Below are 60948 nucleotides of genomic sequence, written 5' to 3'. Positions count from 1 at the left end.
TTCAAAAAAGTAAGCAGTCTAGATACAGTTCTTTCAAAAAAACCCTCCTTTTTTCGAAAGAACCTTCTTCCTCAAAAATTGAGATTTACAGGTTCTTTCGAAAATGGGGTTTTTCCCCCAAAAGAACCACATCTAAACTGCTTGCTTTTTCAAAAAAAAAAAAAAAAAGCTTTCAAAAAAGCGATCGGAAGAAAATATGCAAATTCCCGCTGAATTTGCATATCTTCTTTCGAAAGTGAAAGGAAGTCTAGACATGCCCTAGTGTCCCATCACTTACTGTTGTGGCAGTTGCTGACTGGCTACATGCTATTGTAAGCAGCCCCATCATACCATCCTCTCAATAAACCTAACAAGTTCAGCCTTGAAGCTGGGTTAGGTGTTTTGCTTCTACCAATGCCTTTGGAATGATGTTCCACAACTTCCCTTCTCAGATGGTTAGAAACTTTAATTCAAGCCTAAATTTGTTTATATACATTTCTATACATGGCCAGTTTATACACATTTATTCTTGTGTCCACATTGGTACTTAAATAACTCCTCTTCCTCCCCAGTATTTACCCTTCTGATATATATATTTATAGAGAGCAACACTATCTCCCCCCGCCTTAATTTTGCTAGGCTAAACAAGGCCTTAATTTTGCTAGGCTCTTTGGTCTCCTCTCATAAGGTAGGTTTTCCATTCCTCAGATCATTACTGTAGCCCTTCTCTGCACCTCTTCCAGTCTGTGTTGATCTTTCTTAAATATGGAACACCAAAACTGAACACTGTTCCGGATGAGGTCTCACTAGTGCCTTGTCTCTAATGGAAATAGCTCCCCTAATACCGTATTTTCCGGCGTATAAGGCTACTGGGTGTATAAGACGACCCACTAATTTTTTAGTTAAAAGATAGGGTTTAGTCTTATACCCCAGCGCCCCTCCGCCTCCCCGGCTTTGCTCCCGGTGCCTCTGGTCTGCTGGGGACCGTCTCCAGCAGACCAGGGATACCGGGAGCAAAGCCTCTGAGGACGCCCCGGCAGCGGGACAGCCCCGGCGCGCCTGGGCTGCCCCGCTGCCGGAGCCCCTCCGCAGCTTTGCAAAGCCTCGGGGGAAGCTGGCAGTGGGGCAGCCCAGGCGTGCCTGGGCTGCCCCGCCGCTGGAGCCCCTCCGCGCCTGGGATGCCCCGCCGCCAGCTTCCCCTGAGGCTTTGCAAAGCTGCGGAGGGGCTCTGGTGGCGGGGCAGCCCAGGCGTGCCTGGGATGCCCCGCCGCCGGCTTCCCCCGAGACTTTGCAAAGCCGCAAAGCTGTATACCCGGCCTATAAGATGACCCCCGATTTTTGGGGGACGTTTTTTAACATCAAAAGTCATCTTATACGCCGGAAAATATGGTACATACCAGAATTACATTAGTCTTTTTCACAGCTGCATCCTATTAGCAGCTCATAGTCTTCCTGTGATCAACCAATATACCTAGGTTCTTCTCCTCTGTCACTTATAAATGATACAGTTCTAGCTTATAGTAAAAATTCTTATTAGTCCCTAAGGCTACATCTAGACTACAAGCCTCTTTCGAAAGAGAGCGTCTAGACTGCAACCACTTCTTTCAAAAAAGCGAGCTGCTTGTTCGAAAGAGAGCACCGAGGCTGTCTGGATGTTCTCTTTCAAAAAAGCCCTGTTTGCATTCAAGAATGCCTTTTTTTGAAAGAGCACTTTCGAAAAAAGGCATTTTTCCTCATAAAATGAGGTTTACCACTGTTGAAAAAACCGCCGCGTTCTTTTGATTTAATTTCAAAAGAACGCAGCGGCAGTCTAGACTCAGGGGAAATTTTTTTCGAAAAAAGGCCACTTTTTTCGAAAAACCCTGTAGTCTAGACACACCCTATGTGCATGACCTTGCACTCTGCACTATTCCAAATCATCCCATTTCTATTATTCCAGTTTTAATGTTCATCCAGGTCTTCTTGTATGCTCGTCCAGTTGTATTGATAATGCTCCTGCAAAACTGTCCTGCACAAATTTTATTAGCACTTTCCCACTTCGTGCCAAAATAATTACTATTAACCTCAATGTCCTTAACAACTTTCTCTTTCAAAAATTGTTCAAAGACTTTGCATACAATTGAGGTCAAGCTAACAGGTCTGTGGTTTTGCAAATCACTTCCGCCCCCCCTTTCCTTAGAATAGGAACTATATTAACAATTCTACAGTCACATGAGAGATCTTCCTGTTAAAAGGGTTCTTTAGTTTTTTATATGAATGCTAAGCATGCTAAGTTTTTTTCTATTTCTTTCTCCTTTGTTCTTCACCCAGCTCTAGTTATCAAGGGAAAATCCCTTAGGTTTACCTATGAACAAACATAGTGCTACTTTAACTATACTAATGTAAAAGCAGTAGCTGTGTTACCTAGTTATACAAACACTTCTAAAAGTATAAAAATGCTTCTAATAGTTTTTCCTGTTCCTGTGCAGGAAGGGGAATAAGATATTCGAGTGTAAGACCCCTTTGTACTGATATATCTGCATCCACATTAAGGGTTGTGCTAGTATTACTTTATCAGTTAAAAAAACCCAGCCAAACAAAAAAATAACACCCCTAGTTGACAGTTATCTTCCATACAACAATTATGTAAATCATGCCTTAAAATTACAAATTTATAAAACAGGTATATGCGAAAATGTTTAATTATGTTTTTCCAGGTACTTTTGCAAAGCACTTTCTTGTATAGTCTTTCATAAATTTTAAAGGAACATAAGAGTAATTAATATCAGACCACTAGTTCATCAATTCTACTAACTGGCTGTGGCAAATTACTAATGTCTGAGAGGAAGATGAAATAAAGTCTTGCCATTTGGGAGATGATCCAGTTTCCATTAAAGTTAGCAGAGAGACTCCCACTGACTTAATAGAGCAAGGTCAGGTCGTAATCAGCTATTGATGCAGTGCATGGGAAGGTGTTTGCTGCAAGCAATTAGCTTACGGTCCAAAAGAGGAGTTTTGTTACCCATATTTTCTTACCTTGCCTAACTACACATGTTAAAAGCAGTATGATTATCCAACCCTCTTAAAAACCCAGAGCATATTTCTTTAGATGACCTCCTATAGCAGTAAATTGCACAGGGTTATACTATGCACTCTGTTTCCTCAGACAGAGGCTAAATCTCATTGTCCTTTAATATTTGAATTCTTTGAGTTTCAGGTTTGACCAAAACCTGAAACAGTACTTCCAGGGTGCAACCACACACTGATCAAAAGCGAAAAAAGTGTTGGTACAAACCCCTGTAAAGTGAAAGGGATACATTTAACACAGATCTTGCCAATACTGACATCCTCAATTCATTTTCCTGCTTAAAAGCATCAGAATTGATTTATACTGGGGTGATGTACACTAGCAGTATCAGCAGTATAACAGCCAACAGATAGGAAAGCAAAATTTTAGCCACTGCAGTAACAACATGTGTAGCTAAATTGTTCTAGGAGCCTAGGCTCTGGGGTTGTGAGAGCTCAAGAGGCCTTCCTCCATGTTTAGATCTTAGTTTACAAGGGCAAGACATACTTGCAGCCTCCTGAGTCCTGGAATTCCTGTCTACTTGTGGAGTATCGCAGGAGGCTAACTACCCCAAAGGGGAGGATAGTGGACCTTACCCCAAAAGGGATGGTGGTCAGACACACAGAGGTGTAGCAATGGGTATACTCTCCTATTCCTGTTCCTGGGTATTCTGGACAGCATTTGCTTCCATGAAATTGACTAGTATCTACCAACTCTCACTGGGGCAATGCAGATTTACATCATCCTCTACTACGACTTAGACCAGGACACTCTCTGCTTGTCACAGGGTGACTGGGCCTTTTAAAGGGAGATAAACCTCAACACACCTGTGCCACCACTGATTTGCCTCCAGGTGGAAAGAACTGTCATGTGACAATTGATCATGTGATTAAACCAGGCCTTTTGGGACAGGTCTACCCTGCAGTGAGGAGTGAGCCTCTCAGCCCAGCTGGACAGAGTCACACTAGCTTTGATAGACCTAGTGTGCTAAAAATAACATTGTGGACATTGTAGCTCGGGTTCTCAAGCCTACCTGATCCCTTCTGTCTGAACTCAGATTTAACAAGTACATGGCCGTTTTCAGTGCACTCCTGTGAGCCTGCCTAGCTGGGTCAGAAGCCTTGATCCCTTGTAGACTAGGGATGTTAAAAATCGTGTAATAGGGTAAGTGTGTAACTGCTAAAAATATTGGTGGTTACACGGTTAAACGCACTGCAGCAAATCCTCCCCGAGAGTGAGGCCCACCAGCCCCTGCCAGCGAAGCCTCCTTCCTGGGAGCCAGCTGAATGTAACCAATACCATTAGCCGATAAGCATCAGCTTATTGGTTAAACAGTTAATCGGTTATACTCGAACATCCCTAGGGAGATTGGGGGCAAGTAGAAAAAAGGGGCAGATCGATAGTAAAGTGGAACTGCAGAGAGTCCTGCAGTGGTCCCAAGGAAGGGAGTTCAGACTGAGAACAAAGCCCTGGCTGGAAGTTTTGTTTTTCTTTGGGGAAGAAGATAAGGAAGGCAGCTCGGGCTTTACATCTTCTCCAGTGGCTCAGAGGGTTGCTAACCATCTAATTGGGCAAATCCAAACACCTTTGCCCTGCACTGCCTCTTCCCTGAGGCCCTGCCCCCACTTACTCAATTCCTCCCTCCCATCGTCATTTGCTCTCTCCTACCCTCACTCACTTTCACCAGACTGGGCGAGGGTTGGGGCGCCAGAGGTCGTGTGGGCTATGGACTGGGGCCAAGGGGTTCAGAATGATCTCTCTTGCACTGTCTCTCACGTTTACCTCAGTGCTTCCATGAAATAGGACACACATAGTAACACTTGAGCACATAGTAACCCTCACTTCACCCTAGTAGTTCCCTTGACGTCAAATTTCACAGTAATCAGAAATAGCCATCTGAGAAGATCTTATGTTACAGTTCCACAATGACTGCTCTGCACAGGGTCTGCTGCTGCAAGATTCTGAATACTTTCTCCATGGTGCTCATCGCCCTCAACTCTCATCTGATTTCTTATAGAGATAGAAATGTAGCTGTGTTAGTCTGGTGTAGCTGGAACAAAAACCAGGACTATGTAGCACTTTAAAGACTAACTAGATGGTTTATTAGGTGATGAGCTTTCGTGGGTCAGACCCACTTCCTCAGATCAAATAGTGGAAGAAAATTGTCACAACCATATATACCAAAGGATACAATTAAAAAAAAATGAACACATGTGAAAAGGACAAATCAAATTTCAGAACAGAAGTGGGATGGGGGGTTGAGGGAGGAAGGTAAATGTCTGTGAGCTAATGATATTCGAGGTGATAATTGGGGAAGCTATCTTTGTAATGGGTAAGATAATTAATGTCTTTGTTTAACCCTAAGCGTAAAGTTTCTTATGGGACTTCAGAATGGGACATCAGCCCCTAATTGCTGTAGAGCTATGATACATTTTTAGAATGAAATCCAGCCTTGACATACAGACTGATACATACCGAAACTACTAGGATGAAGTAAGGATTACTGTGTGCTCAACAGTTGCAAAATTGGGCCCTATTTCATGGGAGAACTGAGGTAAATGAAAGCAACAGAGCAATAGAGCATAGAGGTGATAGAAAGTTCCAAGGTAAGTAATTCCAATGATTAATTACCCTTACTGTTAAAAATCTGCACCTTATTTGCTGTTTGAATTTGTCTAGCTTTAGCTTCCAGCTGCTAGCTCTCATTATGCTTTCGCTGTCCGATTAAAGACCTGTGTATCATCAGAAATCGTCCTCTAGGCATCTGTTCACTATGATGATGTCATATTTTAACCTTTTCTTCAATAAACTAAATGGCTTGAGCATCTTCAGTCTGTCACTATGAGGAATAAGTTTCAGATCTATATTCATTCTTGATCTCTTTTCTGAATTCTTTCTAATTTTTAATGTTGTTCTTTGAGGCCCCTATGTATGTCAATCCATGCTTGTTCATAGAGACGTGATAGGATTTTACCTTTGCGATATGCTTTTCCCTAATTGTCATTTTCAATAGTCACTAACAATAGGACTCATAACCCCTACTCATAACTCCAGTCATCTGAAGAAGTGGGCTGTGCCCATGAAAGCTCATGATACCATCTACATGTTTTGTTAGTCTATAAAGTGCTACCAGACCATTTGTTATTTTTTTCTGTAACAGACTAACTCGGCTATCCCCTAAGCTCCAAACAATAGGATGGTCTTTAAAACATATTTTACAATCTCCAAAAACAGATCCAATTATCTTTCATCACAGAATAATTATCTTATTTTTTGTGATAGATTTGCAATAAGAATTGGGTGATCACACTTGATGGACAAATTTGGAAAGAAATGCCATCAAAGGTCACATTTTCAAAAGTGATTTTGGTACCTCGGTTTTTGTCCATGCAATCAGAAGCACTTAAAGTCTCAGGTGTTTGAGATGCTGAGCATCAGCAGTTCTATGTGATTGTGATCTTTTGATGTAGAGCTTTCTCCTGAAAAGTGTTGATCACTCCTTTAAGATGCTGATGATTCTCAACTCCCTCTTAAGTCAATGGTAGTTGAGAGCATTCAGCACACCACAGGAGAGCTCAGGATGGAGCCTGTAATACCTATTGCTTTTGTAATAATTCTGTTTTTTCTCCACCTGAGCCTCTCCACACAGCGGTTCCAATGCTCCTCCACCTTTCCCATAATTTCAACAAGCAAGCAAAGTGGTTATTTGTTGTCAGTAACATACAAAATATTAAAGGTTCTAATTATGACACAACTAATACAAACATAGACCTTGTTATGCACTGTTAATTTGGCACGGCTATGAAGACTGTTTCAAGAAAGGGATTTCTGAATACTTGGGAGCATGTAAACTGTATCCAAGGACCAATCATTCACACTCCCCAGACTACTGGCAAGTTGGGAGAGAAGGTCAGTTATCTGGACTAATGCTGTCTGAATTGTGATTGATATTCACTTAAAGTCAGCTAACTGAAGAGAAGTAAATTGAATGTAGATAACTTGAGTTAATGCGGCAGTAAACTCATTTCTGCTGTTGTGTCCACACTGTCATTCACTTGTCGGCATCATACAGAGCAGTCATGTGAGCAGCTGATGAGTTGTACTAACTTAAGTTTTAGCCATTCGCTCCGGATGAGCCAACTTCAGTATTTTTTGTGTGTGGAAGGGACTTACTTTGCAGCGAAGATAGTTTTCTCTCACAGGAAGTCAAAGAAAGATGCCTTTTGCATTTAGAGACATATGTTAATTCCTATTCCTTCATTCATAGTCTCTAGATCCAGATCCAGTGAAAATTCTCCTCCACTCATGAGCCTTCCCCTTTTGGTTGCCATTTTTGTGGTCCAGTAGAACACAGCTGTTGTGGGATGTCGTGCATCTAGCAGGGATAGCAACCCCTCAGGTAATTAGGACCAATCCTATGGAAGGTTTGGAATATCATGCAGAGACACTGAACTGAACTCTGTATTGAATGGAGAGCCAGTGTAAAGAGCAGACCACCAGAGTGATGTGTTGACAATGACCTATGCCGTTAAGCAGATATTATGTACCATTTGAAAGTTTATATCCAGGAATTAAATCTGTGGCTTCATTCCTGGATATAAGGAGCCTATATCTCCCTCCCATTTGAACATGTATGAATGAGAAGAAACTAATCAATGAATTATGCAGCCCCAAATCAGTCACTGTTTGGAAGGCATTTTACCACTTTTACAGTAGGACTAGAAGCAGTAGGACAGGGGCAGTCTGCAGCCTGCAATAAGCTTTGAGAGGGGGCCCACTGGACCCACCCTCTGTTGTATCTAGCCAGATACATGCAGGGACTCTCCCACTATACTTCTCTAAAACATCCCAAACACTGGTAACATATCTGGAGCAAGGGCCATGGCTGTTCTTAGTTTCCAGGCCACAGCTATGCTCTGTGAGCCTAAGTAGGGGAAGGGTCACAGAGTGCAGCAAGGAACTTAACTCTGTTCCATGCAGCATGCAACTCTTTTAACATATTTGTGCCACAGGACTGGGCCACATGGATTACTTATTCCCTGATCTCACTGTATGTTCCCTGGCCAAAGCCCTTTCTCTATGTGTCTAGACCATCATGGCGAGCCTGATAATATTCATGCAGATGGCACAGAGAGGATAGAACATATGGCAATTCCACCTTTTCGCTCCACATCAGGAAATGGGTGTTGGTGCTAACAGGGGCTGTTGATGTGGCAAAGTGATATGAGGCCAGTCATTTAGAGCTACAGGGCTTGATAACAACCATATAGTCTTGTTTTTAAGCCTCTTGTATGACTTTGTACTTTTCTGAGCCTTTTCATATGTGAATTCTGTAGTGGAAGCCTTGTGTATTTGGAAAGCTTTTTCTAGTTACCAGTATACATGGTGACAAGTAAATGATTACTTTTCCTCTATCACCACCTCTGAGCTGGGGATTTTCCACTACAGTGTCATTGCTCAGGGAAAGTTTTAAAATGGCATCAGAATATCAAACTGTCTGATTCTAGTGCTGATATAGTGGTGCTTGCTTTGCTTGACTAAGGAAGCTGCTGGCAAAAAAAGCTACAGTTCGTGATTTGCTTGTCTCCCTGCATATTTTGGCTCCATATCAGCATTTTAAAGTTTTTTTCCAGACATGTGCAGACTAATCTGAATAGCTGTCATGTGATCAAATGTGAATGTGATGAGAACATTTTACATATACAGTGTGATGCCACATCTTAGTGTGCTCTTATACATAAATATCAGTGTTAATGCTATAAATACAAGCTGTAATCTCCTTTAAGAATAAAGTATTTAAATTTTCACTCACACTCTATTAATTTTTTTATCCTGATGTAAGGATTTGATCTAGCAAACCCTTTACATGGTAGTTCCAGCATTAAGACTGGAAGAAAGACTACTTGCATGAGTAAATATTTTAGTTTGGCCCCTAATTGTAATCAAATAAATAATGCATATGAACTATTAACATTACAATCACAGACCTTATGGGCTGATGTTTTCATGAAAAGCTAAAGTGATATAACTTGCACATACTTCTTGCCTCATAAGTACATAAATTGCGCCTATTTAAACTTTCTTAGATTCCCCTGTAAATTTGGCCTTACTGCTTGAAATGAAACTGCAAAAGGACTTGGACCTCACTGTTACTTTTTTCTGCATAAAACAAGATAACAATGACAGTGAGAGAAAGTAGAAGCCTAACAGTTTTCATGAAGGAAAACTTCATTATATGAAGAAGTATCACTGTCATGAGAAAATGTGCATGATGAATCATTGAAGGATATACTAGACTGCACCTCTTTACATCTATGACATCAATTGTAAGTCTTCACATCAAGGAGTTTCCTATACCTTCCACTGATTTTCTATTGCAAAGTGCAGGGAAGATTGAAATGGATGCAACATTCATTTGTCTGCGTTAAGTGTTCAAAAGAGCATTTTTCAAAAGCATGGCAGTATCTTCAACTTCAGTGTTGCTCCACTGGAGTCAGTTTACAGAAGCTGACAATCTGGCATATGCTGTGTAATACTACACAGGCAACTTTGCAGGCATGCAAAATGTGCAGAAAATGTGCTTTATTTTATTAAGACCAGGTCTTGCCAGCATGCAACATATGAAACTGCCACAAAAGCTATGAAATTTCTGAAAAACAACTGATAGCAGGATAGAATCCAAAATTTGTAATAACTATGAAAGAATTTTAGGGATAGTAATACTTATCCATATAAATTGTGCATATTTTATTTACATAAATCTATTGTCCGTTTATTTTCTACTAGGTTTTAAAGACTGCATTTTTATTTATTCATTTTCTGAAGATCTTCTGTTTTTAGTGTTTTACTCTAATTTTTTAAATTAGCATTCAGTCTGTGCTTTTAATGTGTAAATCTCAAAGTACTTTACACAGATAAGCAAGAGTTATTATGCTTCAGTTACATCTGAAGAAATGGAAATATAGGGAAGTTTGGACCAACATTTTCAAATGTTTATGCTTAGAATCTTTAACTTAGAGGTAGAACCTACATCTAGTTGTCTGATTTTAATAGGTTCTGTGCACCTATACCTCCCAAGTTTTTAAAAAATGGCCTAAATAACACAGAGTAAGTCAATAATAGAGCCAGGAATATAATTCCTATCTCATGACTATCAATGTAGTGCCTTATTACTTGACTACACTTCCTCCCATTATAGGTAAAGGCCCTTCTGTGAAGCCATCATTTCTGTCTCCTAGAATCGACAGAAAATTAACAACACTTGCTTTTGCAGCTGCAAAACTAAAAGAAAACAAATATACTGCCTAGCTCGTCTTAGAAAAATAAACTCAGTTATACTAGTGTTCTTGTTATATCAGTAAAATGTTTTCATCTGAGTAAGAGACTGTAGCCAGACACAAAAACCCCATCTTGTTTTTCCACGAGCCCCATCTTGGTTCCCCCCCCCCAGAGAGCAAGAGAAAGGCAGTCAGCCTTTGATGCCCTGGGAACACAGGTTTGCTGCCTGTCCCTGACTCTACCATAAACAGAAACCAGACAGTAAATGGGCTAGCTGACGACCCGGGGCCTCCCGTCGCCCTGATGGCTAGTACCAGTAATTGACACGCCTGCACTGTCCCAGGAGAGGAATCTTCGTCCATCACATACCAGAGGTGCCCATTGTCTGCATTTTCCCAGGTGTAAATTATGCTTTGCACCCTTCGTGGGAAACTTGGCATTCAAAGCCATTTTTCCTAATTGGCCACTTGAAACCAGGAAGAAGCCTACATGACCCAAGGGGTATAAAAAGAGGTTCAGCCGCCCACCCCATTTGAGCTCCAATCATCTATACCTGCTGGCAGGTATTGATTGTCTCCCGAGGTCTGTGGGACGCCCAACCTCTCCCTACTTCTTCCCGAGGGATTGAGAGAAAGACGCTGGCCACGCCAAGTCTGGAACGCAGGGGTGAGAATATATACCTGCTATGTGTCTATTTTGCATGCATTTAATAAGAGCTCAGAGAACCAAAGGGTTTCATGGTACCTGTAAGTGACTTATTAGTGTAATTTCTGTCCTGTCCTTTGTAGTGTCTGTGTTATCTGTAACACAGTAGTAGCATTTAACAGCTAAGTTTACCCTGTAACAATAAAATAGTAACTGTTTAAGCTTTAAGCTGACTCCTTCAGTTGCTGTAACAGAACCAAGCACAATTTAAAAGAACTTCAGCCGGTCATAAGGGACTCACTGCCCTGACCGTCGGCTGACAGAGACATGTCTAGGTTTTGTTGCTGATTAATTGTCTCTTTCTATAGAATTAATAAAAGACATCTAGATAAGCAGGTAGGGACATTCTTGCACTGGAAAAAAAATGAATACAACTGAAACGACACATTTACGTCACAGACTTTGTGTCTCCACCTCATGACTGCATAACACTACAGAGAGGCTGTCAAACAGTAAGTAAGTTCATAGTTTTCATTCTGTACAATTCATCCTTTGTGCTCTGACATCCAAAACCACCCATACACCAGTGGATCTAGTTGTAGTTATGCATCATTTATCCCTTCTATCTCTGCCATTTAGAACAACAGTGCTACTTTTGAGGTTTTTTTGTTGTTGTTGTTTTTTTGAAACAAGTCTCATCAAAACTGAAACATGGCACATCTGAGTTCAGCCTGGCAGAAAATTTCTCTGTCTTTCCCAGCCAAATCTGGAAAAAAAAATCTGATTTAACTGTCTCTCTCAGCTGAGAGCTCTAGATAAATGGAACTCTGGATAAAGCAGTTCTTAGATAGCTTGAGGGGTACTTTTCTAATAAACCAAAGTCACCCAAGATGAGGTGGAAAATGAGACAGCGATCAAAGTCAGGGAAACAGAAGAAAAGGGATTTAGGACTATAGATAGAGCCACCTGGGTGGGAGACATGGAAGATAAGCCAGACGGAATAGATTTCAGAGAGAATGAAGAAGTGGGAAGAGGGGGAGATTGTAAATAGCAAAAAGGAATGAAGAGGAGCCCAACAATGCTGAGGGAACTATCAAATTGTGGGAAACGAGACAAGGAGAAGACACTGACAGATGTAAAGTCAAAGCCTTGTGGCTTCAACAAGTACCAGATCAGAGAGTGGGGGTATGTCTAGACTAATAGGCTACCCAACATAGTCAATGAAGCGGGGATTTAAATATCCTCGGCTTTATTAAAATAAAAATGGCTGCTGTGCTGTGCCGGCTCAGCTGATTGTCAGCACAGCCCAGCAGTCAAGACAAGGGGTTTACAGGAAGTTTATAGGGCTTACAAGGGGTTTACAGCGCAGCAGTCAAGACAAGACAACGAGGCTTACAAAGGCTTCCCCTGTTGGCCAAACCGTGTCTTGACTGCTGTGCTGTGCCAACAATCACCTGAGGTGGCTCACCGCGGTAGCCATTTTTATTTTAATGAAGCCGGGGATATTTAAATCCCTGCTTCATTGACTATTTCGGGTAGTCTATTTTACATGCCTCTGTCGGCAGAGGCATGTAGTCTAGACATACCCAGGGAGATCAAAGGTTGTGGATCAGGGTTGAGTCTTTAGGAGCTGCAGCAGAGGGAGCAGATGAAATGAAACAGGGTGGCGGATAGCAAAAAAGGTGACAAGAGTGAAGCCTGAAGCAGGATTATCACTGCTTCTGCTGCAAGCCTCCTTGTGGGCAGCATCCTGAAGCAGCTGGGTATCAATCTCATCTGCCCGCATCTGGACACAAGAGACAGTAGAGCCTCAGATAAAGCTGCTCTTGACAGACAGCATGTGAGGTACTTCTCTAGGGCTACATCTACACTACAAGATTTTTCAGCATAAAATATGTTAATGAGGGACTCATTAGCATAACTCGTGACATCATTAGCATATTTTCTGCCATTTCTTTTTGCGCAAGGGGATTTTGCACAAAAAGAAGCAGTGTAGCCTAGAGGAATCATACTGCTAGTCAGTGTGATATTCAAGTACTGATCCCCAGAGTAGAGGACCCTATAGGTTTATCTAGCAACTAGACACCCATGACAGGCTCATGCCAGCTGACTCAAGCTCACAGGGCTCAGGCCGTGGGGCTGTTTCATTGCTGTTCCAGGCTCAGTCTGGAGCCCTATCTGTTAGACCCTACTACCCCACAAGCCTGAATCAAGTGGTGTGGACCAGTTGCAGGTTATTGTTTGCTGTAGAAACATACCCACAGATATTCAAATCATTAATTAGCTCCACTACTACATACTTTCCAACCAAGGATTTGAGGAAGATATAGAAAAATATCACAGTAGGTAGAAGTGGGGGCTACATGGGGAACCCTGAGAAAGAAAGAATTTGTGGGCTGGGAGAGCGCAGAGTAGAAGAGAATGGATATAAAGGATAAGCCTAAATTGGGAGATATGGCCAGAGGCAAGGAGAAGATGGAAATGAAGATTTCTGATGGAAAGGGATGTAGTTCTGTATTTCCATTTATAAACACAAAATGGCTTTACAACATTTCTTTACTGACATTTTTATTTAGAAAGAAAAAAAAATGCAATACTATAGGTAATACCTCCTTGTTCCAGCACCCTGGGGACCCAAGCAGTCCTGAACTACAGAATTTGCTGGACCAGGGGAGGTCTTGGCTCACCTCCTAGCCATGCTTCCTGCCCCCGCCACTGCTAGCCCTGTTAGAGCTGTGCTCCTCACCCATGGGAGCACCAGTCTGAGCTGCTCTCCCAGCTGCCCGCCCTGCTGCCTCCAGCTGGGCCGGGATTCCATTTCCTGCTGTGCCGACCAGGCCAGGGCTGTGCTCCCAGGCCCCGCCAGCAGGGCTGTGCTCCCTGCAGTACCTGTCCAGCCAGGGCTGTACTCTCTGCCCCCACCAGCTAGCCCTGCTGCCTTTGGCTTTTGCGGAAAAGCGTCCATGCCAATCTAGACGCGCTTTTGCGCAAAAAAGCCCCAATCGCCATTTTCACGATCGGGGCTTTTTTGCGGAAAACAAATCTGAGCTGTCTACACTGGCCCTTTTGCGCAAAAGCTTTGTGCAAAAGGACTTTTGCCCGAACGGGAGCAGCATAGTATTTCCACAAGAAGCACTGATTTCTTACAGTAGGAAGTCAGTGCTTTTGCGGAAATTCAAGTGGCCAGTGTAGACATCTGGCAAGTTTTTCCGGAAAAGTGGCTGATTTTCTGGAAAAACTGGCCAGTCTAGACACAGCCAGGGTGTATTGAGCAGGGTTGCCACGAACCTAGTATACTAGTCCATTTATAATTATGTCACTCATTAAAAAGCAGAAAAATTTCTACACAAAATATTTGCTTAAAATTTAAGAATGAAAATGTGTTTCAGTGGAGTCAAGCTATACTCAACCTGCTTTACAATAATTCTACGACTTTCAAAAAACCTTAGGCTGTCTAGAAATTAATGGTTAAGCCTTCACTTAAGAAGGAAAAAACAAATGCATAACCACAAAATGGTGAATAACTATCACAGTGGGAGCACTGCTGAAAAGGTTCTGGGGGGGATTATAGTGCATCATTGCAAAAAAAGACACATATAAATCTGGAGTACATTAGCAGGAGTGTTGTTTGTAAGACACGGGAGGTAACTGTCATGTTATATTTGGTATTGGTGATGCCTCAGCTGGGCCCTACACTTTAGAAGTGATATGGATAAGTTGGCGAGAATCCAGAGACCAACAAAAATGATACAAGGAAACCTTTAGAAAACCTGACTTATGAGGAAAGGTTAAAAAAAAGTGGACATATTTAGTCTTGTTAAAAGAAGACTGAGAGGGGACCTGATAACAATCTTCAAATATGTGAAGGACTATGGTCAGTTGTTTTCCACAACTACTGAAGGTATGTACAAGAAATCACAGGCTTAATCTGCTGCACAAATTTAGGTTAGATATTAAGAAAATCTTTTGATCTCTAAGGCAGTGTTTCTCAAAGTGGCCTGTGGTACACACTGCTTCCTGTGGCTGCCCTTGGCTGCAATTGGCAAATTGGAGCCAAAGGGAGCCACAAGGCTCCGTGGCTGTGGAGCCAGTAAATAAACAAACTGCAGTGGCCAGTTAACAGGTTTCTCTGCAGGGATCTGCAGACCACTTTTTAGAAATATTACTCTAATGGTAGTTAAACTCTGGACTAGCCGTCCAACAGAGGATGTGGAATCCTGTCATTGGAGGTTATTAAGAACAGGTTAGACAAGGAAGCTATATTATCTCTTACATGCTACGTTGTCCTTCCACAGCACAGGGGGCTGATTTAGATGACCTCTCAAGATCCCTTCTAGCTCTGTTTTCATGATTTCGGCTTTATCTTTCTCCCACTGAATCCAATACAAGTTTTGCTAAGAATTTCAAAGGGACCAGGTTGGGGTTCATATTGCTACCTCCATATGAGTGTCATGATGATGATGACTATGACATTTTGAAATATACTGCTTTTTTAAAGATTTGAATCAGTGTGGCTGTGTCTAGACTGGCCGCTTGAATTTCCGCAAGAACACTGACGATCTCATGTAAGAAATCAGTGCTTCTTGTGGAAATACTATGCTGCTCCCGTTCGGGCAAAAATCCTTTTGCACAAAAGCTTTTGTGCAAAAGGGCCAGTGTAGACAGCTCATATTTGTTTTGCGCACGTCTAGATGGGCACGGACGCGTCCGTGCCAATCTAGATGCTCTTTTCTGTTAAAAGCATTTGCGGAAAATCATGCCAGACGTAGCCTGTGAGTTGACTTTCATAACAACGTGTTTTAGACAGGTCTCACGGGACATGCGGGACATGTGCAATTGGAGTTCCATTGTTTCCAATGAGTTTGTCACCCAGTGCCTGCAAAACTCTATTTGAAAAAAAAATGAAGTGCTTTTAATTATACCTATTAAAAATTAAATAATCATCAAACTAACTTACAACACGGTTCAATGGATTTTTGTTTTTCAGTTAGTCTTTGCTTCCACCCTTTTCAGAAGTGTCTGTGATTCACTGGTACTGGGTATACTTAGGGAATGAAGCTCCTTGGGATGAATTATAAATGTACATGATTTTATGGTTAGCTAAACCTTCTGACCAATTTTGGAGCTCTGTTATTTAGCAAGACCAGAGGAACCCACTTCCATACAGAGACCACAAATAGACCAAATTCTGCACCCTAGCTTGGAGAAAAAAATTGGTGACTGTCTCTAGGATTTGACACATCTTCATGGTGGTGAGATCAGGCTGAGCATGCAACTCTGGCTGGCTCCGTTCCAGAAGTATGTGTCCATTATTTTCAAATGAGGGAACAATAATATTTTTAGAGCTTTTCAAAACATTCATGATTAAATCTGAACCAAGCAATGTTCACTCAGTTTTGTATTTCACTACAAATCCTAATTTTGGGCTATTTTTCACAGGGAGGGATCGCTCAGATTCACAAACCTTTAAACAAGCTTGAATCAAGGTGTGAGTGTGCCTTGGCCCAATTATGATTTAAAGTGGGAATTAGGCTGAGTTTCCTTTGAGGTTTTATTTTAATGCTCAGTGGGATTCAAATCCCATACAAACAGAAGTCAGAAGAAAGCTGGAATCCCTGCCAACCAAAACTGCTGAGTTTCACATAGCTCTAAATACTTTACAAGGACTGAAGCTTTGTTTGCTCATTTGAAAGAACTGTTGGGATACTGCTCATAGTTTGCCTGACCTCTGCCTGTAATTGGGAAGGTTTAGTCTTCAGCATACCTGTAACTTTCCACTTCACACTCTGTCTCACCTATCCATTCAGGACAAACCATCTCTATGAATGTTAAGTATGCAAAGCCAAATCATACATAGAAAATGTCAGATTACTGCCAGACCTTCGGGACACATTTTGGTATTTTGCCATTTGGCCATTAATCAAAATAGTCACAGACAAACGCTACAATAGTAACACTGATTTGTGCCCATATTCTACCAACTGTAGCAGAGCTACATGCATGGCCTCTGTACTCCGATTACTCTTGCTAGAATCAGGAATCATCTGCCTAGCAGTATGGGATGTGTATAGTTGCCATTGCGAGGACACAAAAAGTGCCAGAGGCCTGCTGGATCCTAGGCTGTGCCTTAGTATGTGCCTTGTGTCTTGCAGCCACAGATCAGCCTCTCCAGATTTTTTGGGAGAAATGGAAGAGTTTCTTTGAAGTTAATGTCAGAAAGCTAAATTTAATGCAGAGACAGAGGGGGAACCAAAGGAGGGGTTCAGAAGGGGGAACATCATGATTCAATCAATGGGTAAGAAAGATGATTTTAGCAGCTATATTTCGCATAGATTAGCAGACGGCAATGGTATTCAAAATCAAAAGAAGAAGATGTGACAGCATCAATACAAGAGCTAAAGGGGTGCTAAACAAGAGATATAGATGTAAGCATGTAAAGAAAAGGATATTTCTTGGAGCTGCTGAGGTGGAAGAACCAATATGGGCTGGACATGTTGGGCAAGAGAGAGGGAGGAATACAACCTTCCAGACTGCAGGCTTGGGCAACAGGGAGGATGAGGGTCTTGTCCACAGTAATAGAAAAGGGAGAAAGAGAGAAAATGTTGAAGGGAGGATCAGGACTGCACTCCTAGTTTCATCTTACTGAATACAGATTTCCAAATGTCTCCTCCTGGTGTCAATGAATGAGTGAAAAGAAACAAAAAACAAAAACAAAAAAAGAAATAATAGACATCTTGGCCATGACAGTGATCTATGCAGAGCCGATTAGAAGAGTGGGTATAAAAGTGGCTTTTCACTCTCCTGATCCTAATCCCTCACTGTGCTGGGAAAACTGAAGGCTGTCCTATGGTATGCCTGGTGTCAGTGGATCCCAGGACAGAGCCAACATTACTGGCCAGGGATCAAGAATGCCACCTTAGCCAAATTCCCTTGTCCCATTGCTTTATGGCCCCTGCACTGGCACCAGTGAGAGGGTTGGTAATGCACAAGCCATAATGCAGTATCAACCAGAACCACCACATGATCCCCCCAAGGCAAGTTATGTCCACACTAGTGGACCTGCAGCAGTGGATCTGAACCCACCAGTGTCCTTTGCAGAAAGGAGTTTAGATGAAGATGGTGAGAGAGGGCTTTATGGTTTCACTTTTTTATTTTAGAACAGTCCGTTTTTATTCTGTTCCTCCTCCAAATTTATCTTTAAAAGGCACTTTTCCCAGGAATCCTTCCTGCCTTGATCTCTTCACCTTCCCCTACCTTAGGGATAGGAAACCAGAGACCAGATGTGGCCCCCTACTTGCCTGGCCCTGGCCCCAAAGGCTCAGGGCTCTACCTCCAACACTGTGCTGGTACTCCAGCCTCCCCACCTCCTTGTGGGCTGGAGCACACAAAATCTACTAGCCTGGGCGCCCCTAGACTCTGGTGTGTGAGGGGAATGTGGGGAGAGTCTTTCTCCATCTCAGTTGGGGGCCGTGTCAGTGATAGTTTGTTTGTGTGGGGTTTTTTTGCTTCTCACTTGTGTGTGGCCCCCGACTGATTTTTCTGTGGGTCAGTGGCCCTAGACCCAAAAAAGGTTCCCCGCCCTTGCCCTACCTGAATGATTTTCCTGTGATTTCTCTAGTGCAATCTATTTTGGGTCAGGACCATGTCTTACTCAATGGCTGCAATCCCACAATCTCATCTACATAAGCAGATCCTTGTGCTCAAGCGGAACTACATCCCCACACACTTCCAACTGTGGAGCTGGGGCTATGTTTGTAAAGTGCCACATAAACATACAAACTTTTGGCATGTAGATGGGTTTTATAAATAAAATAGATACTATAATCACATTATTAATAAACTTTCTGAAATATTCATGTTTGATATTGATGGAATTGGCAATTTTATCCTTACTGCTTGTGGTAATTTTAGTTTAAAATATAAATGTATCATTTCGGTTAAAAGTAGCCACTTAGCTCACATTTTTAAAGCTAAAGATTTTTTTCACTGGAACTGTAATTGTTTTAGATTAAACTAGAAAGGTTAGAGTAGATTATGAAACAGATTGCAATACTTATCTTTACTAACGTAAAGGTTATACATTTCAGCTACCATAAAGAATTGTGAAACTTCAGTATGTGTAGGGTTAAAGGCTGGAAATGGGCTATAACTTGCAGTGGAAATTTCCAGTGCATGTTTTATTGGCAGTGGAATGAACCATACCCATCTGAAGGTGTGCACGTGTGTGGTCTCTTCATAAACACATCGGAATGCTGTGTCACATTATTTTTCCTTTCAGCTTCCCGACCAGCTTTTGTTTTCGGTCTTCCAGAGTTTTATGGGGTCACAGAGTACATAGTTACCCTGAAGTCAGAGGAAGTTTTTCCTGAATGAGGGCTGCTGGATCGCACCTCAGCCTGCTCTGGGTTTTTTTCCGTTCTTATTCTTCAGGTTCCATTGACCTGCAGCTCTTGGTCACTCATTCATAGATTATTTATTGGCTCTTATTTTTGGACTGAATGTAACAGTTTGTACATGTTAACTCCATACAGTATAGATTATAAATATTTTAAGATAGGTATTATGTCTATATTAACCCCATTTTAACTAAATATTATAATTATAATCCCAAAAATAAGGCCAAAAAGTGTAAAACCAAGTTATATATGTCAGAGGCAGTTTAAATGTATAAGGCAGTGTTACTCATGTTAAATATGCAGGATAGGATTTTTAGAAGTCCTGAGTTTTTGGCTACAGTGTACTCCTATTCAAGTCAGTGAAAGTTTTACCATTGACTTCATGGAGAATGCATATAAGCCCATGTTGAGTGCTTTTGAAAATCCCATCTTACTCTCCATATACCCTCCAAGTCAGAGTGTTAATGGTTACTGTTCACTGAGTTTATGCTCGTAAGCAGTTTTACATTGGTGTGGTGTTGGGATAATTAGTTTTGTGTATTTTGAAGAGAATTTTGGGTCAGAAATAAATAAACTATAACATAAAATGTGGGGGTTTATATTAAAACAAAAGGCAAGAGCACAAAAAACAAGACCTGTGTATCATGGATACTATTTTTCTTTTGTGCCTCCTGTTAATCCACAATAACCTTAAAATACTGCTTTGGGATTTTCACCTGAATATGCTGCATTTTCACCTGAATATGCTGCAGAATTCAGAGTTAGGAGTAAGTTCATTTTTAAAAACAAAAAGTACAGGAAAATGGTTAGCTATCTGTCCAGTAACTATTCATTACAAAGTGCCTGGATACGTGCCTGAATGCGTGTGTGTGTGTGTGTTCTCAGTGCACTGGAGTTGAAGACTTTTTACCAGGAGAAACATTAATGGTTCAGGGAGCCTGCCACCCTCTTGCATTGACCCTGAAATAGTGGGGAAGGTGGGAAAATCATGGAATGTATATGTGCATCACATGTCAAAGAACAGTTCTTACAGTACATATTTCTCCTGCACAGTTTTGTCTCCTTTGAAAAATATATGCACATATACTAGATTTACTAGCAATTTTCTTTCAGATAGTAGGACTACAGGTTACTTAGAGAAACTGCAGCACTGACTCACTGAAATTGGCATCATCCTGGGCGCTTGAATGAGCAATACTGTTGCACCAGGAAGAGGTATGTACAGGCAATCACATTGCTCCTTTACAAATGTCTGCTATTGATATGTTACTCAAGAGGGATGAGGTAGTGGAATGAGCTGTTATTCCCAGAGGAGAAACCTTTGTTTGATGAAGTCAGAAATCCAGTATGATAGACAGAGGGCTGCCCTTTTATCCTTTACAAAAGGCTACAGACATTCTAGGAAATGACTGGAAAGACTTTGTGCAGTCCAAGTAAAAGAACTGAACCCTCCAAAAATCCAAAATGTGAAGCTTCTTTACAGCTTTGCTAGATTGAGATTTTGGAAAAACTCTAGAAAATGGAGTTTGATTAAGGTGGAATGCAGGCACAACCTTAGGCATAAACTTAGGAAGTGGCCTAAGAAACTGTATTTCCGAAAAATCATGAAATAAGGGTCAATTAACAATGCCTGGAGAGCCAACACCATTCACACAGAATTAATTACCACCCGAAATGCTGTTTTAATAGATAATAATGTTACAAGACAAAACTGTATTCAGGTACCGGAGGATGCTGGATATGCAACAGCAGGGTACGTATGAATGAAGTCCTTAAAAAATGGGGTACTAAGGGATGTAAACAAGACAGAAAACCCATCTGCTGGCAGATGTTTTGCTGAGATGGAGACTGCATTCACACAGTTGATATAGGTTGGGGTATCTGTACTCATATCCACAGCCTGGCTGAGGCAGAATTAAAGTTGCTTTGTCACTTTTTAGCTTCTGCAACACCCTCAAATTCAGAGGGACAGGTGGAAAGGCATACATCAGAAGATCTGACCAACAGAAGAGGAAAGCATTTGTCAAAGAACCCAGATTGTGATCTGTTCTCGAGCAAAATTTCCTGCATTTGTAGTTCAGGTTGGCAGCAAAGAGATCTGTGACAGAGTAACCCCACTGATGAAAGATCTGGTGCAGAATGTCTCTCTGTGTGTATTGACCACTTATAAAGGTCTACCATATTTCTCCTAAGGGACTCTGCAGTAGAACTGTTTAATTCTGGGAGGTGAAACCTCTTTAGCGAGCCATTGTTTGCTAAGTCAGAAATTACACGGATGGCTTCTCAACAAAACTTATTCAATCTCAGTTTCCTGCTTGTTCAGATAAAAGAGTGGTGGTTGTGGTGAGTGTTTGAACTATCTGGTTCTTGATGGTAGAAATGAATGTCTCACAAACTCAATGGCCCAAAACTCCAATATGTTTAGATGGAATTAATTCCCCTAAGACAGGGGTGGGAAACCTCCGGCCCACAGGCTGCATGTGCTTCATCAGGGTTAGCTGCTGGCAGGCTGAAAGATGGTTTGTTTGCTGAATGGCTGCAGGCACTGAGCCCTGCAGCTCCCAGCTGGCATGGTTCAACATTCCCGGCCAATGAGAGCTGTGGGAAGCAGTGACCTGGCCTGCTGGCTCCCCACCCCTGCCTCCCCAGTACCCTGAGATTGACCCAGAGTCCCACATTTTGATAGCAGCATCTGTTACCTCCAGAGTCATAACTGGTTGTGGTGACAGGAAGGGAAGTTCCTTGAACACATTTCAAGAGGCCATGCACTAGTTCAGCGACTGAAGCATTTGAGCTGGCACATGAATGAAAATGGTTCTGGGATGCATTAACAGCAGTGTTGTGAGCAAGACACCAGAAGTCATTCTTCCGCTCTACTCTGCACTGATTAGGCCTCAGTTGGTGTATTGTGTCCAGTTCTGGGCACCACGTTTCAAGAAAGATGTGGAGAAATTGGAGAAGGTCCAGAGAAGAGCAACAAGAATGATTAAAGGTCTAGAGAACATGAGTTATGAGGGAAGACTGAAAGAATTGGGGTTGTTTAGTTTGGAAAAGAGAAGACATGATAGCGGTTTTCAGGTATCTAAAAGGGAGTGACGAGGAGGGAAAACAATTGTTCTCCTTAGCCTCTGAGGATAGGACAAGAAGCAATGGGCTTAAACTGCAGCAAGTGGGGCTTAGGTTGAACATTAGGAAAAGCTTCCTAACTGTCAGGGTAGTTAAACACTGGAATAAGTTGCCTAGAGAGGTTGCGGAATCTCTTTCTTTAGAGATATTTAAGAGCAGGTTAGATAGACATCTATCAGGGATGGTCTAGACAATACTGGATCCTACAATGAGGGCAGGGGACTGGACTCGATGACCTCTTGAGGTCTCTTCCAGTTCTAGTGTTTTATGATTCTATATCCATAGAATGCCTGTTTGGACAATTTACATTGTGGAGCCAGGCCTGAAGACATCTGAGGTGAAGTCTGGCATACTGAATTACTTATCTGCACATGGACATGTGTCCCAATAGCTGCAGACACAAGTGTGCAGTTGTCCTTGGACTGGACTGATGGATTTTGGACAGTGCGCTGGAATCTGTCAGAAGAGAAGTCAGGGCAGTTTTAGAGTCCAGATCTACTGCATGACATTTCTTCTTTGTCTTGTTTGGAATGTCAGCTTGTCAATATTTAATTCTAGACAGATGAGGAAAGAAATGTCTGATGACTGGGATATTTTTATGTAGGGCCTTGATCTTCTCCAAATCAGCCAAATGTCTAGGTAAGGAAATATTTAAATCTCTGAATGGTATGCACAAGCTCAGATCTCAGTTTACAAAAATGCTAAATCTTCAGCATTGCATTAGAAAGGCCTGTACTGCACCTCTGATCAGAACAGTTTCCTCTGTTATTATAGTGTAGACATCCAGCAAGCGAAGCATTTCATGGAAATTATTTACTGTGTACATGGTGTCACCAATCTTCTTGAAAAAAGCTTAGCTTCCACACATGGCAAGTCTTCTTTTTCAGTGTCTCCAGCTTTTTTTTTAAATTGGTGTCCCTTTCACACAACAAACCTGTTAGTGTGATCCCTCTAATAAATGAAAAACATTTTTTAGGCTTAATGCTATTGTAAATTCTGGAAGCAAAGCAGGACTTGGGGACGGAGGATGACAGCTTGTGACCCACCCCTGTAATAGCCTTGTGACCACCTAAGGGTTATTCGAGGAGTGGGTGGGTGAGATTCTGTGGCCTGCGTTGTGCAGGGGGTCAGACTAGATGATCATAATAGTCCATTCTGACCTTAAAGTCTATGAGTCTATGAAATTGAGAACCCTTGTCCTACTGTATTTTGTAGATCCCTTGGTATGCCAGTGGCCAGGCTACAAAAATGTCTCATCGAGATGGCTGTTACCACTGAATGTGAAGTCATGTCAAATGGGACAACTGCTGCTTAGAAAGATGTCAAGGTAGCAGAGTATGTTTCAGAAACTATGCTCAAGAATTGTTCTTTGTATTTTTCAGGAAGCTTGTATCCAAATATAGAACCTGCTGACTAATAAATAAAAGAATATTTGGACAATAAAGCCTGATAATTTAGAACATAAGAACAGCTATATTGGGTGAGACCTAAGGTCTATCTAGCTCAGTATCCTGTCTTCCAGCAGTGGCCAATGCCAAGTGCCCCGGAGGGAATGTACAGAACAGGTAATCATCAAGTGATCCATCTCCTGTTTTGAACCCTGATATAGTCTTTGCCTTCACAACAGTGGCTGGAATGGAACCTGGTATCTGCCAAAGGATCACAGAAGGTCCCGGCAATGTTTCATTAACGGAAAGGGTGACTCCTCCTAGAGTAAGAGTTCCACTTGCATTCCTATAGAAATAGCTTTCCTCTTTATGGGACCTTGAAAGTCCTCAAAGTCCTCAAGAGGAGGTGATATTGGCTTTGGTGTAATGGCCTCTCTCACAGTTCATGGTAACCACACCTACATCCCCCCTCTGTTCAGCAAAGGCATTCACTCTTAGCCTTCTAGCTCCCCAGATGGCAGAGAAACCTCTCTCCTGACTGGGGTATTTACAGGTGGCACAGTTCCCTGAATACTCTGTGAATTCCCAGCAAAGCCAGGCTTCCTAAGAGATAGTAAATAGCATAATTGCAAAAGTAGAGTTACCACACAGCTCTTTTCAAGCAGGCACATTTATTCTTAAGGTAAAACCATTACAGAGAAACCATGAAAACCAGAGAACCTACATACATGCTAATAAATTTAGCAGAGTCCACTCCCTCACTCTGACAAGAACTTTGTCCAGCTAACAAACCCCACCAAGGGGTTTTCCCATGTTTACAAGTTCACCACTACTTTTGCTCAAACAAGAACCCATACTCAGCCTACGTCTAGACTGCAGGCTTCCTTTGGAAGAGATCTTCCAAAAAAACTTCTTCCAAAAAAGCCACACTGCCAAAGTGCATTGAAAAAGCAATCTGCATTTAAGCTGTCTCGCATTTAAGCTAGGTTTACTATGGAAAGAGTGGCCACCAGGGCACCTGTGCTTTTTCCTCTTCTTTCAAAAGAACTCCCTCTTCCCTGTCCACACACACCATTTTCTGAAAGAGGTTTCCCAATGTCAGTAAAACCCCTCTGTTCTTTTGATTTTTTTAGAAAGAACGCCATTTTGAAAAAACTCTGTAGTGTAGACTTAGCCTCTGACATGTCCTTCTAACCTTTCCCAGGAAGGACTGCCTGTGCCTCCAAAATCCTATGTTGGTCTTTTGGTCTCTAGAAAATCCAGTTTTCAATAATTTAGGTGCCTCAGAGGATGGTGGTACTTTGCAGGAGGTGTGGCATGGGTAGGGCTCACTGGCAGTGCTAGCTAGTGACAGAGCAGGAATTTTCTGTAAATATTTTGTATGGATAATATATGTGTCTTAGTTTCCTCTACGTGTTACATGGTTAATTCAGAGGTGGGCAAAACCTGTTTACTCTTGGATGGGATATAACAAAAGCTGAATGGCACTGAGTTCTGGGGGTCAGGTCAATGGCAGGTTTGTGAAGACAATGGCAAATTCAATCACTGGGTCAGCTGGCACTTACCAACTAATGGCCATGGATGACAAAGAGTGTCCAAGCTCTGTTCATCTAGCTATTTCTGTGTAGCCAGCATGGTCAAGTTAGTATCACTACAGAGTTATAGCATAAAGCACAGTTAACTAAACTGTGCCCTACTACTTTTACTAATCAGATTTTTAGTCTGAGAAGACGGGTACATTTCCATTAGTGGAGAATGGAGCTGAGTGTTTTCTTGAGACAAGTTACCCATTATTTTATCATCCTTTAGAAACAGGAATATTATACATACTGCAGTTATAAAATATATCTCTTTTTTCCTAGTGATACAAAGCTTAGCACAATGCCGTGGTGTATGTGAAGCAATAACTCATGCACTCAGATAATGTCTTCATATTCCTAAATGAGCACTCTGGTGCGGGACTGAAATGATGAAAGAAATGGATCCCATTATCATCAAATGCCATTGCTCCCACATTTCAAGTTTTCTTAAGGAAGTATTTGGAATGTGGAAGAGAGGCTCTGTGTGGCAACAGTTACTAAGTAGTCTATTTAGCAAACTGTTATTTTAATAAATATGTTGTTGTCTTCTGTTCCAAATAGGTGTTTAAATGAACTCCACACTTTTCCTTGGAATAATCTGAGGTCACAGTTATTTGTATATTCAAATTCTGAGCCTGTTTTCCATCAAAACATTTTTTGGCATTATGCGTTTCTTTCAGAAGAGTGGTGATTAGTCTCCATTGCATTAATTCAGTTGTCAGTGTTGAAACTCATGCAGGGAGATCAGAAATATTAATTTGAATTTTGTAGCTCCAGAGAGAATTGCTGTATGGAGTTACTTGTACTATAGCAGATATCAATAAACAGAATTGTATTGATTTGCCCCCATACTGTTTGAATTGTTTAGTAGCTTGCCAAGCTCAGGTATATTTCAGGAGAACAGGCAGTGAGTGAAGCTAGGTCTGATTGGCATTTTAATTAGTTTTGCTGCTTCTTTTGAGCTCTCAGCCTGCTATACTATCCTGAGATCATTCACCTTAATACACCTTAATACAGCTTCTGATTCAGTTTTTTTAATATGGTGAGATCCAAAATCATATTGATCCTGATTTATAGAAGCACTGAGCATCCACAACTTTCTACTAAAGTTAAACGGAACTGAAAGTGCACACCATCACTCAGAAATCAAGTCCACAGTTTAAAGCCTGCTCATATTGGCAGTATATTGATGAAAAAGTAAAATAGTATAGGTAGGATAGTTACATAAAAAGTCAACTTAATACTGTAATTGCAATCCCACCTCAATGCACTTGCAGGCCACATCTGTTAACATGTATGGTCTTAGCCCAAGAATAAATGTTTTTCCAAAACTCAAAAGTCATCTGTTTGGCTGTTTGTGATGGGTAAGAAAAGAGTAGTGTTTAAAGTGCTGTTTTGCATCTTACATTCAAAAATAGATCTTGTGGGGAGAGAGGTGAATGAGAGGCCTTTCTAGCATGGAGAAAGGAGAGAGTAGGTCTCATAAGAGCACCTACCTAATTATCCTGGATAAAACTTCTTAAAAATACCATTTTTATTTACAGACTTACACACAGACTGTATTGATTATCTGCTTCCTTGCTACCTCCTTTAAAAATACCTAAAGGAAAATCTCAACCCAAGAACATTATTAGCAAAATTACAGATTTAAAAACAAACAGTGATCACGTTTTTACCCAGAAAAGCCACAAAATGCACATGTCCCTGAAAACCAACTGAAAGGACATGTTTTCTTGAGATTCACTTTCAAGGACAGAAATGACACAATTGAGTAACTCCTGGAGACTGTGAGCTGTGTTCTGTGCTTGGTTACACCCTCACACTTCCACTGCCATTATGAGGGGGGCGTGGTTGTAACTGAGGATGGATTTTAGTCCAGGGTATATAAGGAGAAAGAATTATAAAGTCTAAATAAATCATCACTTCTGAAGGCATGGCATAAGAAGCATTACTAAGAGACTCATGCGTAGGCCAGATCTACAATAAGAGGCTAGATCCTCAGTTTCATTACATTCCCATAATGCTGCTTTGGCAGCCTAAAATAGGGTAGAATCAGAATCAGAATCATAGGGTTGGAAAAGATCTCAGGAGATCATTGAGTCCAATCCCCAAGAAAAGGAGGCACGGAATTTACACATTGGCCCAACCAATTGGTAGGCCACATTGGTAAATTGCACCCAGAAAGCAGCAGATACGAAGAAGAGGTATTTTAGAACTCCCCCTGAAGAGTGCTGCTTTATAGTAGGGATGTAAGCGACTATCGGGCAGTCAGGTCACTACCCAACATCCCTAGGCTTATCGGGTAGTTGAGTCACTACTCGACTACTTGTTTCCTCCCACCCCCCACTGTCTCTGTATCAGAGGCAGCAAGGGGGGGAGGAGCCAGTAGCGGGGGGATCCAGCTTAAAAACCAGCTCCCTCCAGCATTGTCTCCGTGGGGAGGGGAGGCAGTGAAAACAGAGGCGCTGGGTCCCAGACCTACCCCCACTGCAGCTCTGCATTTCAAATGAAGTAATAGCCTCCTAGCTCTTATTACATTTAAAAAGCAGAGGGGCAGCAGTCTGGGACCTGGTGTGAGCTGAGACTGCTGAGTCCCAGCTCCCAGCAGGTCCCAGCCCTACCCCCACTGCAGCTCTGCAGTTTAAATGTAGCAGGAACCAAGCTGCCTGCTCACCCAGCTCTTACTACATTTAAACTACAAAGCTGCAATGGGGTGCATTATTGACAAATTCTGTACTTGATTCAAATTGTATCAAGTACACAATTAGTAAGTTACCTGCTTCTTAACACCCTTACTTCATACTAACCCTCATGACAGACTTGGTGCAAATTGCGCCATCCAGCCTACAACAAAGATTGTGTTGGGAAGTGACAAGTCCTCAATGATATAGACAAGGCAGATGAGGTAATATCTTTTACTTTACCAACTTCTTGACATGCTCTTTCACCAACTGAATATGGTTCAATAAGGGTATGTCTAGACTACATGGCTCCATCGACGGAGCCATATAGATTTGTTTATTGGGCAAAGGGAAATGAAGGGCGATTCAGCTGTTTGTTGGCTCAGCGCGGCAGCCATTTAAATTTAAATGAAGCGGCGATTATTTAAATTTCCCTTTGCTTACAACCCTAATCTACATGGCTCCGTCGATGGTGCCATGTAGTCTAGAGTCAGCCTAAAAGACATTACCTTACCTACCTTTTCTCTTTGTATTCTGGGACCAACACAGCTACAAAACTGTGTAAGACCACAATTATGTTTTCTAGCAAAGGTTATATTGCCCTGACTCGCAATTCACTATGGCAAAATGTCAAGCCACATAGTTCTGCAACCTTCAAACTTAGATTTCACTTTGGATATTATTAAAAGCATCGAATAAATCCCCAAAGATAAGGTAACATCTGTATTAATTATTCATACTATTACTAAATCAGAGTAGGAACTTATACAAACTGATGAGAATAGTTTAGATTACTGCAAAGTATGTTTCACTCTGATATATCTTTAGCACAAAAAGTCCTCCCATGGGAAGACCTGGATCTTTTAAAACTTCACTACAGAAAGAAGCTTTAAAACATGGAGAACAACTTAGGCATTTAAGTTGTAGAAGCATCCATAATTAGAGCCCTGCACATATACAAAATTGGTATCTTAATCCACAAAAATGATCAATGGATATCTGCATCCACATCCATAGATGCAGATACTCGCAGCTATAAAGTGGATATCCACAAATTTGCAGGATTCTAGATACAAAATTAGTATTGTATCTGCAAAAATGAGCCACAGATATGCACATCCACATCCTCATATGTGGACAGGTGCAGATATAAAGTAGATATCTGTGGATTTGTAGAGCTCTATCCATAATAATATGCTAGTCCCATAGGTTATTTTGTTGCACTTCCCTTTAAAGATGACATTGTCTCTTTCTGAAAAATATTTTCTGATTCACTGTTTCCTGAACAGTATTTGTATTTTACACAAATGAGACAATTTGATAATTTCTAAGTCAGAGGGCAAATTTTGGAAATGTTTTCATTAACTCTATACAGTAAGAAATGCAAGTCTGACACCTTCTGGCTACTGAGGCACTGCAAGGTAAGTTTTCATGACATTTTAGATACCGTGGAAAAGATTAGAATTTATTAGAAGCAATATTGTTGATATAATAAATTTTAATTCATATGACAGCTGAAACATCTAAGATACTATTATTGGAGACTGATATAAAGTTTTCTACTAGCCCCTGGAATCTAGAACCATTAGATACATTGTTTTTAATGTAGATTTTAGTTCTCATGTTAAATGTGCAGTAGATGATAATGCTGCCTAATGAAACTTAACACCTAACCTGTTTAGGCACTTTTGTAAATCTAGATAGGCACATAGCTGCATCTCTAAGTCAGTGTTGCCAACTCTTACGATTTAGTCATGAGTGTAATGATAATTATTGTTTTCCTATAAGCCCAACTCCTGGAGTTGAGTGGATACGTGAAGATTTCAGCTTTGATTCTTCAAGCAGTTTCTGGTTCTCGTGGCTACAGAGAAAGCTTCAAAATATGAACCCAGTATACCCTAAAAAGCAGAAGGCAAATAAAAATAACATCACATCTATTTTTAAATAATTTCAGAGCCAATCTCATAATTGGGGGTGGGGCTAATTCATGTTTTTGAACATCTGGGGTTGGCAATACTGCTAAGCAACTACATAGTTTTGAAAATTTGTCCCTCACATGCAAGTAACAGGACACTCCATGTCTTATGTGGAGAAAGGGTAGTAATTGCATCAGATTCCTGTTTCTGGGCACACTCCCATTAACCCTATACACGGAAAAAAAAATCCACAGGTGCTTAGTGTTTCCTTTTTGTGACTAGAGGTGGTACACCATCATTTGCTAATGCGAGGGATCACAGGCCTTGAACCCAAGCCCACACGACATACTTAGATCACTTAGCCGCTCATCTAAGTAACCAAGAAAGGATCCAAAGAAGGGTTATTGAGAACAACCCAGTCACCAAAGCGCCACACTAAGGGAAACATCCAGTCTTCTAATTTGCTGGAAAACTCTTTATAACTTGGAAAGTAATAGGAAGTTGCCCAAGCAACAAGAGGAATCCCTAACTGGCTACCACTATGGACCCCATCTGCTTACCTAATTCCTTACCCTGACATTCCTGCCTGATCCTATTTCCTATCCTCCTATTCCAGATTCTAATTTACTCCCATTTCCTGTCTCAGCAATGTTAGTCTGTATCTGAAAAAACAACAGATAGTTCTGAAGCACCTTAGAGACTAACAAAACATGCAGATGGTGTCATGAGCTGTCACAGGCACAACCCACTTCTTCAGATGAAAGAAGAAGCATTCAGTTCCTGCTGTCCTCCCCTACTTCAGGTCTCTGCTGCTCTGCCTTACCTCTGATGTTGTCTCTGGCTTGGACCCCTGGCTTGACACTGGACTATTTTGGTTTTGACCAGTAGGTCTGACTCCTCACACCTATACCCTGGTCATTGCTGCCTCCGCTACATCATTTCTTAATTCCCTGATCTTTTATTAGCCACTGATATGTAAATCAGAGTGTAAGCTCCTTTGGGCAAACACCTTACTTTTTTATATATTGATAGTACCATAGGGTATGTCTACACTACAAAGTTAGTTCGAACTAACGGACGTTAGTTCGAACTAACTTTCCTAGGCGCTACACTAGCGCTCCGTTAGTTCGAACTTAATTCGAACTAACGGAGCGCTTAGTTCGAACTAGGTAAACCTCATTTTACGAGGACTAACGCCTAGTTCGAACTAGCTAGTTCGAACTAAGGGCTGTGTAGCCCTTTAGTTCGAACTAGTGGGAGGCTAAGGCTTCCCAGGTTTCCCTGGTGGCCACTCTGGCCAACACCAGGGAAACTCTATTGCCCCCCTCCCGGCCCCGGAGCCCTTAAAGGGCCACGGGCTGGCTACTCACTTTGTGCCAGTTGCAAGGCTGCAAGCACCCGTGCCTGCACAGCCTGCACCTGCCACACAATGAGCCAGCCATCCGAGGGTTCCCAGCCCTCCACTGCTCCCCACGACCAGCCTGGCGGCTCCCGGGAGCCTGCCCGGGGGCGCAAAAGGCGGGCGCCCGCCTGGTCAAGTGCGGAGATCGTGGACCTCATCGAGGTTTGGGGGGAAGCCTCCAATGTCCACGATCTCCGCACTAGCCACCGGAACGCGGCCGTCTATGGACGCATGGCTGCCAGTCTGGCCGCCAGGGGCCACCAGCGCAGCCGGGAGCAGGTGCGCTGCAAAATTAAGGACTTGCGGCAGTCCTACTCCCGGGCCTGCCTGCCAGGGGCTGACCCGGAGGCCTGCCCCCACTTCCATGCCCTGGACCGCATCCTGGGGCCTCATGCCGTCCCTGCCCCCCGGGACGTGATTGACCCCGGGGCAGAGGGACCGCTCCTGGAGACGGAGGAGGAGGAGGAGGGCTCTGAGAGCCAGGAGCCTGCCGCCAGCCTTCCCAGGACCCGGGACCCCCGAGGCACCCCACAGAGCCGCTCGCCTGCATCATCAGAGGCCGGGGAGGCGTCCACCTGTGAGTACCCTCGTGTTCCCCTTATGTGTACGGGGGGCTGAGGCGAGAGGGAGCCCCGGGACCGTGCGCCTGGGCCTTGCCCACCACGGAGCAGCAGCTGGGGATCCTGCAGGGGCCCTGGCCTTGCAGAGGGGAGCTGGGTTTCACACACCTGGGCCCCTGGGGTAATTGACCGCTGGTCTTCTTGCACCACAGCTGCAGCACCGGGGCCTGCAGGGCGCACCACACCGCCTGCAGCAGCCGCCCGCGCCCGGGCAAGCAGGACAGCCAGGAACCAGGAGGACTACCAGAGGCGGCATCTCCGGTTCCTGGACCGACAGCTCCGTCTCCAGGACCACTGGGTCCAGGAGGACCTCAGGCTGCGCCAGAGGAGTCTGGAGGCCCTGGAGGAGCAGGGCCGTGCCCTGCGAGGCCACCTCCAGAGCCTGCTGGACCGCTTTCCATTTCCTCCTCCCCCTGCTCCCCCTCTTGCTCCCCCTCTTGCTCCCCCTGCTCCCCCTCTTTCTCCCCCTCTTGCTCCCCCTGCTCCCCCTGCTCCTCCTGCTTCCGCTCCTGCTTCCTCCACACCCCCTGTCCTCTCTGCCCCCCCCTCCACAACCATTCCCCACCGACGCCCCCGGACCCGCAGTGTGGCGAGACGGGAGAGGCAGCCGGACTCCCACCCCTGAGCTTTCCTTTCCCTTCCTCCCTTCCCTCCCCTCCCCTTCCAGCTCCCTTGTCCCAGGTTTCCCCCTCCCTTCTCCCACCTTCATTCCTCCCTCCCCCACCCCAGTTCTCTGAAATAAACAGACGTTTTTGTTTGAAAACCAGGTGTCTTTATTGTACAGTAGATAGGGAGGGGAAAGGGGAAGGGGGGGGTAGGGTGGAAGAAGGCCCCGGTGGGGCATGCAGGGAGAGGTCAGTCCTCCTCCTCCTCCACCTGGAAGCTCTCCCGCAGGGCTTCCCGGATCCGGATGGCCCCCCGCTGGGCTTCCCGGACGGCGGCGGTGCGGGGCTGACCGTAGTGTCCAGCCATGCGGTCAGCCTCAGCCATCCAGGCTGGCAAGAAAGCCTCCCCCTTCCGCTCACACAAATTGTGGAGCACACAACATGCCGCCACCACGGGAGGGATGTTGTGCTCGGCCAGGTCCAGACGGGTGAGGAGGCATCGAAAGCGGGCTTTCAGTCGCCCGAAGGCCCCCTCCACCACGATGCGGGCCCTGCTCAGCCTGTTATTGAAGGCCTGGCGGGAGGGATTGAGGTGCCCCGTGTAGGGCTTCATGAGCCACGGCTGCAGTGGGTAGGCGGCATCCCCCACCAGGCAGACGGGCATGTCCACGTCCCCGACCCTGATGTGGCGGTCGGGGAAGAAGGTCCCGTCCTGCAGCCGCTGGCACACGGAGGAGTTCCGGTACACCCGTGCGTCGTGTGCTTTGCCGGACCAGCCCACATTGATGTCCGTGAACTGTCCCCGGTGGTCACACACGGCCTGCAGGATGACGGAGAAGTACCCCTTTCTGTTGACGTACCGGGACGCCTGGTGTTCCGGGGCACGGATGGGGATGTGCGTCCCGTCGATGGCCCCCCCGCAGTTGGGGAAGCCGAGGGCGCCGAATCCCCGGATGACGGCGTCCGGGTCGGCGAGGCGGACCACCCTGCGGAGCAGCACCCGGTTGATGGCCTTGACCACCTGCGGAGAGAGACACAGCAAAGCGTCAATCAGTGGGGCGCCCGGGTGGCTGGGAGCGTGCGTGCCCTGGCAGTGCCCCGCGCCCCACTCCCGGAAGCAACCCCCCTGGCGGCGTGTAGTACGGCCGGGACAGCCCGACCTCTCCGGTGCGGGGCGCCTTCGCCTCCTCCCGCCCCCCCCTTTGTCCCTGGGGTGGCCCATCCCCTCCTCGCAGCCCCCCTCCCCCCCGGCTCGGTGGCCGACGAGCGCCGTACCTGCATGAGCACTGCTCCGACAGTGGATCTCCCCACGCCGAACTGGTTCCCGACGGATCGGTAGCTGTCCGGCGTGGAGAGCTTCCAGAGGGCGATGGCCACCCGCTTCTGGAGGGGGATGGCGGGCCTCATGCGAGTGTCCCTTCTTTGCAGGGCAGGGGCGAGCCACTCGCAGAGCTCCAGGAAGGTGTCCCTCCTCATCCTAAAGTTCTGGGTCCACTGTCGGTCGTCCCAGTGCTCCAGGACGATGCGGTCCCACCAGTCGCTGCTGGTGTCCAGACGCCAGATGCGGCGGGGCACGCCGGTGCCGGGGCGCCGCCGCGGCTCCTCCACGGCCCCCAGGACGGCCAGGTGGAGAGGCAGGGGGCTGACGTTCCCCAGGTGGTGCCAGGCAGCCTCGAGCCATTGGTGGCAGGCTTGCAGCAGCAAGTCCAGAACGTGCACCAGAAGGTGCAGGGCGAGCCGTGGCTCCATGTTGCCACCTGCGGCGGTCCCCCCCGAAGGGAAGCACCGACACAGACGGGCACAGAGACCGATGCTTTGCTGTCCCTCGGCGAGGTTGGCAAGCAAGCAGGGAAAGCTGAGAACCGGCTGTCCAGGGGGGTCCCTTTAAGCACGAGCCTCAGATAGCCTCAGACAGCAGCCACACAAAGCAACTGCTGACCTGATGCCCTGCCAGAACCGGTTTCAGCTGCCCTTAAATGCCCCCCTGCGTCCAATCAGTGTGGACGCGCTAGTTCGAACTAGCAAAACGCTAGTTCGAACTAGTTTTTAGTTCTAGATGCGCTAGTTCGAACTAGCTTAGTTCGAATTAACTAATTCGAACTAAGTTAGTTCGAACTAGCGCTGTAGTGTAGACGTACCCATAAAAACTAATTATGCTATAACAATGAGGAGTCCTGTAACAACTTAGAGACTAACAGATTGATTAGGACATAAGTTTTTGTGGGTAACAAAGATGAATTGAGTTTTACCCATGAACGCTTATGCCCTAATAAATTGGTTAGGGTGAGTCTATATAGCACCCTAAAGTCAAAATAAGATATGCAATTTGTGCTACACAAATTGCATATCTTATTTCTATTTCACTTTGAAATAGCATGTTATTTTGAAATTTGGCATGTCTACACAGTGCCAAATTTCAAAATAATGCAGTATTTCGAGACATCCCTTAACCCTCATGGAACAAGGGTTACAGGAATGCTGAAATAGTGCACCCATTATTTTGAAAAATATTTGTTAAGACATGAGGTAGCTATTTTGGGATACCTCCAGTGTCCCAAAATATTCACGCTGTGTAGACATACCCTTCTGTATCTGTAAACATAACGAGGAGTCCTGTGGCACCTTTGGGCGCATCTACACTGCACCCAGAGCTCAAAAAAGCTATGCAATTTTTTGAGAGCTATACAACAGGTGTGTTGTAAGCAAAACTCGTGAAGTCATTCTGCCGCTCTACTCTGCACTAGTTAGGCCTCAGCTGGAGTACTGTGTCCAGTTCTGGGCGCCACATTTCAAGAAATATGTGGAGAAATTGGAAAGGGTACAGAGAAGAGTGACAAGAATGATTAAAGGTCTAGAGAATGTGACCTATGAATCCAGGCTTCATGAACTGAGCTTGTTTAGTTTGGAAAAAAGAAGATTAAGGGGGGACATGATAGCGGTTTTCAAATATCTAAAAGGGTGTCACAAGGAGGAAGGAGAAAATTTGTTCCTCTTGGTTTCTGAGGACAGGACAAGGAGTAACGGGCTTAAAGTGCAGCAAGGGAGGTTTAGATTGGACATTAGGAAAAAATTCCTAACTGTCAGGGTGGTCACATATTGGAATAAATTGCCAAGGGAGGTGGTGGAATCTCCCTCTCTGGAGATATTTAAGAACAGGTTAGATAGACATCTGTCAGGGATGGTGTAGATAGAGCTTGGTCCTGCCTTGAGGGAGGGGGGCTGGACTCGATGACCTCTCGAGGTCCCTTCCAGTCCTATGATTCTATGATTTCAAGTTAATTTTGAAATAGCTTGTCTACACAGTGCCAAATTTCAAAATAGAGTGCTATTCCAAAACGTCCCTTACTACTTGTGGAATGAGGTTTACAGGGATGTTGGAATAGTGAGCCTGTTGTATTTCGAAATAATGGGCTCACTCAAAAGGCGCAGAATAGCTCCACAGTGTAGATGTAGCCTCAGAGACTAACATGGCTACCCCTCAGACTTAATTTTGGTATGTAACTCTATATAATATGGAAGTGTCTAATACAATTAATTTCTCCATTAACCTGGAATATTTTAATAGTATTTCTTATAGGACAATATTTACTGGGGAGATTAGTATACCAGAGAAAAGAAGGTTCTTTTATCCTTTGAAGACCCACTTGCTTCAAAAGCTGCTGAGCTATAAACACCTGCAAAACATTAACTGTATAAACAGCATCCCATAATTTAAAACATCTGCTCTTTGCAAGCAAATCAGAAAAACAAACTGAAAGCTTTCTAAAACAATATTCTCTAGCAGTGCAATCTTTATGCAGGCTGCTCAGCGGCCCAATTCTTTCATATCTGGTGCCTTTTAAAACTACTCCCTGTTGCGTGGCTGTCTGATGTAATTTTAAAAGTCTGTTTTGTCCTGCCAACTGCACCATGCTTGTCCACACTTCAAAGACCATGCCATGCAGAGCACAGCATTTTCATTATAATAATTATTACAATTTATTTTGTAGAGCCCCCAAATATGCTTAACATTTCACAAAAGATATAGTATACAAATATATGCGTTCCCTCTGTCGATTTTACAAACTCTGTAAATAACATGGCATGGCTATCACTTTCCCTGGTAGAAGGAAATGTGAAGGTTACTAAGTCTGTGAATGTTGGTGAAATCATTTATGTTTTCTTCCAAAATCCTCTGATTGGCCTCCTCTTTTGCCATTGATTAACACTCATGATTTAATAAAGGGACTGTCTTAATCTTCCCAGTCCCTTGCTGGAATTTTTCATTTTAGAAGAGCAGATGAACCATGATTTTCTGAGCTCTGTCTTCTTATTATGAAAGAAGTCAGGAAAGTGTCCCTTTTTTAAATCATTCTTCTCTACTGTCACCACATGACCTCCAAATCTATATATATCTACCCCAGAAGAACAAAATTCCAGTAGTTATGTTAGTATTTTGATTTAATTAATCAGAATTAACTTGGACATATTCCATGAATTTTACATGAAGAGGAATTAGGTCAAAAATAAATGTTTTACCCAGGAGAGCTTTGTGCATAGCTTCAGTTTTCAATACAAAGTCTTATAATCCCATGAATACAACTTTCTATAAATAAAAATGTTGCCTTCTTGAATCACTGCAAATTGGCTTAAGAGAGAGCTTTAATTATATACCAGTTAGATGCCTGTAAGCAACAAACAACAGGATCCCCAATATTGTTACATTATTAGATGAGTACTCGTTCTCACCTGAAGGTGGTGCTTAAGTGCCATTAAATAAACCATTCATTCATTAGTTTGGGGAGGGGGGGGGAGTTCTCATATAATGAAATACATAATAAATACATCACTTATAATTCCAGCTCCTCTTTTTAAAAGCAGACCATGGATGGAACTATGACAGGGACCAAACCACATCTCTCTTTTTTAGGAGATAAGTTTCCCAGGTCAAGTGCCTAGCTATTTGTGAAACTGGGAATTGCATCTTATTTTGCTTGCAAATTAACAGTGAAGTGCTCTTTCCTGTGTGGCCAAACATTACTTTTTATAATACACAACAAAAGAGTATTCATAAGGAGCACTGAAAGAGGACATATGCAGATGAAATGCTGGAACAAACATTTGGCTAGTCCAACCTGCATGACTAAGGACCTGCCAGAAGCTGTAGTTTTGCTAACTGGCTTCAGACTGGAATGCAGTTGGTTAACTGCAGAAAGAGTAAATGAAACTCGGAAGTGCAGGGCTGGTGTGAGGCTTGTGCAGTTGGTTACCCTGGGTGTGAGCCCTACCTGAGGCATGTTCCGAAGCTGTGGGCTGCTCAAGGTGGCAGTGGCTCGCCCTGCTCAAAGAGGCTCCTAACCAGTGTTCCCTCTAAGCTGCATGGGGCAGCACAGCTTCACAGGTGATTAATCAGCCCTGCCCAGTCAGAGGCTCAAGGCTCAGTTCACAGGGCTGACTGACTGGGCAGGGCTGATTAATCACCTGTGAAGCTGTGCAGTTTAGAGGGAACACTACCCCTAACCCAAAGAAGAAGGAGGAGTCGTTGCAGGTGCTGTTGGTGAGGGTGCCCTAGGTGGCCCTGTGCTGCTGGCCCGGGAACTCTTTGTGACACTAGCGGAGCAGATGCCCTGACCCTATGCGGGTAGAGCCCGAGCCCTGGGCCTAGTGTGCAGCTGCTAGCAACCCAGGCTGCAGCACCCAATACAAACTAGGCCTCACAAATCATCATGATAGCCCTGCTGAAATGTTTAAATTTAACTGATTACCTCTAAAGTTGTTTGCAGTGTTTTAGCTATTTTGATCTCAGGACATTGGATAAATAAGGTGGGTGAGGTAATATCTTCTATTGGACCAACTTCTGCTGGTGAAAGTGGTAAACTTCCCAGATACACAGAGCTCAATCCTAACACAAATGTGCTGCATAAAAGTTCTGCGTAGCTTGTCTCTTTCACCAGTGGAAGTTGGACCAATAAAAGATAATACCTCTCTCAAACTGCCACATAAAAGAAGCCTATAAGACTTTTAGAATTCATAATATGTACATTCATGTAGTACTTTTCATTCCAGAGGGTCCCATAATGCTTCACAAAGTATTTCAGAGGCTGCTAGCAACCAATGTAGCTAAAGATGCAAAAAAGGTTTTCCTAATCTCTCTTTTTATCAGTCACTCATAACTTACTGAATTGTTCTTCCAAAACTTTCCATTGTTGATCTTTTTCTGAAAGTAACTGCTCTGAGTCTTAGATGTCAGACACATGACCCAAAGGGTGAAGAGATAAAGGTACCTTTATGCCACAACTTTTGTGACTTCCTAGTTTTGCCCATATATACATTAGTGCATCCACAGAGCTGCCCTAACTTTCCCTATCACTGCAAAGGCCCATCTGACATCTGAAATAACAAAAATCCAGTAGTGTTTTTTCCCTATGCTCTTTCCACAGGAAAAGTGCCCGCACTGAAGAGGGTAGCATATAGCCTCTACCACTTCTCTATTCCATTCATAGATCTCCATTAGGACAAGTGAATTCACCAGTCCTGGATCCATCTGTTTTATGGCCCCTTGTGTTAGAGTAAAAGCCTAGCAGCGAGTCAGGTGCATGCTTCCATTATCTCTACCAAGGGGTAACTCTTCAAACCATATGTTACTTCAAGCCTTAGTTCAGTCAATAATAGTTCATAAGAACATGAGAACAGCCATATTGGGTCAGACCAAAGGTCCATCTAACCCAGTATCCTGTCTTCCAACAGTGGCCAATGCCAAATGCTCCAGAGGGAGTGAATAGAACAGGGAATAATCAAACAATCCCTCTCCCGTGACCCATTCCCAGCCTCAGTCAATAATTATAGCAGAAAATCTAAGCTTGTTTCCTGGTGTGTGTGTGTGTGTGTGTGTGTGTGTGTGTGTGTGTGTGTGCGCGCGCGCGCTTTAAAATAAAATTTGGTAAGTTGTGCAAGTTAAGCTTTTTCAGAAAGCACTTATAAACAACAGGATTTTCTCTCTTTCGATTTCCCCTTTACCCTATTTGAAATAGCTCTTTTAAAGTCTTTTAAGTAGAAGAAAGTTGGAGTAGCCAGGGTCACTCTGGCTGTTTAAGAAGCATTCAGCTATCACATACAAAATAGTCTCCTGCATCTTCTTGATCTCTGTTGCCCTGTATGAAGGGGTGAAAGAGTACTGAAGGAGAATAAAAGGGGAGATTTGTTATGGATCAGTCTCATTATTAATGGCATCTAAAAGAGGAGAGGAAGACTGTTTCAGTACTTCTCAGTAGTTTTTACCTCTAGGAATGGCCAGCTTAGTCATCGTGCTGGACAAATCTCACCTTCCTCTAAATATGTTCTCTTCCTTTGATGTCAATGGGAGTCCAGTGACTTCAATAAGCTTTGGATCAGCCCCTTATACAACACAACACTTAAATGAACACTCTTGCTCTTCAATACCATCTGCACTGACAGAACACAATATCTAGTCATCCACTACACTGTTCGGCACGCCTACCTAACAAAATCATAACAGCACATGATTTCACAGTAAATAAATACTTCAGTTTCATTAACAGTGCTCTAACCCTAATTCCACTCTACTTATACATCCTCATGGTGTGCACAAAAAAAGCTTCAAGCCCCTCTTCTTCCCACACTAAGGTCAGATGCAATGATGATCTTTTAAAAAAAGAAGTTGATGGACAAATTGGAAAATCCATTAAGAACTGGAAAGTAATAAAAGGCAAAACCATTAATCATTATCCACCCCTACCTCCCAACTAATGTTCTGCTGGGTAGGGCTAGTAAAGGCCATGTCCTCCAGTCCACTGTGTTTTGCCTCTTAATGTGAGCCCCTCTCTTCTCATATCCTGCAGATCTTTTTCCAGTACATGGTTGAAAAAAACATTGCTATTCCTTATGAATTTTGCATCATCATCTGTGGATGGTGTGAAGTTTATCTCTGCACTCAAGATCATGTAAACTAAACTTCTTACATCTAGAAATAGATTAACAGTATGGGTAAAAATAGGCTAAGAAATCCTCAGCTGTTGGACACAGCTAGCTAACCTATTATTTCCTGCCTGTTTCTTGTTAAATCATTGATGTGGCAGTTGCTACAGATGGTAAATGTATCATCTTTCAAGAGAGAAGTGAAACAAAGGGCCTCAGTATGGTGCATGGAGATGTAACTGAGGTAACTTTAAGCAATTTCTGTGCCTTTAAACTCAGACTATCCTCCCATGCAGAGCTAAATGAGACTTGCTATTTGGAAGCCATTGCAGCTAAAGTAGAATGAAGGGCAGCTGGATGTTACTTTGAAACTGGGACTCTGTCACTATGCCAGTGCATTCATTTTAGCATTATTTCATTGTTTTGTTAATCTAATGCAAGCCTGAAAGTCTCTCATCAAGTTAAAAGGCATGATTGGCTGATGGATTTTGGTAGATATCACACTAACAGCTAATTGTTATTATTAAAGACCCATGGCATTCTTCATCATCAAGGGATATTAAGCTGCGTCCTGAGTAGATTCTTACTTCAATGTTGTTGTCCCTTTAGCCTGAGTGGTTAGCCAAAATCTGTGGCCTTGCTGAGTTGTGGACTTTAGAATGAGAAATCAGTAATATGAAATCAGATATATTCTCAAGATAATTGTATTTATTTACAGAAAATGTGCACAAAGTCCTCTTTCCCTAAGCACAGACAAAACAAACAAACAATAGCAGGCAGTTTCCTGGCTCAAGATCCAAGTCCACCTACCCTGCACAGTGAGTTCTGTATCTAGTAGGTCCTTTCTCTCTACTTCCTTTGAGGGACAACTCACAATTCCTCTTCTGGGCATTCTGATTCAAACAAACATTCATTCTACAACTGATATACTAGCCCCTCTCATTGCAATCAGGGAACACACTCAGTTCACAAGGCTTAGCTCTAACTTGCCAAGTGCCCGTGTGCTTTGGGTAGTAGGGCTATGCCCCCTTCTTCCCCCCCCCCTTTTCAGTATGTAAAGGGGTTTAATTGCTCCTTCTGTAGAACATGAAAATGTGCTGGGTAGACCCATTGGTTTTAAGAGGTGGGTGATCTGAGGTTCCCTTAATGGTAGCCTAACAATATTTACAGAAACACTTTTTAGCATATTTAACAGTATTTATATTCTGCTCATTTAAATCTCACCTGTAGATTCAAACAGAAAAAAGATTTTTTGTTCAGCACTGTAACCATTTGTATAGCATTTTTCTGTACAGCTTGTCTTCATAGAAAAACTGACCAGTATAGCTATAGTGGAATAAGCTATTCTGATATAGTAATTCCAGAATACTTTCCAGTGTGGACCATTGGGGTGGGACCCACAAAGGCAATCAGGCACCTAAGTCCTGTGTTTAGGCACTACAAAACTCCTGCTTGGCTGCTGCCTGAGCTTATAGGTTCCTAACATCACTCAATGCCTATTTTTTTTGTAGTAAAAGTTTTGTAGACTTCTATGTTTCTGCTTCTGACATTGCCGCCTCACGCTAAGAACCCAGGTAACTATCTCCAAATTAAACTCCAATACAATTATTGAACTGGGGGAAAGACAGATATTCTGCCATGTAAATCATGACTAATAGGTGTTCTCAAATACCACTCTAACTTCACAAAATGGGGGTCAGGTGAGATGGACCTTCCTTAGATCTTTAGTCTATAATCACTTTTATTTCAGAATAATGTGTCTACATGAGAAGCTACTCCAAATAACAATAGAAAAATAGCTTATTGTGCCATACCTTTGCCCATGCAGACAAGCCCTATTTCTATTAAAATACTGCTACATTTCATGCTGAAGTGGTTGCAATTCCATACAAGCCAAAAAGATCAGTGTAAATCTTATGCATCACTTACACTAGCAAAGAGCTTGGGATCCTTTGGGATAAAAATCTCTGTATCAATGTAAACTCTTCAGCACAAAGCATGCTCTACAGCAGGGGTGCCCAAACTTTTTTCAAAGAGGGCCAGATTTGATGAAGTGAACAAGTGTGAGGGCCGACCATTTTGCCTGACATTCTTTGAACCATTAAAATTAAATGCAAATTAACTATTTTATGCAAAGTTTATTGCAAACGGCATACTTTTCATTTCGTCACATGGATGACAAATCTAAACAGGTATTAAATCACTCTGCCTTTCATATCTGAAGGCCAGATGAAAAAAAAAAATCCAGGAAGCTGAAATATATGTCAGGAACATTGTAAAGTACATTACATATTATTGGTAATAAAGGTTGTCTGTCAACTTTTAAGTTCAAAAAATATGAACAGGAACATAACACCAAGTATACATGTTGTGTCCAAATATATTTATAACTGATTTAGACCAACTGACATTAACTGAGATTTTACAATGTATTCATCTCAATACATATGGATTCGTTGGGGGCCATAAAAGATAGATATTGCCAAATTACCTGTGTGGCCGTATTAAACCGGAACACGGGCCGCAATTGGCCCGCGAGCCGGACTTTGGACATGCCTGCTCTACAGTCATCATTCTCTGGTTAAAAATATTTTATTTGAAAATAGTTTTACCTAGTGTTTCCTTAGTTGTAGATATTTCCAAAGACTAGTTTATCACTAATTTAAAGAAGCTAGCTATTTCTATATACCCATTATACCATTTTACAGCATCCTAAAGATTACAAGAATATACTGCCTACAGGTGTATTTGCCAAACACCTCTTCTGTATTTACATAATGTTTTACATGTTTGTGTCTGCCATTTAACTACTAATGATATTGCATTTGCTTAGCATTTGTACAGCTCTTTTTTCTTCTTCAGACACTTTACATACGTTAACAAATGTAATCCCCTTAATCCCCTTAATTAACCATTTAAGAATTTCTTGCTGGTTCCACCCCACCAGAAATGACAAGGAGATAACTGAAAGAACTAGTGGCTAGCCCATTAACTTTCCCTCTTATGGAAATTCATCTAAACCAATCTCTAGGCTACTGTGGAAAAACCAATTTTAAGTAGGTGGTTTTGTTTTAAAGTAAGAGTACTATAAATGTGCAACTTATGACAAAAAAGATTTTAAAATATCTTTGCTATTGTCTGCAAAACAAGAGATTTGTAAAGTATTTACAACCATTGTGAAAGAGAAATAAAAAATAAATAAAAATAAATAAAATACAAGAAAAAGAAAAAAGCTTTAGTTGTTTTTGGAAACAGCCTATTTATTTAGGGCAGATATAGAACACCTATGATCTTAGCTATCCAACTGCTAAGGAAAATCAAGAAGCAAAAGAATCCAGAACAAATGTTGTTTTTTCCTTTATTCCATTTCAAGGAAGTATGAATGTATTTGTTCAAGGATTTATTCCTTTAACAAGTGCTCTTTTGGGGAATGGTTTATTGACATTATACTTTTTTATTTTAATCTGATTTGGTATCAGTGGATTTCTTCCCCTATGAGTCAACAGTGTGATGCTGTTGCAAAAAAAGAAAATATGATTCTAGGTTGTATCAACAGGTGTGTTGTAAGCAAAACTCGTGAAGTCATTCTGCCGCTCTACTCTGCACTAGTTAGGCCTCAGCTGGAGTACTGTGTCCAGTTCTGGGCACCGCATTTCAAGAAAGATGTGGAGAAATTGGAAAGGGTACAGAGAAGAGCGACAAGAATGATTAAAGGTTTAGAGAACATGACCTATGAAGCCAGGCTTCATGAACTGGGCTTGTTTAGTTTGGAAAAAAGAAGATTAAGGGGGGACATGATAGCGGTTTTCAAATATCTAAAAGGGTGTCACAAGGAGGAAGGAGAAAATTTGTTCCTCTTGGTTTCTGAGGACAGGACAAGGAGTAATGGGCTTAAAGTGCAGCAGGGGAGGTTTAGATTGGACATTAGGAAAAAATTCCTAACTGTCAGGGTGGTCAAATATTGGAATAAATTGCCAAGGTGAGGTGGTGGAATCTCCCTCTCTGGAGATATTTAAGAACAGGTTAGATAGACATCTGTCAGGGATGGTGTAGATGGAGCTTGATCCTGCCTTGAGGGCAGGGGGCTGGACTCGATGACCTCTCGAGGTCCCTTCCAGTCCTATTATTCTATGATTCTATGATTCTATGATTCTGCAAGAAGCTCCCTAATCAGGGTCCTGCATAAAAAAATGCCTAGCATCTGATAGTCTAAACTCGAGTGTCTCCATCTGCGTTATCCCCAAGAAGCACAGTTGAAATGGAAGGCCAATACTGAGTAGGACCAGTAACTTGAATTCCGTCCTGAAGCAAATGACTAGAGAATGGATTTTGTCAAGCACAGATATACTGGAATTGGGAAAAGTATAAAAAAGAGCAACAAAAATTAATAGGGACATGGAACAATTGCCCTCTGAGGAGAGGTTATTAAGACTGGGACTTTTCAGATTTGAAAATAGCTGATTAAGGGGGGAATATGATTCAGGTCTATAAAAACATGATTGGTGTGGAGAAAGTAAATAAGGAAGTTCTATTTATTCCTTTTCATAACACAAGAAGTAGGATACTGGGCTAGTTGGACCTTTGGTCGGACCCAGTATGACTATTCTTATAATTGAAACTGTGATTAATCATGACAACATTTTTAATCTAGTTAATTTGTTTTGTTTGCATTAACCGTGATTGACATCCCTACAAAATATCTGAATTTACTTCAAAATAACTGAAATCAGAATTTGATACAAATATTAAACTTTGATGAGGTGTCCACCCCACCCAGATTGGTAGAAGTTAAGATGGCCAGGCAGGAGGTGGAGCCTGTATTAAGCCCAGGTATTGTGAGCCATAAAGGGGACTGCTAGGAAACACTGTAGGAGGGCAGGCAGCAGCCACTGTCTAAGAAGAGGGAAGCAGGTTTGGAGTTGGTACACTAGGGCTATGTCCACACCTGCGGCTTCTTGAGCAAGAACATCTTGCACAAGAAAATGTCCACACTGCCATGTGTGCGCTGTGCTTTGACGCAAGAGCTCCCATGGCAGTGTGGACGCTCTCTTGCGCAAGAAAGCTCCGACGGCCATTTTAGCCATAGGGCTTTCTTGCTCAAGAAATCCCTGCCGGGCATCCACACTTGCAAGAGCTCCTGCGCAAGAGGGCTTACACCTGTTAAAAAAGAGCGTAGCTCTTGTGCAAGAAGCCCTCTCTTACCATGCCGTACTGTACATTTCCTTGCGCAACAGCGGGCGGGCACTGTAGACGCTCTGCAGATTCTTGTGCAAGAATGGCCCTAGGCTACGTCTAGATTGCATCCCTTTTTCGTAAAAGGGATGCAAATTAGATGTATCGCAATTGCTAATGAAGCGGGGATTTAAATCTCCCCCGCTTCATTAGCATAAAAATGGCTGCCGCTTTTTTTCGGCACGGAGCTTTGCCGGAAAAAAGCGCCAGTCTAGATGCGGATCTTTTGGAAAATAAAGCCTTTTCCGAAAGATCCCTTATTCCTTATTTTAAGAGCTCTGTGCCGAAAAAAAGCGGCAGTCATTTTTATGCTAATGAAGCGGGGGAGATTTAAATCCCCGCTTCATTAGCAATTGCGATACTTCTAATTTGCATCCCTTTTACGAAAAAGGGATGCAATCTAGATGTAGCCCTAGAGTGAAAAGGGGAACCAGATGTGGTAGGAAGCAATCTAGGGCTGGAGCAATCAGGGCTGAGAAAGGAAAGCACAGAACTGCTGAGCTGTGGGTCCCTGGACGGGAACACAGAAAAGAGGATGGGGCTGTTTTCCCCCTACTAGCCCTTGAAGCAGTGGTGCTATAGGGTGCAGTGAGAAAGAAGACTGCTAGGGAGAAGGGACTTTACTCCTCTGAAGGGAAGAACAGTGAGGGCTTGTCTACACTATAGAGAGGTTTGATGCTGCTGAGGTTCAAATTAGTGGGTCTAGTAAGAGGGTGCTCCCATTGGCACCAGTAGTCCTGCTCCTCACAAGGAGTAGGGGATGTCGACGGGAGTATGAGCTCACATTGACCTCCTGCTGTGTGAACAGCACCAAAACACGATTTAAGACACTTCAGCTCCAGATACATAATTAATGTAGCTGGAGTTGAGTATCTTAAATTGACTTTCCCTTTAGTGTAGACCAGGCCTGAGTGACCTGGCTGCAGGGCTGAGTTGTGAAAAGGATATTGCAGATCATGAGAGAAAAAAGTAGCTATAGACTGGAGAGAGAGAGAGAACAATGGTGTGCAAGCTGTTGAATGGGGTGTTGATCTCACCCCATTCCACAGCTAGCTAAAATCTAGGCCTCCACATCCTCCTTAAAGATTTGTGTTTAATGAATAAAGTGAAGATTGTTATAGGAAAGTGTGGTGTCATGCAGCTGAAAAATAAATGGTTTCCTAAATAATATAATGTTAACCACAGTTATACATCTTAAAAGTGAAAATAAGATAGAGATGATTTTACTGACAATGGAGTTTATCATTAAAGTCAGTGACTTTAGTGAAATTGTGATTTGGCTCCAAAAGGACAAGTTTCTTTTCAGGGAGAGTGTTTTTTCTTTAAGACAAAATTATTTAAATTGCATCAGTCTAACTCCTGTCTGATCATCTGGTATTCTGTGAAACCTTTTGAACTAGGTAACACAGAAATGTAACTGCAGCATTCCAGTTGCTTGTAAATAAATCTCGCGTTCATTATTTAATCTTTCTAGGCTTCTGAAGGTAGATTAAGGAGTGCCAATTCTCAGGGGGCTACCAGCATTGATAGTGAGACATGGGATATGAACAGTGAAGGGTCACTCTGAGGACAAAAACAATAAACACATTGGAACCAGCATTATAACTGTGATTCTCATGGATTAAACTTCAAATGAGTCCTTCCGTTCCATTCAATTATTGTTCACTGCAAATGGCTACAGCCTGTTCTCATGTCTGAAACAGGACACGATCTCATTTTTTGGGAGAACGCTCAGTAATTTATAGTTGGGAGTCCATAATGAGGGAAGCAGCACAACACTAGAAAGGAAGAAGCTTGAATTGGTTTAGAATCAGTAACATTTCTGAGATACTTGTAAATAATTCAGCCAGATAATGAGAAAATAGCACCAAATCTGTGAGAAGGGGGAGGTCAATGTTAGTAAACAGGAAAAAAAAAAGCTTCAGGGGGTAGCCGAGTTAGACTGTACAGGATAAACTTAAAAAACAACAAAAGGTTGGGTGGCACGTTATAGACTAACAGAACATGTAGGTGGTATCATGAACTTTTGTGGGCACAGCCCACTTCTTCAATAAAAAATTTCAATAGTTTATGAAATGTGTGCTGCAGATGATGCTGTGTCTACATGTTTACATATACTAATGCTCTGTACCAAATTAAATTCAATATATATGGCATGTATGAATTTCAGTGTAATTACAAGTATTATAAGGGTAGCCTCGTTAGTCTGTATCTGCAAAAACAACGCAAAGTCCTGTTGCACCTTAAAGACTAACCTGTTTATTTGGGCATAAACTTTTGTGGGCAAAGATGCACTTAGCCAGACTCCTCAGTGTTATTGCAATAATGGAGAGAACTGTAGGACTAAAGGCTAATTTATACAGGCAGTCCCCGGGTTACATGGATCCGACTTACATCGGATCCCTACTTACAAACAGGGTGAGGCAACCCCGCACTAGCTGCTTCCCCCAGCAAACCAGGGAGACGCGAAGCTAGCGCCCCCCCCCCTCCAGCAGACCATGGAGACACGGAGAAGCTTTTCTCAGCAGACACCTCAGCTTGAGAATAAAGGACTGAGGGAAGTGAGTTGTGGGAGAATAAAACTGAGCTCTGGAGAAATGTTTGGCTAGAGTTTCCCCTACAATATGTACCAGTTCCGACTTACATACAAATTCAACTTAAGAACAAACCTACAGTCCCTATCTTGTACGTAACCCGGGGACTGCCTGTACTTTCATTTTAAATTACAGATTACATTTCCCCCTACCTCATGGCCACTTAGCACTGCCAGAGTGGTGTGAAGTGATCTTAGTGCATATCTATACTTACTGGAAGATCAATGCTCCGGAGGTCAATATTCTAGTGTTTGATTTGGCGGATCTAGTTCTGTAAATTGAACACTGAGGGCAGCTCCCACTGGTATCTGATACTCCCTTTGCAAGGAGTAAGGGAAGTCCCGTCAGCCTGCTGCAGTGTGGATGCTGCCATGGCTCACCTTACGGTAAGCTGATTCCAGCTATGCATTTTGTGTACCTGGAGTTGTGTACCTTAAGCCAACCTTCCAGGCCCAGTGTAGACCTTGCGTTAGTGTAAATGAGAATCAGGACCCAAGTAGGCCATTAGAAGACCCTATTTTCAGTTGCTTACAACTTTGCAAACTCTAGCCCTTTGAGCTGGAATGTTCCTCAGCCTCAGACTGAATATTCTTGAAAATTTAAGCCAAAACAATTCAGTTGTTTCTGACAGCAAGGCACAGGTCATGTCTGTCAGATTGGGGCCGCAGGCAAGATAAGCAGTGGAACATCTAGTTTGTGAATTACAACAGGGCTTAGGTGTGAGTTAGATGCCAAACAGCTTGTCAGTATCATGATTTAGGTGGCTGTGCATACACCCATACTCCTGGCAAAAACACAGGCACCTAAATGACTTTACGAGACTGGAAATATGGCAAAATATTTAATGGTGAGAATAATTACACCAGTGGAACAATTTACCAAGGATCATGGTGGATTCTTCACCACTGACAATTTTTAAATCAAAATTGGAAGTTTTTAAAGAAAATATGTCCCAGGAATTATGTAGGGGAAGTTATATGGCCTGTACTGTATTATACAGGAAGTCAGAATAAATGATCACAATGGTTCCTTCTAAGAACATAAGAATGGCCAAAGGTCCATCTAGCCCAGTATCCTGTCTGCCGCCAGTGGCCAGAGCCAGGTGTCCTAGAGGGAATGAACGGAAAGTGATTAATCCACTGTCACCTATTCCCATCTTCTGACAAACAGAGGCTCAGGACACCATTCCTGCCCATCCTGACTAATAGCCATTGATGGACCTATCCTGCACAAATTTACCTAGCTCTTTTTGAACCCTTTATTGTCTTGGCCATCACAACATCCTCTGGCAAGGAATTACACAGTTTGGTTGCGTGTTGTGTGAAGAAATACTTCTTTTTGTTTGTTTTAAAACTGCTGCCTATTCATTTTATTTGGTGACCCCTAATTCTTGTGTTATGAAAAGCAGTAAATATCACTTCCTTATTTACTTTCTACACATCAATCATGTATTTATAAACCTGAATCATATCCCCCCTTAATCATTTATTTTCAAATCTAAAAAGTCCTAGTCTTAATAATCTCTCCTCATATGGAAGCTGTGCAATATCTCTATTAATTTCTTTGCACTTTTTGTACTAGTCTCAATTCTTTTTGATTAAGGGGTGATTACATATGCACGCAGTACTAAAGGTGTGGGTGTATCATGGATTTATACAGAGTCATTATGATATTTTCTTCCTATTACCTAACCCTTTTTTAATGATTCCCAACATTGTGTTTGCTTGACTATTGCTGCACATTCAGTTGATGTTTTCAGAGAACTATACACAAGGACTCCCTGCAAGATCTCTAAATTACCTGGTGCCACCCAAGACACCATCATTTTATATATATCGTTCAGATTATGTTTTCCGATATGCATTACTTGATAGTTATCAACATTACATTTCATTGGCCATTTTGTTGCCCATTTTGTTGAGAGATCCTTTTGTAGATCTTCACGTTCTCCCAAGGACTTAACTATTTTGAGTAATTTTATATCATCTGCAAATTTTGCCACCTCACCATTTACTCCATTTTCTGTACCATTTATAAACATTTCGAATAGGACTGGTCCCAGTACAAACCACTGGGAAACTTCTCTCCATTCTGATAACTGATTATTTATTCCTAGTCTTTATTTTGTTAATTTTATTTGTGCTGAGCTTGTTTGTTTGAAGAACCGTGTGCTCATAAACTAAATAGTATCAAGTAACCAGGAGCAGATGGCATTCACGCAACAGCTCTGAAAGATACAAAACTACTGTAAACTATCCCTTAACTCATCTTCTGTACCAAATGACTAGAAGATAGCTAATTTGATGCCAGTCTTTATAAAGTCTAACATGAGTTCTGGGCAAATTAGTTGAAACTTAATTTAAAGAACAGAAAAGTTTAACAAATTAGTTTAAAGAACAGAATTCTGAGACACATAGATGAACACAAATTGTTGGGAAAAGTCAACATAGTTTCTCTAAAGAGAAATCACACCTTACTAATCTAATAGAGTTCTTTGAGGATGGGAACAAGCATGTGGACAAGGGGGATTCAGTGGCTATAATGTACTTAAATTTCCAGAAAGCCTTTGACAAGGTCCTTCAGCAAAGGCTCTTAAGTAAAGTAAGATGTCATGAGATAAGAGGGAAGGTCCTCTCATGGATTGATAACTGGTTAAAAGATAGGCAACAATGGGTAGGAATAAATAGTTAGTTTTCAGAATAGAGAGTGGTAACTTGTAGTGTCCCACAGGGGTCTATACTGAGACCAATCCAATTCAACATATTCATAAGTGATCTAGAGAAAAGGGTCGACAATACAGTGGCAAAATTTACAGATGATACTAAACTGCTCAAGATAGTTAAGACCAAAGCAGATTGTGAAGAGGTACAAAAGGCTCTCACAAAACTAGATGACTGGTCAACAAAATAGCAAATGAATTTTAATGTTGATGAATGCAAAGTAACCCATATTGGAAAACTATATGTACAAAATGATGGGGACTAAATTAGCTATTATCACTCAAGAAAGAGATCTTGAAGTCATTGCAGATAGTTCTCTGAAAACATCCACACAATGTGCAGTATCAATCCAAAAAGCAAATGGAATAGTTAGGAATAGTTCAAAAGGGATACAGAGTAAGACAGGGAATGTCTTATTGCCTCTGTATAAATCCATGGTAAGCTTGAACACTGCATACAGATGGGGCCACCTCATCTCAGAAGATATCTTGGCATTGGAAAACATTCAAAAAGGGCAACAAAAATTATTAGAGATTTGAAACTGTTGCTACATGAAGAGAGATTAAAAAGACTGAGACTTTACCACTTAGGAAAGAGGAGACTAAGGAAGGGATATGATAGACATCTTTAAAGTCATGATAGACATTCAGTAAGTGAATAAGTAAAAGTTATTTACTTGTTCCCATAAGAACTAGGAGTCACCAAATGAAATGAATAGGTAGCAGTTTTAAAACAAACAAACAAACAAACAAACAAACAGAGTATTTCTTCATGCAATGCACAGACAACCTGAGGAACTCTTTGCCAGAGGATGTTGTGAATACCAGGACTTTAACAGGGTTCAAAAAAGAACTAGAAAAAGTCATGGAACATAAGTCAATCAATGGTTATTGATGGCCAGGATGCATAGGTATGGTGTCCTTAACCTCTGTTTGTCAGAGGCTGGAAATGGGTGACAGGGGAGGGATTACTTGATGATTACCTGTTCTGTTCATTCCCTTTGAGGCACTTGGCATTGGCCACAGTCAGAAGACAGAATACTGGGCTAGATGGACCTTTGGTCTAACCCAGTATGGCTGTACTAATGTTCTTATTTTCTTATCTCTTTTAACCAGTTACCAATCTATGAGAGGACCTTTCCTCTTATCCAAATGACAGCTTACTTTGCTAAGAGCCTTTGGTGAGAGACCTTCTAAGGTTCTCTGAAATTCTAACTACACAGCATCCCCCTTGACCACATGCTTGTTGACTCCTTCAAAGAATTCTAATAGATTGATAAGTCATGATTTCCCTGTACAAAAGCCAAGTTGACTCTTCTCTGAAAAATTAGGTTCATTTATATGTCTGACAAAATTATTCTTTACTCACTGTTTTGTTCAGATTGCCTGATATTGAAGTCAGGTTTCCTGTCTTGTAATTTTCAGGATTAGCCTTTTTTAAAAATTCATGTCATTAGTTACGTTCCAGTCACTGGGTAAAGAAAATTATTTAAATGATAGGTTACAGACTACAGTTAACAGACTACAGTTAAAAAGGCAAAGGCACAGAATGAGCTCAAACTAGCTATGGGAATAAAGGGAAACAAGAAGACTTTTTATAAATACATTAGAAGCAAGAGGAAGACCAAGGAGAGGATAGGTCCACTGGTCAGTGAGGAGGGAGAAACAGTAACAGGAAACTTGGAAATGGCAGAGATGCTCAATGACTTCTTTGTTTCAGTCTTCACCGAGAAGTCTGTAGGAATGACTAACATAGTGAATGCTAGTGGGAAGGGGGTAGTTTTAGAAGGTAAAAGAAAAAAAGAACAAGTTAAAAATCAGCTAGAAAAGTTAGATGCCTGCAAGTCACCAGGGTCTGATGAAATGCATCCTAGAATACTCAAGGAGCTGATAGAGGAGGTATCTGAGCCTCTAGCGATCATCTTTGAAAAATCGTGGGAGACAGGAGAGATTCCAGAGGACTGGAAAAGGGCAAACATAGTGCCCATCTATAAAAAGGGAAATAAGAACAACCCAGGAAACTACAGACCGGTTATTTTAACTTCAGTGCCAGGGAAGATAATGGAACAAGTAATTAAGGAAATCATCTATAAACACTTGGAAAGTGGCAAGGTGATAGGGAACAGCCAGCATGGATTTGTAAAGAACAAATCATGTCAAACCAATCTGATAGCTTTCTTTAATAGGATAACAAGTCTTGTGGATAAGGGAGAAGCGATGGATGTGGTATACCTAGACTTTAGTAAGGAGTTTGATACGGTCTCGTATGATATTCTTATCAATAAACTAGGCAAATGTAACTTAGATGGGGCTACTATAAGGTGGGTGCATAACTGGCTTGATAACCATACTCAGAGAGTAGTTATTAATGGTTCACAATCCTGCTGGAAAGGCATAACAAGTGGGGTTCTGCAGGGGTCTGTCTTGGGACCAGCTCTGTTCAATATCTTCATCAACGATTTAGATATTGGCATAAAAAGTATGCTTATTAAGTTTGCAGATGATACCAAGCTGGGAGGGGTTGCAACTAATCTGGAGGATAGGGTCATAATTCAAAATGACCTGGACTAATTGGAGAAATGGTCTGAGGTAAACAGGATGAAGTTGAATAAAGACAAATGCAAAGTGCTCCACTTAGGAAGGAACAATCAGTTTCATACATACAGAATAGGAAGCGACTGTCTGGGAAGGAGTACGGCAGAAAGAGATCCAGGGGTTATAGTGGACCACAAGCTGAATATGAGTCAGCAGTGTGATGCTGTTGCAAAAAAAGCAAACATGATTCTGGGATGCATTAACAGGTGTGTTGTGAGCAAAACACGAGAAGTCATTCTTCTGCTCTACTCTGCACTGGGTAGGCCTCAATTGGAGTATTGTGTTGAGTTCTGGGCACCGCATTTCAAGCAATTGGAGAGGGTCCAGAGAAGAGCAACGAGAATTATTAAAGGTCTAGAGAACATGACCTATGAAGGATGGCTGAAGGAATTGGGTTTGTTTAGTTTAGAAAAGAGAAGATTGAGGGGGGACATGGTAGCAGTTTTCAGATATCTTAAAGTGTGTCAAAAGGAGGAGGGAGAAAACTTGTTCATCTTGGCCTCTGGGGATAGAACAAGAAGCAATGGACTTAAACTGCAGCAAGGGAGGTTTAGGTTGGACATTAGGAAAAAGTTCCTAACTGTCAGGGTAGTCAAACACTGGAATAAATTGCCCAGGGAGGTTGTGAAATCTCCATCTGTGGAGATATTTAAGAGTAGGTTAGATAAATGTCTATCAAGGATGGTCTAGACAGTATTTGGTCCTGCCATGAGGGCAGGGGACTGGACTCGATGACCTCTCGAGGTCCCTTCCAATCCTAGTATTCTATGATTCTATGATTCTGCAACTTAACTTCAGAACTCTTGGATGAATACCATCTGATCTGGGTAACTGATTACTCTTTAATTTCTCAAATTGTTACAAAGCCTGCTGTTATGACACCTCAGTTTGGGACAGTTCCCCAGATGTGTCACCTAAAAAAATGGCTCAAATTTGCAAACTTATTTCACATTCTCAGCTATGAAGACCAAAGGAAAGAATTCAGTTAGTTTCTTCACAATGGTCTTCTCATTCTTGAATGCTCTAAAATTATCTGTAGTCACACTGTGCATGGATAACTGGTAGATTTTGGAAGATATATTGTATTGCAACGTAGCTTAATGTTTTATCTATTGTCTAGAATATATGCAACTTCCAGTCCTGTAGAAATAATGGGAAATAACCAAAGAGTCCTGCACTAGTACAGAAGTACCCGTCTTTGTCTTACATCACTGGTGTGAAACTTCTATAATTTATTTGAATAGTGTATTTGAATTGCTTCTATTGCTACCATTTGCTGCATCCACAGGAGTCAACAGCTCAGTTCCCATGGTGCTGTGTACTTTCTTAAAAAGGTTGCATACATACAGTACTACATGTTTCTGTGGTTGCTAAGGTAATGAAAGTACTTGGTTTTTTACAAAACAGTTGAGACTGAAAAATAGGGAGATACAGCATAGAGCAAAAGCTGCAGAATAAGGACTGTATTAGATTTTTCCTTTTAAAATAAGTAGGAACATTTTGTAATTGATTTTTCATTTGATGTGCTTATTTTCTGTTCAAATATTATTGACTTCTATAAGCACAGGTGCAAATAGATGATAGAGAGCCTATGTACTATACAGAACACCTTTTTCTGTGTTCCACTAGTGTAATTAAATATAAAACAAATCAGTGGCATATAAAAGCAAATGCAATATTGTATTTTTCATTAGGTTATGTCATGCATCAGATTGGATATTCCCTCCATTCTCATTTATCCCTGTGTTACTGTTTTATTGAACAACAGTATGCTTTGGCCTGTACAAGAGAAAGACAAAAGTGCAAGCACTGCATCAATGAGCTAACAACTTGTCACCCTAATGCTCCCTCTGCTCTCCTGAGAGGTGGGGAGCATAACAGTTCTATAACTGCAATGTCACTTACAGAGAGTAAAACCTATATAGAAGAGTGAGAGGACAAAGGTCCATAAAAGTTATGATATATCAACAGTTACAAGTGTTAATAATGGTGAGCACCTATTGTCTGACAATAAATAAATGAGAAATTCTTTGGATAAAGTTGCAAAGAATGAAAAGCAAAGCAGAAAGAATTGTGCGCATCTCCTACAGACAACAAGGAAAGAAGAGAATATAAATGAAAGTTTAGTGAGTCAACTTCCAGGGTACTCTGAGTTAAAAGATACTGTAGTTATTGGTAATTGAATTATTTACATATATATTTGATAATAAATCTAAGCAAGGGCTGAACTACTGCTTGCAATCAGCCAGCTAAAAAAAGAGAGCAGCCCTGGGTATGGATATGCTCACTCAAATTGTTTAGCCCTGCAAGATAATTAACTGTTGATATGAAAATACAGCTCATGCTGGGATGGGAAAGGAATCCGGTGTGTGGTTATGTAAATCCAATTCAGTCAGGGCTGATGGCGGATCGGTTGTTAGAATGGAATGTGATGTACTGTAACTAATTTGTGCTGTTGTGGGGTCACAAATTATGCTAAATGTGGGAACTGTAAAATATGACATCAGTGCTTGAAGGAGAGACACCATCATTGTAAGGGGTCTCAGATGAACAAGCCTCTCCCTTCCAGGGTTGAGTGAACTGAGTTGGGGGGAAAGGGCTTGAGCCAGCCTGCTTCATGCCTGCCAGGTGTGAGCTGTGTTCAACCTGCCTCTTCCCTCTCCCCCCCTTGTTCTAAGGATAAACCTAAAGCAGACTCCATCAGGAGTCTTTTTGCTATTCCAGTGTAAACTGGAATCTTTTGCCAACGTAGGTGGTTGCTAAAGAGTTGAAATCACTGAGGGTATGTCTACACTACCCCGCTAGTTCGAACTAGCGGGGTAATGTAGGCATACCGCACTTGCAAATGAAGCCCGGGATTTGAATTTCCCGGGCTTCATTTGCATAAGCGGGGAGCCGCCATTTTTAAAACCCCGTTGATTCGAACCCCGTGCAGCGCGGCTACACGGGGCACGAACTAGGTAGTTCGAACTAGGAAGTCTAGTTCAAACTACCTAGTTTGTGCCCCGTGTAGCCGCACTGCACGGGGTTCGAACCAGCGGGGTTTTAAAAATGGCGGCTCCCCGCTTATGCAAATGAAGCCCGGGAAATTCAAATCCCGGGCTTCATTTGCAAGTGCGGTATGCCTACATTACCCTCCTAGTTCGAACTAGGAGGGTAGTGTAGACATACCCTAAGAGCTGAAGTCACTGGTTTGGCCCGGAGCCAGACCCATTGTGGCCAGCAGAATGGCTGGTGGGAACAACAAGTGAGTGGCTGGTAGGAGCAGCGGCAGGTGGTCAGCAGAACTACCGGTGGCCAGCCGGTAGGGGAAGTGGCAGGCGGCCAGCCAGCAGGGGCAGCACACAGATGGCATCACATCAGGCTCTGTGAGGGGAAGTCATCAGGGTGATGTGTCTGGGTCTGCACTGTCTGGACAGAGCTGTAAGTGAGGTGTTTGAAGTGGGGTACAGAGAAAGTTTGGATATGTGAATGGGACCCTTACATTGATGGACTGGTGAACCTGAGAGGCAAGGGACATTGCTCAATCCATTTCATCTGGGATGGTTACTCACAGGTTGGTTATTAACTCTGATTATGGTATTTTCCCAAGCTAATGCCATGTGACATCTCTCTCTCTCTTTCATTAAAAAAGAGGGCAAAAGGGGCAGCAATGTTAAAGCGCTGCCATGGCAGCACGGCCAGGTCCTACCTACAGGGTCACCAACAGGAAAAGACCAAAAGGAATACTTCCCCAGGGCCTGTCAATTGAAAAGAGGCTGGAGATCCTGGTTGCCATGGCAGTGGCTGGGAGCCCCAGGCCCTTCAAGTTTCTGCCAAAGCCTTGGTGCTGTTGAAGCCTCAGAGCTCTGGGCTGCTAGTCATGAAGGACTGGTGGAAGGGGAGTGTCTGTCCCCACCCTCCACCCATCCATCCAGTGCCCCACCCTTTCCATGGGCCCAGAGCAGCCCTCCTGCCAAAGACACTGGGCCCAGTACAGGGTGCACTGGTAAATCCTGGCATCTACTTTCATCTCTGCTCTAGTCATTCTTTTCTAAATTAAATTGTCCCAGTCTTTTGAATTTCTCATATGAAAGCTATTTCCTAACCCTAATAATTTTTGTTGCCCATTTCTTTTTCCAATTCTAATACAATGTTATGAGATGGGGTAACCACAATTACAAACAGTATTCAAGGTGTGAGCGTGCTATTGGTTTATAGAGTAGCATTCTGATATTTTCTGTCTTATTATCTAGCCTTTTCCTAATGATCCATAACACTTGGTTAGCTTTTTTAAATACTGCTGCACACCGAGCAGGTGTTTTTTGAGAGGTATCTATAGTGATTCCACTATCTCTTGGATGTTAACAGCTAATTTGGAGCCCATCATTTTGTATGCATAGTTGGGATTATGTTTTCCCATATACATTATGTGAAGGCACTTGGGGCACTTGGAAGAGAGGAAAGTGATTAGGAATAGTCAGCATGGATTCACAAAGGGAAAGTCCTGCCTGACCAATCTAATTAGCTTCTATGATGAGGTAACTGGCTCTGTGGACATGGGAAAGTCAGTGGATGTGATATACCTTGACTTTAGCAAGGCTTTTGATACTGTCTACCACAATATTATTGCCAGAGAGTTAAGGGAATGTGGATTGGATAAATGGACGGTAAGATGGATAGAAAGATGGCTAGAAGGCCGGGCCCAGCGGGTAGTGATCAATGGCTCAATGTCAGGATGGTGGTCCGTTTCTAGCAGAGTGCCACAAGGTTCGGTTCTAGGACCAGTTTTGTTCAATATCTTTATTAATGACCTGGATGAGGGGATGGATTGCACCCTCAGCAAGTTTGCGGATGACACTAAGCTAGAGGGAGAGGTAGATATGCTTGAGGGCAGAGGTAGGGTCCAGAGTGACTTAGACAAATTGGAGGATTGGGCCACAAGAAATCTGATGAGGTTCAACAAGGACAAGTGCAGAGTCCTGCACTTGGGACAGAAGAATCCCAAGGATTATTACAGGCTGGGGACCAACCAGCGAAGTAATAGTTCTGCAGAAAAGGACCCGGGGGTTACAGTGGATAAGAAGCTGGAGCTGAGTCAACAGTGTGCCCTTGTAGCCAAGAAGGCTAAGGGCATATTAGGTTGCATTAAGAGGAGCATTGCCAGCAGATCCAGAGATGTCATTATTCCCCTTTATTCAGCTCTGGTGAGGCCACATCTGAAGTATTGTGTCCAGTTCTGGACCCCTCACTACAAAAAGGATGTGGACGCATTGGAGAGGGTCCAGAAGAGGGCAACCAAAATGATTAGGGGGCTGGAGCATATGGCTTAGGAGGAGAGGCTGAGGGAGTTGGGTCTGTTTAGTCTGCAGAAGCGAAGAGTGAGGGGGGATTTGATAGCAGCTTTCAACTTCCTGAAGGGAGGTTCCAAAGAGGATGGAGAAAGGCTTTTCTCAGTAGTGACAGATGGCAGAACAAGGAGCAATAGTCTCAAGTTGTGGTGGGAGAGGTCCAGGTTGGATATTAGGAAAAACTATTTCACTTGGAGGGTAGTGAAGCACTGGAATATGTTACCTAGAGAAGTAGTGGAGTCTCCGTCCCTAGAGGTGTTTAAGTCTTGGCTTAACAAAGCCCTGGCTGGGTTGATTTAGTTGGAATTGGTCCTGCCTAGAGCAGGGGGCTGGACTTGATGACCTTCTGAGGTCTCTTCCAGCTCTATGATGCTAAGGGGTCCGTCCCACTTCCCCTGTGGGTCCCCCCTCTGCCTTCCTTCTTTAGTACATATTGCCCCACCGCAATCCCTCGGCAAGGTAGTCGCGGCTTTCCTTTTTCTGCTTTTGCCCCGAGTGGAGGTTGAGAGGGGCCTGGGCCCATCCTCTCTCTAGGCCCCAGCGCAGTGCCCTAAGGTGGGCGTGTCCTACCTGTCCACCACCCACCTGGCTGACGGGGCTAACCGCTGCAACGCGCCAGCCCGCAAGCGGAGCTTCAGCCGCCCACCCTGGGCTACTTCCTCAACCCCTGTTCTCCTCTGGCTTTCCTTCAGCCTTCCCCTCTCTGCCTCCAACTCCCTTCCCTTTTGGTCCTCTCTTCCTCCCACCTTGTACCATCCATTCTCCGCTTTTTAATGTCCGCTGCACCCTCTCCTGCGCCTGAGTTGGCGTCAGGCGTTTCCTTTCCTTCCTCGTTCCCGCTGACCTGTACCAGTCCATTTTCTCTTGCACACACGTCGGCGCCTGGCCCTTCGTTGCCCAAGATGCTTGCGCGGATGTCTGACGGGCCACCGCTCTCCGGCCCTGCCTCCGCCGCCAGCTTTTTCCCAATGTGGGATCGGGCAGAGGCGGCCTGCCCCTGTCCTTATTCGGTCCCTGTCTTGGAGGCGTGTGGGGTTCCAGGATCCCATCACATATTACTTTGCATTTATCAACACTGAGTTTCATTTGCCATTTTGTTGTCCAGTCACCCAGTTTTGTGGGATTGATTTGTAACTTTGCAGTCAGCTTTGGACTTAACGATCTTGAATAAGTGCATCATCTGCAAACTTTGCCACCTCACAGTTTATCTCTTTTTCTAGATCATTTACCAATATGCTGAACAGAACTAATCCCAGTAAAGACCCTTGAGGGACCCTGCTATTTATATCTTTCCACTTTGCAAACTGACCATTTATTCGTACCCTTTGGTGCCCCTCTTTAATTCGTTACTGACTCATGAGAGGACATTATCACATGACAGCTTACTTTGTTAAAGAGCCTTTTGTGAAGGACCATGTCAAAGGTTTTTTGCCTTATAACTTCTTGTAATAATAATCAATTATATTAGCATTGAAACAGTTTTTCAAAGATCACGTGGACTGTGCTAAAGCCCAGGATGTTAACTATGTTAGTATAATAGTGTAATGTTATGTACCATAAATGCTGGCACATATAAGTGGTTTGTAATGTGACTATACCTGGAAGACTGCATCTCTTCTAACATGATACTGGCACAGTTGTGATCAGTTAAGGCACTCAGGCTAACAGATCTCCACTCACCCTCAGTTTAAAAGGAAGACAGCAGGTAGCATGACATTTTCCATACAGGGTCTTAGATTCTGGAAATAGCTCGCCATTTTGGTCAAGCACAACCTGTTTTATTAAGGATTATGGCACTTTCCCCCCTACAATTTCTCTGAACGTGTATGTACTCATGTAATTACAGGCTGTCCTATAATGTGTAAGGAAGCAGAATTTAATGCTGGAAATGGAACCATAATG

The 60948-nt window shown here is 42.7% G+C and overlaps 1 protein-coding gene and 1 long non-coding RNA gene across 2 annotated transcripts; one reads left to right on the top strand and one right to left on the bottom strand.

The window, feature by feature from the left end:
* Positions 1-12557: 12557 nt before the first annotated feature.
* On the bottom strand, positions 12558-13514 carry LOC112544748 (U6 snRNA-associated Sm-like protein LSm2). The gene is given in 4 exon segments (XM_075932859.1): positions 12558-12813; positions 12954-13007; positions 13207-13307; positions 13509-13514. Coding segments are annotated over 4 exon segments (417 nt in total).
* Positions 13515-14514: 1000 nt separating this feature from the next.
* Positions 14515-24591, top strand: LOC142829971 (uncharacterized). The gene is made up of 3 exons (XR_012904951.1): positions 14515-14849; positions 20458-20559; positions 23686-24591. It is a non-coding gene; the product is annotated as an uncharacterized LOC142829971 (long non-coding RNA).
* Positions 24592-60948: the final 36357 nt, after the last annotated feature.

Source organism: Pelodiscus sinensis, chromosome 6 (assembly GCF_049634645.1).
Source record: "Pelodiscus sinensis isolate JC-2024 chromosome 6, ASM4963464v1, whole genome shotgun sequence".
Taxonomy (NCBI): Eukaryota; Metazoa; Chordata; order Testudines; family Trionychidae; genus Pelodiscus; species Pelodiscus sinensis.
Note: the sequence above shows the minus strand (reverse complement) of the source record. Positions and strands in the feature narration are given on the sequence as shown.